Here is a 72089-nt window from a genome sequence, read left to right on the forward strand (position 1 = left end):
TATTGGACAAGGTATAATTTTGAATTGAGCTGCATGCAGGAAAATGTATTATTTCACTGTTTATCGGAAAATTTGTTGTAATGCCAGGGATTTATTCAATGACTTTTTACATTTAACTAACAACAATTACTTTTGAATATTTACCTGCAGCAAATAAAATTTATTATGCAGTAACAGGCAGTATAATTGCTTCAGCTTATACCACAGGTTTGCAGTGTTTAAGTTCTGGTTTAATTCTTAAATTAGAGATTTTTTCATCTTTCTTGTCTGACTTTTAGGATATATTCCTTTCTGGGTTGCAGTTAAACACCTTGTGGTGTCTATCAAATAATTTGTCTTTCCTGTTTGTTTTACAGCTTTCAAGCCATCTTTTTAATTAGCACTAGCATCTGTGAAATCATCTGTAGCAAGAGCTATATATTACCTTCAAGGTCTATCATTTGCTTGGATAAAGACTAGTAAATGGTATTTAGTATCAAGTTCTGATGGATGAGAGAACTAGACGTTTATTTTAAAATATGAATAAATTTACATAATGATATTTCAAGGTAACTTAGCTACGAGAATGTAACTAACCAGCGGCTGCCAGGCAGGATACGCCCACATTTTTGAGAGATGGATAGAGAACAAACTAAAAAGAAAGTGATTTTTCCTACAATCAAGGGCCATAATTCAGGAAATTACAATTCGATATGCGCAAATATGGAAAGGAACTGAGATCTTTGTGTTATAAACTTACATTTCAAGTTTCAACAAAATCGGATAAAAATTGTGACCTCTATAGGGTCCACAACCTTGATATACCATATTCTTACGCTATTTGGGAACGAACGGCGGCCATTTTGTCTGTCAATTTTGGGCCGATTTTCACGAAATTCGAACTCAGTCATCCTTAGGGTGTAACGGTGATATAATAGTACAGTTTTTTTAAATCGGATAAAAATTATGACCTTTATAGGGTCCACAAGATAAAAACGCGATTTTTCGTACAATCAGGGGCCATAATTCAGGAAGTTACGGTCCGATATGCGCGAATATCAAAAGGAAACGAGATCTTTGTGTTATAAACTTACATTTCAAGTTTCAACAAAATTGGATAAAAATTGTGACCTCTATAGGGTCCACAACCTTGATATACCATATTCTTACGCTATTTGGGAACGAACGGCGGCCATTTTGTCTGTCAATTTTGGGCCGATTTTCACGAAATTCAAACTCAGTCGTCCTTAGGGTGCAACGGTGATATAATAGTACAGTTTTTTAAATCGGATAAAAATTATGACCTTTATAGGGTCCACAAGCTAAAAACACGATTTTTCGTACAATCAGGGTCCATAATCTATGAAGTTATGGTCCGATACATGCTAATATCGAAAGGAACCGAGATCTTAGGGTGATAAACCTATATTTCAAGTTTCATTGAAATCGGATAATTGTGACCTGTAGAGTGTTCACATACAATTGTGGACGGACTGACAGGGGCGACGACAATATACGTCCACATGAAAATGTGGGTGTATAAAAATTAATAATCCTGTGGCGCCTTTATATACAATTTATTGAGGTATCTCAACCCAAAACGTTATATTATTAAAAAATCTTCACTTCTACCAAGCCTGTTGAGCGAGGATTCTTTAATTTATTGTATTTACACCTTCGCCCCACCGGTATCTCTTTCTTGATCCAGTATTCACGCAGATGTTATCAGCCTGTCCAGCTTTAGTCACCCTGCTCAGGGAGTGTTGCCGTCCCTCTTCTCGCATCCATGTAATATAACAAGTAGCAATAAATATACATGTGCCTTAAATATACATTAAAATATACAAAATAATATAGATTATATAACTAGTGAGTCAATTAAAGAGTTTCATACATATGTATGCACTTTTAATCCTCTCTTCAAAACCTGTATTAGTGCTATCATCCTATTGAAATAAAATTGAACCACGTGTTAGTCCCAAAATGACCTAGTTTGTGTCGAGTGGAGTTGACCCCCCACCTCTCTCTCTCTCATCCTAGGTTTAAAATGGCTAACCCCCTTGAATAGGCTAAAAAATAAACAGTGTTGATTTAATGTGTTGATCTTCTCTGTTTAGAGGATAAATATTAGCATTAATAATTTTAGGTCCACAGAAAATAGATTCAATGATGAGATACAAAACTAAGATTTGTAAACAAATTATGGACATTCATTCAGTATTTCCAATTTCAAAAACTTGATTATTTAGATTTTGTCTAATCACTAATGGGAAAAAAACAAATTTAAACATTTTATTTTGACCTCAGAAATCGGATTACTGATATCAGGTAGAATCTGGAATATCAACATGATACTACCCTTTAAACTTTAAAATATTCCAACCATAAATTAAGCACAATTTAAACAATCTGTTATTCCCATGTGCTTACAGTTAAACAAACAATAATGTAAAAGAACACTCTTTGAAGACATATTATTGCATAGCAATGGGCAACTTATGTACTGCGTCAAACAATAGGCCTGATATTGGTCAATAGATTCAACTTGTAAATAAAGATATGCATGGTGAAATGATAAAAACTACACATTAAGAATGCGTTTGCGAAAGAATCATGCAGAGACCGGCACATGGTGGGTGACCGATTTTCACCATTTTTTTTTTATGTATGATGAGTAGCCTAACCCCTTCAAACCCAATCTGATTAAAACCCAGATCCAATTTCGTTTCGTTTAAATAGTTCAAAATTTCGATTTTACTTGTCTTTACTACACTTGGATCTGGAAGCATTGTTATTTAACTCGTGTTCTGCTTGAAATGAGGGGTCAGTCAATCAAATGGTCTGTCGAATCGAGCGTTTGACCTTTTTTGCGCGGAACTGTGGGTAGACATTAGCGGCAATAGAAATCAAAACAAAGCAAAAGTAGATAAAAAATACATGACGGTCGCTAATTGGTTAATCGAATGACTGACGTAATCGGGTCAAATGTCGCTTGCTTGGTACCTGACGTCATAGAACGTAAACTCCCACTATATAACTTGTTAGATCTACATGTAGTGTAGGCCATCGAAAGTATAAAAAACGAAACAAAATATAGATCTATATTTTAATTAGATTGCACCAAACCCCACTGCCAAAATTTAAGATCAATCGACCCATTTTTAGAGTGTAGAAATTTTTTTTGTAATTTTAAGACCGAAAAAAGACAAAAAATCGTCATTTTCAGGCCATTTTTTCAATTATGGGGTACAACTAAACTACAGTGAGTAGATTAATTAAACTTTATAGGGTAGCAGATATGGTTAGTGAGTATATATACATTCTGAAAGTTTGATAGTTTCATCGAGAGCTTTTTGGAATAGGGACTTAGTGCTGCAAGGTACCAGAATAGCTCAATTTATAGGTATGTCATTTTATTCTATCTATCTATATCTCACCCACTGCGGGTATAAGAATTTTTTTGGAATGCTGACTGAAAAGGCAATGATCCATAGTATTAAGATCAAGAAAAAAATTGGGTGGCACTCGATCTGTTAAGTAGTAAATAATTTCCATTTTTGTCCAAAAATTGTCGGGCAGTTTTGGTCCGATTATCATGACATTCGAAATGAACCAACAATACGGTGTAACGGTATCATATTCGAACGTTTTTTTAAATTAGATAATAATTGTGACCTCTTGAGGGACTAAAAGCTAAAAATGCAATTTTTCGTACAATCGGGGGCCGTAATTCAGGAAGTTACGATCCGATATGCGCAAATATCGAAAGGAACCAAGATATTTGGGTTATAAACATGCATTTCAAGTTTCATCAAATTTATCGGGTGAAAATTGTGACCTCTAGAGAGTCCACAACCTTGATTTACCATATTTTTACACTATTAGTGTACGAGGGGCAGTTTTGGTTCGATTTTCACGAAATTCAAACTCAACCATCATTAGGGTATAACAGAGATATATTTAAACGTTTTTTTAAATTGGATAAAAATTGTTAACTCTAGAGGGACCACAATCTTAAAATACGATTCAGGAAGTTACGACCTGATATGCGCAAATATCGAAAAGAACCAAGATCTTTGGGTTATAAACTTACATTTCAAATTTCAACAAAATCAGATAAAGATAGGTTGCCAGGCAACAAAACATACGCCCACAGCAGCTAAATCGTCCGGGCAGTCAACAAGTGTTGTCGCATATTTTTTACTTTTTTTGGTAATGAAACATTTATAATACACTAAAATCTGATTAAGAGTAACAACTCATGAAGTAACTATCAATCTGAAGTCAATTGGATGATAACTTTAGCCTCTAGAGCGTCACAAGATTTTTCAGAGTGATCAAGGGCCATAACTTTGGCAGTAATTATCGGAAATCGTTGAAAATCAATAGGATTCTTTGTCAATCGGATATTAACTTTAGCCTCTAGAGCATCCACAAGATTTTTTGAAGTGATCGAGTGCAGTAATTATCAGAAATTGCTGAAAATCAATAGGCGTCTTTGTCTTATGACCTTAAACACTGTGTAAAAATTTAAAGTCAATCGGATATGGTGATCAAGGACCATAACTCTGGAAGTAATTATCGAAAATCGCTGAAAATGAATAGACTTCTTCGTCTCATGACCTTAAACACTGTGTATAAATTTAAAGTCAATCGGATATTAACTTTAGCCTACAAAATTTTTCAAAGTGATCAAGGGCCATAACTCTGGCAGTAATTATCGGAAATCGCTGAAAATCAATAGGCTTTTTCGTCTCATGACCTTACACACTGTGTATAAATTTAAAGTCAATCGGATATTAACTCTTAAATGACCAGAGGTTTGACGTCATAACGTCATAAAAACCCACGTCATAATCGTCAATAGTGTTAAAATATACATATAGAGCATACATTTTAAAGTCATAATATTATTAAAAAACAACTGTAGATAGACCCTACATGTAAATGGATGAAATAATCTAAATTTAATGTTATTTTCATAAATATAAATTTTATACCAAAAATTGAGACATTTCATGCAAAATTTATGTATATAATAGTTAGTTCTATTTTTTTTTGTTTTTTTTGTTCGGCTGTTGTAAACTAAAAATCATTCATCATAAATCTCTTTTAATGTAAGCTTATTTAAATAGTTCGTTGATTAAGCCTACTTGCTTCTATCATTTAGGCCTATCAGTAAGCCTACTAGCCTATCACGTTCTAACGCAAAACTATAAAATTCTACACCACCGATAAAATCTGAATCACTGTCATTCAAAATGGATGCTAATCTGACAATTCATAAAAAGAATTGACTGCCACTAGATAACAGAAAACGAAAGAAAAACAGAAAAAGTATGTGCATTACCATGTTTTAATAAGGTATAGAATGAATATAAACAAGGGAATGTACGGACTATTTCTATTTTTCTCGTGTTCTCTTATCTAACAAAATTCAATTACTTTATTGAATTGTCAGGTATCCTCTTACAGTCCCATATAACAACTTTTGGTCTTGGAAGGAATTATTAGTGAGCAGAAATTCGGCCGTGTATCTGTTATCACTCGTCACATCAGTCAGTTATAATAGAGGTATGACTCGTGTTTTCCTTTGGCGTTCGTCACTTCCGATTCAGGAAACCTGTATTACTCAGCTATCGTAGCAATGATCTCTGTGTTAAAATTATATTTGGAATGTGTTTAACCAGCTCTATCACATATGTGATAATGACTGGCACCAATATTGTCCTTTAATGATCTCTGTAAGATTGTTCCACAGTTTAGGCACATTCACTGAGAACGATCTGTATCCAGATGATTTTAATTTCCACCTTGAGCAACACAACTGATTAAGGTGTGTTCAGCCGGAGGTTACGCGAGGGAACTTGTATTTGCAAAAGGTTAGATAGGTATATTTGATTCTTTCATTTATTGGCAGCCAATAGAGTGATTTCAGAATAGGAATAATATGAAAGTATTTTGATGATCTGGTAACAATTCGAGCTGCGGTATTTTGTACAAGTTGATTTTTTTTAATATTGGCACTAGATGTTTCTACTAACAAGCTGTTACAGTAGTCAATCCTTGAGAATACCAAAGAACATACAAGTGTAGTAGCTAATTTGTGGCTAATCAAGTGTCTTATATGACTGATAACATTTTCGACAAATTTCACTAATGTGACTGTCCATGCTTAAATTGGACCCCAAGAGGACACCCAAGTTCTTCACAGTGTCTTATGGTACAAGTATTGCATCTCGTACAACCACATCATTTGAACTTGTATTTTTCAGATGTGTATTTGGACCAAATAAAATACATTCTGATTTACTTAATTCAATTACATTTAATTTCAACATAGTTATTGTCATCCTATCTTTAATGTCATGTGTACACAATAATTAGGGGATGGAACAGTTTTGGAAACAGAGTAATTTGCAATCAGCTGTGTATCATCTGCATAAGAATGCCGTCCTAGAAACCATGATTATCGATTAATTGTCCTAAATTCTTAGTATACATTACAGAAAGGACAGGTCCAAGGACTGATCCTTGTGGAATTCCTGAATCATCTGTACCGGCCTGACATGGGGTTGCTGGAAGGCGGTTGTATGGGTCATTATCAGGCCTAATAATCCAGGCATCGAATGATTTTATTGGAAAAATGATGTTAAAAATGAAGTCATTTTCTTCAAGTTTGACCATCAAATTTAATATTAGAATTGTTCTCAGCCCCGCAATGGGTGAGATATAGCATCATGGAATTTATATGTTTTAGCATATAGCAAAAACTAGGTCTCAAAATAAATTCCTCATAGCCTCAAATGGTTTCGGAAAAATTCAATAGTCATATATATTAAAAAAAATAAAAAATCAATAGGCAATTTATGGGAAATATTTAAATTTAGATAGTTTTTTTTTCAAAAAAATGTCGTCTGTTTTATTCTAAAATGGCCATAGCTGGTTCTCTGTAACTACAAGGTTGGTGAGTCTCATATTTCATGTGGGGTATACGGGGTACCCAATGACCCAATCTGCAAAGTTTGGTCAAAATCGCTAGACACCTCTTGTGCCCTTTTTATTAAATTTTGCATGGTTCTCTCGCGAACTCATTCTTAAATAGACAGGGGTTACCCACTTCCTTTACTCAAGTTTATTGAATATTTAACTTTACAATGAAATAAGATCCACTTTTTGATATCCCTTAAGAACTGTCAAAGGTAATATTATGTTGTAGTACTTGCCTATCATGAAATAGTCTATGAATATTAGTCTGGATGTGTTGTCAACATTTGAGAATAACATTGGCTAGATTATCCGGTCTTTTACATTATCATAAATGTCTACTAAGGGAGGTAAATTTTCTCTCTTCATGGGCCATATCTATGCTTTTTAAATTAATCCTAATTTGTCATCACGATTCATATTTGTTTATATTAATGCAAGAATTATGGGAAGGGGCACAACTCTTACTTGACTTGGCCAAAGATACTGGATAATCAACCACATTAAAACCAAACTCCCGGTTACGCATGGGCAATGGACTTTACGTCAAATATTGACAACGGTCCCAGACCCTCCGAATGTTGAAGACTAGGAGGTTCTGGGTGACCGAGACTAATCATGAAATAGGATCTGTGCATTTTAAAGCATAAAGATTGGTTGCCAGGCAACGAAACATACACCCACAGCAGCTAAATCAACCGAGTGGTGGACAAGGGTTGTTGTATATTTATTCTTTTGTAAGTAATTGGGGGCATTTACAATACAATTTCATATAGATCAGATTATAATTTTTGTCGTTTGTGGGTTCACAAGGTTCTACAAACTGAAACAAGGGCCTTAACTCTGGAAGTAATTTACAGAAAATTTTCAAATTTGATATAAATTTCATACAGATTGGATGATAACGTTTGTCATTTGAACGTTTACAAAGTAAAACAAGGGCCATAACTCTAGAAATAACTGACGGAAATTGCTGAAATTCAATAGACCACCGTTTCACAAATTTAATTGATGAATATAAATTTCATACATTTCTGATGATAACTTTCATCCATCGAGCATTAACAAGGTTAAACAAAGTGGAACAAGAGCCATAACTCGAGAAGTAATTATTTTAAATTGCTGAAATTCAATGGGCTTCGTGGTTTCACTAATCTAAATGATGCATATAAATTTCATACAGATCAGCTAATAACTTTTTGCCTTAGAGTGTTCAAAAGGTTCAACAAAGTGAAACAAGGGCCATAACTCTAGAGGTAATTAATGGAAATTGCCGAGATTCGATAGGCTTCTTTGTTTTACTAATTCAAGTAATGCATATAAATTTCACAAAGATCGGGTGATAACTTTTGGTGTTAGAGCGTTCACAAGGTTCAATAAAGTGAAACAAGGGCAATAACTCTAGACGTAATAAACGGAAATTGCTGAAATTCAATAGGTTTCTTTGTTTCATTAATTTAATTAATGCATATAAATTTAACAAAGATCGAATTAAAACAAATTGAAATAAGGGCCATAACTCTAGAAGTAATAAACAGAATTTTCTAAAATTCAATAGTCTTCTTCATTTCCCTAATTTAAATATTGCATATAAATTTCACAAAGATCGGATGTTAACTTTTGGCATTAGAGCATTCACAAGGTTCAACAAAGTGAAACAAGAGCCATAACTCTAGAAATTATTAAAATTAAATAGGTTTCTTCATCTCACTAATGTAAACAACATATATCAATTCTAAAACAATTGGATGACAACGGCAATGGGGGAAACGGCAATATACGTTCACACTTCCATGTGGGCGCATAAAAATGCACAGTTCCTAGTTAATCATAGGCAAGTGTAGAAAGCATGGGTTCCATGTCGGCGTATATGCTGGTCGGGACCGAGGTCTCTGGAAAATGGCCAAAACCGGATGAGACTCTAGTTCATTTTGCACGCCGGAAAAATAGCATATTTTGTGCTGAATCATAAAATCCCGGGATACGAAGAAACTCTGTTGTGCGTGTCGTGATGTAATAAAATTAACAGTGTTCAGTAGTCCACAAATGGAAACCACTGCCAGTTAATTAAATTATCTTTGTGTATATTGCTCTAATCACAATCTAATTTAATTAGTACTGTATGATCATTCTTAAAACCGAGTTGTTGTTACAACATATTTGTCGACTTTCATTGCTCGTGCAGCCATATTTACTATATCAACATCAAACAAATTAAAAACTTTAATTTGATATCTTCACTTGATAACTAGAGTTAATCATGCGAATGATATATTTCAGAAATGTTAGCATGTTTACCATCATTTCAAAATGTTGAAATTCCAAACCTCTCAGAATAACAAAGTCTATCTTAAAATCTTGTCACAAACATTCCCATGGTTATAATATGGTATTCCTACACAAAGATGTATTGTCGGGTGTGTTTTTAATCCTTCTGTTTTCTTTTATGTAACAACTGTTTGACGTTACTTTACTTGACACAATGAACTTTTACGCTCGCCACCATTTTGATACATGTGCAATTATCTTTACATGTTATCGAGTGAAAATACTAGAACGATATTGTTTGAGCTCCCCAAATATGAATACGAGTTAATATATTGATAAGTTTAAAAAGTATGTTAATTGTTGTACATTTTTATTATAACTTTGAATTATTTAAATGCATTAATCATTCTGAACTACTTTTCGCCGTGTATAGAGAAATAGTCAACAGTCTAACTTGTCACGTACGCAGTATGCACAGGTTAATTAAAAGATCGTTTTCAGAAACGCCAAGAATATTTTTGTGACTTCGGCTTCCCAGAATTTTACAAAGTCGGCTCTGGTATAGCACACTGACTCCAGTGTTATACCACAAGAGTTCCATTAGAGATACGATGAGTATATACGGTTGATGTTGTAAATAAAGTAAGAAAATACTGTACTTGCGGTGAATGAATGTTTCTTGTTGTTATATTTTATTTATGTATAAATAAATAAATGATAATTGATTACATGTGTTCCTTTATTGCGGGGGTGGGTGGGTATAAATGCTGACGTGAGATTAAATTTCTGTGTGACTGTCCTTGACCCAATTAAACCCGATCGGCATTTCCATATCATGTTGTTTTATGGCTTCTTATCATGTGCTAAAAATATCACCACTTTCTCCACGTAAAAATTGACCGGCTGGGAAAATTTTGAAGTGGAAGCCCTGGTAGAAAGTACTACAACATATATTACATGACTACTATGGACCTAGTTGTCTCAAAGCTAATAATCCCCTGCTTTATTTGAAAGGAGATGTACAATAACCACAAACAACCATCAATTATTGTTAGTAATATAGGCCCTTTCACTTAAAAAATTGACTGACCTGTAAAATTTTAATGTTTTAGTTTGATTGTCAAGACATATATTTCAAAGACTGACTATTTTCACATTATCTTAACTAATGATTCATTCTATATTATAAGTGATTTTACACTATAAAATTTAACTGGCTTTTTGTTCTGGTTTAAGATTAAATTTTACTTCTATGGCATGCAAATTGACCAACAGGTTGTAAAATATCTAATCTAGTCAGTCATGAAATGAAATGAGGTTTAACGACCTACTGTTATGCTCCGAATGGGCTAATCTAGCCAGTCAATATGACTGAAATGACAGTCCTTATGACTGGCTTCAGATTGTTTTAAGACAATCCTATCTATTGCAATCCAGAATTAAATTTATAAGGATTCCACCTTTTTCCTTTGGTTGTTTGAGGTGTCTGTGTATATTGTGTCCTGTCTTGTGTAATTGCTTATGTTTGGTGTGGTCCCCTACACTTTACTATTAATTAAGGTCAACCGAAGAACACAAACTGGGTTATATCTGAACTGGTCTTAACCATGGATGTTAAGTTTTTAATAAGGAAAACATACATTTGAGCCAAATTAAGGGAGGTTCAATTCACCTAATGTATACTGTCATTGTAGATGACTTTCACAGATTTCTGAGGATGATCAAGGTCATGTTCATTAATAGAACATTTACTTCTGCCTCTTATATATTTTATCCGCAAACGCCACAAAGATTTCCTTAGGTAAATTACCACTACATTTTTCTATGAGTGTTTTAAGTTCCTTATAACTACTTTCTTCATATTCTGTATAAACACATTTTAAATTTAAATCACGATACAATTCTTTTACTCTTTCTATCTTGGATTCATCATCTTGTCCATAATTATTCTGAAAAATATTAAAATAATTTTTTTAATTTCTGTGAAAGGTTTTATTTAACCAACTGTTAACCTCAAAGTTTCATTGATTTTAAGTCAATACAGGGCCATAACTCACTAAAATATAAATAAAATTTCATGAAACACAAATAACCTCAATGGCAGTTTCCATTAATGTCTAATATACATGTATACATCGGAATATGCATTGTCATACAAATAAATTGCCCAAAACTCAATTTAAAATTGGGGGTTTCTAATCTCTACCCATAGTTGAAATATGTCTTCAAGTACATGGAATAGAACTAACTTTTGCCTGGTTTAAACTCTTAATATTTACTTTAAAAACTGATCACTGGTACCTCTAATATTTGTCTTTGTTCCGGGGTAACTCGATTTAAAGCTTGTACAACCAGCCAGCCGCATTTGTTATCTTGTATATCTGTACCTATTTTACCAATAACTTCTGGTGATCCATAACAATCTAAATAATCATCCTAAACAAACATCAAGAATTTAATTAAAAGGAGTGCACTGTAGACTACATTGTTTATCATCTATGCAAAGTCTTGATTTGAATACAACATTTGCATGTGACACAAGGAGCCACAGGGGCAAAGTGAGTAAGATGTTGGAGGTCCCATGTTCGGACCCTGCATTGGCCGAGAAAGTTTGTTGGGACTTTCCGGCGTAGTTCCCCCTTGTCAGTGGTGCATGACAATGGGCCTGGCAAGGGAAAAATGGATAGTTGTTTGGATGGTACAAGAAAACTGAGGTCCCGTGTACACATAAAAGATCCCTTGGCAGTTGGAATTCGATATAAGAGTAGGCCGCAGCGCCACTGTCCGAGCAAAATTTCCCTCATGGCACACTGTATGGCATATGCCCGTCTTAAAAAGCCCAATCGGAGCACAACAGTAGGACATTAAACCCCATTTCATTTCTGGCATGTGACAAGGGGTAGGATAGTGATATGTATAGACAATAAGACATCTTGCAGCAATCTAACTGACTAAGATTTATAATATGTACAATGCAGTAAGGTACTGTGATTTAAAAGAATAAGGTACAATGTACACACCAAATTTAGGTTGAATATGCTGACACCTAACAGAAAATATGTCAGGAAAACACTTTTAAATTTCAATGACACTATTTCCTCTAAAAGTAGGTCAACTGTGATGAAAATTATTGTTTTGGCTCAATATCTTGTAGATTTACAGCAAAAAGCCAATAAAACTGCTTTAAGACAGATGATTGACAGGCTGATGGCATGGCAGCCTCTATGTCTCCTGTTTTATTGTTAAGGACTAAGTAAACAAGAAATAATATACCTGTACTTGGAAGAAATGGCCCATCTGTAGTAATATAGTTTTAGCATTGGCATGAGCTTCTGTATCTGATATACCTGCCTAGAAAAAAAACCAAACCCACTAACCTTCAAATTCATGCAGCACAAAGAATAATATGATCCTAGAGCTAATAAAATGTCAACCAGCGGCTGCCAGGCAGGATACACCCACATTTTGAAAGAGATGGATAGAGTACAAGCAAAACAAAGACAGGTTGCCAGGCAACAAAACCAGCAGCTAAACCATCAGAGCGGTCGACAAGGGTTGTCACATAATTATTCTTTTGTAGGTAATTAGGGGCATTTAATAGACAATTTCATACAGATGACATTATAACTTTCGTCGTTCGAGGGTTCACAAAGTTCTAAAAACCAAAATAAGGGTCATAACACTGGAAGTTATCTACAGAAATTGTTGAAATTCGACAGGCTTTTTTGTTTCACTAATTCAAATAATGCATATGAATTTCATACAGATTGGGTGATAACTTTTGTCGTTTGAACGTTCACAAGATTCAACAAAGTAAAACAAGGGCCATAACTCTAGAAGTAATTGACAGAAATTGCTTACATTCAATAGGCTTCTTCAATTCACTAATTTAAATGATGCATATGAATTTCATACAGACTGGGTGATAACTTTTGTCGTTCGAGCATTCACAAGGTGCAACAAAGTAAAACCAGGGCCATAACTCACGGTGTAATTAACGGAAATTTGCTGAAACTCAATAGGCTTGTTCGTTTTACTAATTTAAACCATACATATAAATTTTAAACAGATCGGATGATAACTGTAGAGCATTCACAAGGTACAACAAAGTGAAACAAGGGCCATAACTCACGGCATAATTATCGGAAATTGCTGAAATTCAATAGGATTCTTTGTTTTACTAATTTAAATGACGCATATAAATTTCATACAGATCGGTTGATAACTTTTGTTGTTATAGCGTTAATAAGGTGCAACAAAGTGAAACAAGGGCCATAACTCTAGATGTAATTAACGAAAATTGCTGAAATTCAATAGGATTCTTTGTTTTACTAATTTAAATGGTGCATATAAATTTCATACAGATCGGTTGATAACTTTTGTCGTTAGAGCGTTCACAAGGTGCAACAAAGTGACCAAGGGCCATAACTCCAGAAAAATGAACGGAAGTTATTGAAATTAAATAGGCTTCTTCATATCACTAATGCAAACAACATGTCAATTTCAAAACAACCAGATCATAAATGTAGTCTGTAGAGTTTTCACAAGAAATTGTGGACGATGGACGGACGGACCAACGGATGGACCGACAGAAGGACGGACGAACAGGGTGACGGCAATATGCGACCACATTTTCATGTGGGAGTATAAAAAGCGATTTTTTGTACAATCAAGGGCCATAATTCAGGAATCGACAGGAACCAAGATCTTTGGGTTATAAAGATATATTTCAAGTTTCATCAAAATTGGATCAAAATTGTCACTTCTAGAGGGTCCACAACCGTGATATACCATATATTTACACTATTCACGAAATTCAAACTCAGCCGTCATTAGTGTGTAATGGTGAAATAGTCAAATGTTTTTTTCAATCGAATAAAAATTGTGACCTCTAGGAGGGCGGCCTTTTTGTCCAGCAGTTTTGATCCGATTTTCACGAAACTCAAGCATCATTACAGTGTAACAGTGATTAGACCGGGAGTCCAGGGGGTCAACCTAGCTGAAAAGTGTACCAATTTTCTCCTATATGGTATCAATGTATGTATATCTGGTATCATCAGAATGCCGGGTTTCTGGTGGTGGGTGGGGTATTCCACGCCCTAAATGCCATGATCCCCAACTAGGCTAGATTAGCTCAAAAGTGTACCACACGAAAATCTTACTGCAGTGTACCGTACATCTTCAGGTATTACAAAAACACTCTGACAGACATTTCTAGTGGTGGGGTACCCCTGACAGAGCTATTTAATTGTCAGACATTTGTAGTGGTGGAGTATCCATGACAAGAGTTATCTAATATTTAGACCAAAGCTAGGCTAGATTAGCTGAAATCTGTACCACCTAAAACAGCTTTGGAGTTGTTCAGTACCACCACAGGAGTCATGAATGACTTACCCCTAACAGACACGCCCCAAAATGCCACGCCCCCAACTAGGCTAGCTTCGCAAGCACTGTTCCCGTGTTCTAAAAAATTAGATTTTTAGCCAGGATGCTTAGGATACTAATACCTAGCACGTATGGAAGAGGCGATAAACTGCGATTGCAAGAAATTGATTTTTGGGCAAAAAACATTTTATGGGGCTAAAAATGCGTTTTTCAAAAATAAAATTGTTCCTACAACCGCAGATTATCTCCTCTTCCATATGTGTTAGGTATTAGTATTCTACGCATCCTGGCACAATTTTTAATTTTTTGGACCACAGGAACAATACCGACTAATCTATCCTAGTTGGGGGTCGTGTTATTTTGGGCGTGTCTGTTAGGTGCAACCCACTGCACAAACTGTCTGGCAGTGGTCATTCAGGATTTCTGTGGTGGTACTGAACAACTCCAAAGCTGTTTTAGGTGGTACAGATTTGAGCTAATCTAGCCTAGCTTTGGTCTGGAAATTAGATAACTCTTGTCAGGGATACTCCATCACTACAAATGTCTGGCAATTACATAACTCTGTCAGGGATACCCCACCACTAGAAATGTCTGTCAGAGTGTTTTTGTAATACCTGAAGATGTACGGTACATTGCTGTGCGATTTTCATGTGGTACACTTTTGAGCTAATCTGGACTAGTTGGGGGGGCATGGCATTTTGGGCGTGGAATACCCCACCCACCACCAGAAACCCGGCAGACTTACATTCTGATGATACCAGATATACATACATTGATACCATATAGGAGAAAATTGGTACACTTTTCAGCTAGGTTAACCCCCTGGGCTCCTGCTCTAGATATATTCAAACAGTTTTTTAAATCGGATAATAATTGTGACCTCTAGAGGGACCACAAGCTAATGTCATATACTCCTTCACTAAACTAACTTATTCATATTATTAAGGAATAGTGGTCTGAAGCCTTCTTCAGTTTTTTGTGTTGAGTTACTTTCCTTGATTAATAAAAGGCTTTGATCCTAGATGGAATTCTGGGATAGAGTGAAATGTAAGATGGCAGTTTTTAATTAGCCCTTCTGATTGACAAAAACAATCTTGGCCATCTTGTGGCCTATATACCCCAATACCACACGATTTTTTGTACAATCAGGGGCCATAATTCAGGAAGTTACAATCCGATATGCACAAATATCGAAAGGAACCAAGACCCTTGGGTTATAAACATGCATTTCAAGTTTCATCAAAATCAGATGAAAATTGTGACCTCTAGAGTGTCCACAAGCTACAAACGTGATTTTTCGTACAATCAGGGGCCATAATCTAAGAAGTTATGGTCAGATATATGCCAATATCGAAAGGAACCGAGATCTTTGGGAAAGAGAACTATGTTTTAAGACCGATATTTTAAGTTTCATCAAAACTGAATAAAAATTATGACCTGTAGAGTGTCCACAAACAAATTGTGGACGGACGGACGGACGGACAGGGGTGACGACAATATATGGGTACGTCCACATGAAAATGTGGGCATATACACATGAAAACTTAAGAATGTTTTGATGTAGAACATCAGAATATAGATAAATGGTATGCTTTATTCCTTTGTGATAACAAGCAAAGGGTCAATTGGTGAAACTTACCATATACATTGCTATAGCAACAGGCAAATAAAATGAGTAAAAGGCTGTTTTCCACTTGACTATGGCACTATATCTATCTAAAGTAAAACTTGTGAAATCCACATTGCCTTGTGGTGGAGCCGTCGTTAAATCTAAACATTGACCTATCACAGTCTGCAATGTTGTCTAAAAAAACCAAAAAAAAACATATTCCTATATTTAAAGATAAGTTGCCAAACATAACACCCACATTAGCTAAGATGTCCAAGCAGTCCATAATGGTTGATGCATTGTGAATCTAAGTAAAAGCAAAATATTTATAATGTACACTATCAGTGTTGTGTTGATATGATATTATTGACGGAATGTAAGGTAGCATCCTTGGTATCCCCAGTGGTCTCATTCTGTTCTACTCCACTAACCCCAAAACGCAAAGGCTCACCTTCAAGAGACAAAGTTAGGAATTAGCCAGAAGGTAGCCTAAATGAGAGAAGTCCAAATTATCCTAAATGCCTATTTATTAACAACAAATTACAATTATTATATAATATATCAATTCAGACAAGACATATATATATATTTATCACCCCATAATACATTCTACAGTAGATATCGCCTATGTGATATATTTCAAAATCTACTGCGATTTCTCCTTTACATGAATTTGATTGGTCGGTTGAAAAGGAACTACTTTTTATTTTCAAATAATAGTTCATTTCTTATAAAAAGTAACTTTTTTTTTTAAAAAATGAACTATTGTTTGATTTATTACCGTAAAGAAGAAGAGGGTACCTCTTCGAAACGTTGGTCTAATTATATCTGACTATGAACTAACAGTGTTAGTGTCTCTTTTGTTTATCTACTTTAATATTTATCTAGTGAAGAACACTTCCGTATCGGATTCCTCAATCCATTGTTTTCATATTCCTGTTTGACGCAGATTCTACACAAGTTATGTAGAAGTAGTTAGAGGATTCCATTAGAAGTAGATAATATACGTAAAATAAAGTAAGTGCGTCCATTCTAGATGATTATTTTATTACTGACATACATATATTGGCAAAATGTTACTACATTATTTCAATATTTGTGCTAACGTTTTCACATTAATTATAAACACAACTATTATGACGTCATAACGTCATGGTTACATTAAGAATATTATTTAGTAGCTCATTGACTACAAACATTTAATACAACCATTTTATTTACATTAATTATTCCTTATGGGAATTAAGTTTTGGGTGGTATTTTTCAATAAAATAGCTTTCTTTGACCTCTACAAGGTCCTTTTTATTGTTATTAACTCTATACATAGGGAATACCCTAAATTACTTCCACCACATACTTCAAGATGCTCACTGAGTGGAATCATCCTGTATTTGGGTTGAAGTAAGTTTTGTCTGTGGAGATTATTCTTAACCTTAGCACCATTTGGGTTTTCCCTATATAAGTTCCCTCGCAGTCCGGACATATTATGAGATAGATCACGTAGTCTGAATGACAATTCATAGGTTGTTTAACATAAAATGTACAATTTGCATTTATCTTATTAATGGAAGATCCTTCAATGATGATTTCATATGTTTTGCATCTAGGGTCATTGCATTTCGTTACAGCTGGTACTGACTGACTAAATTATATTTCGAAGATGTTATTAACCTAGCTAAGTTGGAAGGTTGCTTTAGGCTATTGATGACATTTGTCTTTCTCAATATTTTTTCCATCTCAGGGCTATTTTTAAGGATATGGGTGTAATTGTCAATAATGGATTTCCCATTTTCCTGAGATGGATTAAAAGTAGTAACTATACTAAAGCAACATTCCTTTTATTTGAGATCATATGAACTTTAGGCTGTCTTAATACACTTTGATCCAGTGTTAATGCTACTTGGTTTACATTATCTATTAATTTATCTGGATATTTTTGTTTTAAGAGGAAACCTTTAAGTTCTTCAAGTCTCTGAATTTTGGTATCTTGATACAATTGTACAGATTCTTCTAGCTAAGTTATATGGAATATTACGTTTCGTATGAGATGGGTGACAAGAATTGAAATTTAGATATTGGTGTGTATCTGTTGGTTTTGTAATACAGATCAGTTTCAATAGTGCCATTCTGGTGGAGCTTTACAGTCACATCCAGAAAGTTTAATGTGGTTTGACTTTGCTCTATTGTAAACTGAATGTCTGCACGATCATCCAGCCAATATTCAACAGCCTTTAGTCCCAGATCTTTGCTTATATTATTGTATAAATTAACTACATCAAAACTAATAAGTGAACTACCAGCAGGTTCTACCAGTTTTGGTAGTTGATGTAGATAATCTACATGTATATATATACTCAAAGCCATTAACCAGCGGCTGCCAGGCAGTATACGCTCACATTTTAGAAGAGATGGATAGAGAACAAGCTACAAACAAAAACGATTTTTTGAACAATCAGGGACCATAATTCAAAAAGTTATGGTCTGAAATGCGCAAATAGCAAAAGGGACTCAGATTTTTGGAATATAAAGATATGTTTTAAGTTTTATCAAAATCGGATAAAAAATTTGTCGGTCAGTTGCATTTCGATTTTCCCTAAATTCCAATTCAACCTTCTTTATGGTGGAATGGTGATATATCTCAACGGTTTTTAAAATTGGGAAAAAAATTGTAACCTCTAGGGAATCCACAAGCTAAAAATGCGATTTTTCAACCAATCAGGGACCATAATCCAGGAAGTTACGCTCGGATATGTGTGATTATCAAAAGGAACCAAGATCTTTTTGATAAAACCATATATTTAAAGTTTCATCCAAATCAGATAAAAACTGTGGCCTCTAGAGGGCCCATAACCTTGACATACCATATTTTTTACACTATTTGCGTACAAAAGTCGGCCATTACGTCCATCAGTTTTTTTCTGATTTTCAAGAAATTCAAACTCGACCATCATTAGTGTATTCACACTTTTTTTTTTTTAAATCAGATAAAAATTGTGAACTCTATAGGGACCACAAGCTCAAAACGCGATTTTTCGTACAGTCAAGGGCCATAATTCAGGAAGTTACGATCTGATATGCGTTATATACATGCATTTCAAGTTTCATCAAAATCCGATCAAAATGGTGACCTCTAGAGTGTCCACAAACTAAAAATGTGATTTTTCGTACAATCAGGGGCCATAATCCATGAAGTTATGGTCCGATACCTGCCAATATCAAAAGGAACCAAGATCTTTGGGAGATAGACCTATATTTCAAGTTTAGTCAAAATCAGATAAATATTGTGGCCTGTAGACTGTCCACAAACAAATTGTGGACGGACGTACATGGGCGACAACAATATACGTCCACATGAAAATGTGGGCCTATAAAAACGCAATGCCTAATTTGTGGAATATTTCTGGTAAACGTTTTCTTGGGCTTTCCTATAGGTGAAACTTGTGATGGGTCTCTTTTTGTGGAGTTCTGTGTTTGAACCCAATATCACTTGTCTTTTTTCACGATTTTAAGCATTCCCTGCACTCTGGCTCTTTAAATACAGATCAAAATTTCAACATTCATCACTTCGGAAAAATACCACGCCTTACACAAGAAAACAGGAACAGAGCTATTGGCATGCTGGATCAGGGGGCTTCACAGGTAGCCGTCGCCAGACACTTTAATGTCCACCCATAGACCATTGCTCGCCTCAGACAACGCTTCCACGTCAATGGAAGAGTTGCCGATCGACCCCGACCTGGAGCGCCACCTGTAACAACCGCTGCTCAAGATCGCCAAATCTGACTACAGCATCTGCGCAACAGGTTCTAGTCAGCTACTGCTACTGCCAGGGGAACTGTTGGAACACGGCAACGTCAGATCAGCCCTCAAACAGTCCGAAGGCGTCTGGCTGCTATTGGGTTACGCTGCCGTCGACCTTACCACGGTCAAATCCTTTTGCATCGTCATAGAATTGCCAGACAGCAATGGGCCGCAAATCAGGGGTATCTGCACAACACACCATGGCGAAATGTTACCTTCTCGGATGAATCCCGATTCAACCTCAGTTTTCCTGATGGATGTCACCGTATCTACTGACGTCGACATATATTACCATATGATTCAAGTATAAATTATACTATTTTCATATAATTAATGAACTCACTTCATATCTAATGTCATGGAAAGAAGAGCACTCTTATCTATAAAAAAATATCTTCGTGCAGGCCTACACAATGGTTTAAAATTGCCAATTTCTTGGTATTAGAAGGCCCACAGGTCTATACTACTAGACATGCCACATGCAAAGTATTTACTCATATGGTTTTGGGGTTATGATGATTTGTAAAAAGATAAATCAATAATATGTGCAAGTCTGGAAATAAGGCAGCTGTCACAGACATTGTCAGGCACAGATTAAGGCTTTGACTGGCACAATCCCTTTGGTGCCTGTCATTTTGTCAAGCACAGACTGTCCAGAGATTTGTATTTTATTGTTGCTTTTAATGATATTTATAATACATGTCCGACTGTCAAGTTTAAAATGTCAGATAAATTAAAATTTATTTCCAGGCCTGTAAATGTGTTTATTGAAAAATGTTATAGGTCTATTTGAAATTAAAATTTTAATATCATGAATTTATTATTTTTTCTTAATGAAGGCTTTTGTTAATAACACAGCATAAATAGAGAAGTTTTGGGAGCCAAAGATATTTTATTTTGGGAAAAAATCATTTTACTTGAGTAAGATAGGTAAGCATTATCCAATAAGGAGTGTGGCACTTTGGTAATTTCAAAGTATTTTTAAAACAGTATAGGATGACATTTCAAATCTAGGCTATTTGGTGGATTAGTTTCAAAGATGTTAAATACTTTTAAAATTTGACAACAATTTACCGCTTAGATTAGTCGTTTGAGTCACAAATATCATATGTTTGTGACAATTCTCTATAGTTTCTGTTATCCAAAATATAGTTTATTGATACATATTATTTACAATTACAATGAAGCCTGCAAGTAAATCAAATGCCAAGGTCACAAATCAAATGCCAAGTTCAAGGCCAACCCACCGATACATTTCAAAACGAAAAATACGAAATAAACTCATTTATTTCATCTCTCTACGACTGTATGACCACGTGCAAACATTGCTACAACGTATGAAACCCTCCCTGTTGATATTGTACCCGTCAGTTCAACATGTCAACAGTTTTCAGTTTCGAAGCGTATTTGCTTACACCTTAAGTTCCTGCATCGGAAATGTGCACTGCGCGGACGCAAGCAATTTTAACTAAAATCTTTTAAAATTGCATTTTAAGTTACAATTTACAATCGATCTTCACGAAACGCACAAAATTTAAAATTTCATTTTGATTTTAGTTAAAATCTATTTTAATGATTTTACCTGTGAAACAGGGCCCTGGTTTGTAAACTGTTTCTTGATTGGTTCATAGATTTTAGCTACAATCAAGGCCAGGGCAGGTAATTTGTAATAGTGAAAACCCTATGGATTAACCCAGGGGTTAGTGGAGTAGAACGGAATGAGACCACTGGGGATACAGAGGCTGATAGGGTAGTGGCCTTCAATCAAGTAGACCACATATAAAAATAAAATTTATAATTGCTCAGCGATATATCGCGATACGTGATGCCAAAACAATATGATACGTATAGTACAGGTCAGTAACATTCATGGTATTGGCTATATAGTATATACCATAAGATTTGTTAAAAATTTACAGTTCTGACTTCCTGGCTATTAAAACATGTTACACTTAGCTTACCTCGTGAAACAATTCCATTAAATGAACATAATATGGTTGATCTCTACAATATTTCTTGATAAGAACAAAAATAGATGACTCTAAATAATAGGAGTCATTAATAGCTATGGTACCAACATTAGGCTGAAAAACAGAATTTAATAAATACAAATTACTAATTGTTGAAGGATTGGAGAAAGTAAACATGTTCCTGCACTTTCCATTCCCTTTTCCTTAAATTTGTTTCATATCTCATTTTTGACAACCATTATTTTCTAATGATTTGAAAGAACTTGGTTATTTACTTTCACAATTGTATGGTTTACAATTTTACAATTTTTGTTTTTATATAGGTAGTCTTCATAAGTCAACAAGCCTCTTTGGCACCATTCCAAATTTACTTATTACCCTCATCAGAGGATTGAATCTTACTTTCCAAGTAATGTAGGGTTTTACCCATCACTGGCCCACAATGTTTTGTTCCGATCTGGATCAATTGACCGAGCAATTATTGAAGGATATAAATTCCTGGTCATGAATTAAGATCAAGATAATCAAAAACATTCAAATTTTTAATCTGGAACCACATATAGCCTACTTCTTCTGTCTGTAAGATGGTAGTTATATTTTGTAAGTGAGTGTTAAGAAATTCTTAGCTGGTAAGGTTACTCAGCAAACAAAAATCAAACCCAGAGTCAAACTTTACCTACGGAGAAGTTGACCCCTTACAGAAACGACTCTGATCGATTTTACGCCCGGAACATTACCGGAGTATAATCTGCCAATCAGAAAGTGTTTGTTCTGCCATCAGCCATTACACCGGAGTACAAAATACTCCATAAATTGAACAACAAATTTATACCATTATCAGGAGTCAAAATTCTTCGGAATTTGAATAGCAAATTTAGACAATTTTGATTCAAAGTAGATCACTCTCATCGTTTAAGCCAAAAAACTATTCTGGTCCTTTTATACGCCTTATAAAAATATGTACGCTCAAATCCGAGTGAAAACTATTTTGAACTCACCAAAATGAAATTTGATTGTTTATATAACAGATTATGATCCCACTTGTTCAATTTAGCAAGCCCTCCCAAGGGAAATGGCATCTATTATCCTATTCGGAAATAGCCAATGCCGTACACTCTCCGAAAAAAAGCCAACCACATCATTTAAAAGGCTGATATGCGAGTAGAAATGTTACGATACAAACAATTGGGCCTTTCACGATTGATCCTGATTGAGACATAAATGATGTGTCACGTCGGATAATATTTGAACCATTTTAAATTGAAATGAATTCACACTTAGGAACTTTCGCAAAAAAATGGCCATACAGTTTCCAAAGGGTCCCCACATTCTGCATATTTATATATTTTGTAAGATCAAGTCATCATATACCATGTACGCCAGTTGCCTAGTTTGGAGGTATTTGAGACCTGCTCAGTAAAATTGTCATTGGAGTGGTTGTACACTAACACTGGACATTAATAACATTGTTATTATACCCACAGGTAAAATTGATAAAAATATAATAATAGACATTTACTTTTTTATACCAACATGGCTGCCCTCTTCTTGTTATGGAGGAATCCATTATGTCGTCTGCTATCAAGAAATATGCTTGTAACTGGAAATATATTGTTTATAATACTTTAAATCTTGGAAATATTGCAGTCACTAGAGATTAAACAAACCAACAGTGAGGCTGATGTCCCCAGCCAAAATCCCAAAATAAATAGATGACACATACTAATTAATCGCGCATTTTTTTTTTTTCAAAAGTATCGAGCAATCAAACTATACAATAAGTTTCATCACTCGCTATCAGATAGAATCTACATTATCTTGTCCCAAAGCATCGACTAATGAAACTGATTAGCTTCAGCTCAAAATGTTAATCATTGAACTCAGTCAAGAGATTCACTGAATCACCTAATGAACATCTACATCAATTTGAAAAATTCTGCCTCAATTAAAAGCAGAGGTGTTATGTTCCAAAGTCTTGACCAATCAAATTGCTTATCTCTCCTTAGCCTAAGCAGAAAATTCTCACCATTGAACTTAGTCAAGGTAATGATATAATGAATCTATATTCAGAGTTTCATCGCTCTCACTTCATTATAACCAAAGTTATCGTGCCCCAAGGCATCAACCAATCAAATTGCTTATCTCTGCTTACTCTAAGCAGAAAATTCTCATTTTCGACCTCCATCAAGGCATTCACCTAATAAACAACTACACCAAGTTTGAACATTCTAGCTAAATTAGAATGAAAGTTATCGTCTTAATGAATTAATGAGGTAAACAAATAATGCCAGAATAGATCCCAAGCAAAATCAGTGCAGTCGGTCGTATGATATGAGCAGTCGGTATCAAAATAAATGCTCACTGCACACGTCACTCTACTCACGCAAAACTTTAGTATAAAATAACCTTGTCGACTTATCATGTTTGAAAAAAATGTTTTTCACCAAATAGTCGGTTTCAAAAAAAAAGTGCTCACCGCAGTCGGTCTTAGACTAAATGAATTAATGGGATGTTTTCTGACCATCAGAATTCTGCAAATTCTCTCCCCAAAGTCTAGGGCATTTCAGAGACCAAGTAAGCGCCCCATTGAGGTAAAGTGCCCTCAGGCCCAGTCCTCAAAAATTAAAAGCTCAGTTACATGTTGGCGCTCAATTCCATTATGCCATCATTCTTCAACTCCTTCTCTGACTTTTATTATCTCATCACTATCATATTCACGGTTACAGTGAATCGCCCAGTTAGTAGTACCACTAGTGAGTGAGTCGTGGGTCAAAAGACTGTAGAATTGTTAGTTCTGTCCCATTTCTTATCCTCTCGTTAACAAGAATTTGGATCCATTTGCTATGACATTGACTAAAATCGTCAGGCCCAGTCCCAAAAATTAAAAGCTCGGTTACACATCTCAAATTTTTTCGCGCCTGCGGCGCTCGATTCAATTATAACATCATTCTTCCACTCCTCTATTGTCTTATACTGTCTCGGCACTATCATATTCACGGTTATACTGAACTGCCTAGTTATGTTAGTAGTGCCACTGGCACTGGTGTGTGGGTCACGTGGGGCGGCAGACTATACAAAAGTTCTGTCAACTCTTGCAAAACAGGCGGAATTGGCAGGGGCAGATCTCGAGATTTTGTCTAATTGACTCACATTTCTGGCCCCCTCGTCCACAAGAATTTCTCCCAGCAATGACCTCAAATGCCAAGATATTGACTCAATTTTTCAAAATTTTCTCAGGTTGCTCAGTGTTATAGGCACAACCCCTATCTAGATCCGCTACTTCACATGGCCCCTACAAAACTCGCACCTGTGGTGCTCGGTTCCTGATTGCGTCACTCGTACTAGGGGTATGGGCATCAGTCGGTCGCATTTTCGCTAAACACCCCCCCAAACAAAATCGTTATGTACGCCCCTGCCCAAAGCATCAACCAATCAAATTGCTTATCTCTGGTTACCCTAAGCAGAAAATGCTCATCTTTAAACTCCATCAAGGCATTGACCTAATACACACCTACACCAAGTTTGAACATTCTAGTTTAATTAGAACTCTAGTCTCGGCCAATCAATTTGTTAATCGCTCTGCTTACCCTGAGCAGAAAATACTTATTATCGAACTTAGTCAAGGTATTGATGTAATGAAACTATACACCAAGTTTCATCACTCTCACTTAATTAGAACTAAAGTTATCGTGTTCCAAAGCATCAACCAATCAAATGGCTTATCACTTATTACCCATAGCAGAAAATGCTCATCTTCGAACTTGATCAAGGCATTGACCTATTAAACACCTACAACAAGTTTGAACATTCTAGCTCAATTAGGAGAGTTATTGTGTTCTAGCTCAATTAGAAAGTGAGTTATTGTGTCCCAAAAAGTGTGACAGACAGACTGACGGAAGGACAAACCCATTTAAATAGTCCCCTGCTTTCCTCGAAAGGCGGGGGACAAAGAAAGTATTGGCCCTGGATCCAGAATGACAAACTAATCAAAAATATCAATACTCTTCTCACCAATTCAACACACCAGCCCAATACCCTTGCTCTTCTAATATTGTCTTCTGTAGGATTTGGAACAAGTTGACAATATGATGTAACAACAGCTATACCTCGATTCTTTTTACCAAAGGGTACATTATATTCTATAACCTAAAATAATTAATACCAGTACATTATTTATAATCATCATGATGCTGTAAGATACATTCATTTGAGAAGTGACACTACATATATCTACAGAAATACCATATTGTTACTTCATTTACCACACATCCCAGGTCTCCCTTTTTATTTATTTCCTTTAATTTGTAGTCATATTGGCAGATAAAAGCAATCTACTTAACCTCAAGGAAACATATTTTAAAGTTTGCAAACCCAAATAACTCAAATATTGGATGTTAAAGACCACGTAAGATCAAAAATCTAAATTTAATGTACGTATAGCCCATGGTTACTGTATCAACTTTACGGCAAGTTCACACCTATCTGTTTAAAATTAAGTCCGCTGTTAACGTTTTAGTATCCGACACGCCAAAACGCTTTACGATTTTTCAATTACGACCTTAATCCGGTTGATTGGCTGGTGACGTCACAGGCACTACACATAGGATATACATTATGTATACAATATCTCACTGTCTGTACAATATAGCACTATCAATACACACGGCAACTGGACAAGCATCTATTGACGGTCCAATTACCACGTGACTGGCCTAATCATAATCACCGAATTATCGTCTTTCATTGGTATAGATTAAACATTTGTGATTGGAATATTTTAGAGTGAATTTAAAATGCCGTAGATCAATTTAAGCTGCCTTTGTTTAAATAGGCCACGTGTCAAATGAAGATGACTCAAGCAATTAGCGCATTTACCGGTAATTTGGATAACCCCGTAATACTTGATATCCCAAACTTAAGTACAGAAATACAAATGATGCCAGTCAATTGTCGATATATTCATTATTAGCTATTCATAATAATAATAACCATTTCTATACACAAAGAACAACTTGTATCGTAACTCAATTTGAAATTCACAGCGAATATGGAATTTTCCGATGAGCATGCATAGATCGCCCTCATTTCTCAGCCAATCAACGTTGGGAATCTTATTGCCATGTACGGTTCAATGCACTACGGGCGTAGTTACTGAGGTTAAACTTTGGCGCGAAAATTCCATGGGATTCATGGACATGAATATCAAATACGCAGAGTTCCTGATGCCGTTTGGTGAGTGATTAAACTGTCAATGCAATTGTAAAATACTTTTATTATAAAGAATATTTCATATCAAGTCAATTAAATGTTGTTTAAAAGCCAGTCAACAAATAATGCGATGCTACTTGATTACAAAAACACAACAATTAAATAATAATTATAAACAACTGATGAGTAAAACAATAAATGTGTGTGTACGATTCTACCATTAGTTCATTTGAAGGTACGACACGTTGCACCTAGAGTGATGCCTTTGATCTGGCCGGCGTAAAAAAGATAATTACCTAATCAGCATTCTTAATCCCACTAACAATCACTACTAACACCGAGATGTAAATTAATTAATGACCCCCAAATCTGTATAAGTTTAGTCGGATTGATTAATTAATGACTGATGTTAACGACACGACTATTATTATCAATACACAAAGATAGTTAGATGACACTTCTCAATCTGTCTGTTATTCCATTTTGATGGTTACCAACAAAATTTATTTGTCCTGTATATTGAGATATTTTTTCGCATTTCATTTTTACGGTCTATTTCAGAGTAATAAAGTCAAATCCGCCGTACAACGATAAAGGATCGTCATTTACAAATCGCTTTTCATTCATGTTTGACTTTTATGATACAATTTGCGTGACCACATCTTTTTACCCCTTTACTTTTTTACTCGGGGAAATTAGAACCACAATACTCTTTTGACGAAAATGTATCTCTAATCAATTGGACTGCACACGATGTATTAAAAGGGTACTAAAATTGCTGTCATGAGAAACCAATTCTAAATTGAATCTTAAATTAAAATGAATTACAAAACAAATTATTCCGTAGTCAATTGTTTTATTTAATTAAGGAACTAAGGGGGATTAAGGAACCAGTCAGGCGTTAATGAGTACACACGCCGGCTGTATATACATGTAGGTAATTAAGGAATAAACATTCCGAATATGCATTCGGTCACTGTGACGTCACTGGCGTCTGAGGGGATTAAGAGTGTTTTCGATAAATGGCAAAGTCGTTTTTACGGGAGGTCCATTTTTACGACTTTGAGTGAAGATAACTGAATTAATTTCAATCAGATTGATGTGAACTTGCCGTAAAGTTGATATTGTAACCATTGGCTACACATATCCAAAAGTTTCCAAGCCCATCTTATGTGCACTTTAATGAAATATTTGAGAATATCATTAATAATACCGCCAGTACATGTCAAGGTTTAAACTAGAAATAGGGACATCATACAGTTTTCGATTCTGTTTGTTTATTCCATTGCATTTGGTTATATTCACACTAATTGTCTAGTAGGCTATTTAATAAATGAATAATTAAATCGTTCATTAAAAGTTAAAAAAACAAAAGCTCTTTTATTACATTTCTCAACCCTTGCTTCACTTTCCTCATTATCATTATTAAACACACAGTCATGCTTTATTTAGTAAGTTATACCGTACCTGCTTAATAAAAGTGGACTTTTACAAGAGAAAAAAAAAACAGCGGTTGCCAGGCAAGATACGCTCACATTTTGCAAGAGATGGATAGAGAACAAGATAAAAACAAAAGCGATTATTTGTACAATCAGGGGCCATAATCCAGAAATTTCTGGTCTGAAATGTGCAAATACATGTAGGGACTGAGATCTTTGGGATATAAAGATATATTTTAAGTTTCATCAAAACAACCCTCATATTACATACTTTTACACACTTTGCGTACAAAGAGCGGCCATTTTTCAGGCATTTTGTTTCAATTTTCCGTGATATATTTAAACGATTTTTAAAATTGGATAAAAAATTGTGACCTCTAGAGAATCCACAAACTAACCAGCAGCTGCCAGGCAGAAAACGCCCACATTTTGCAAGAGATGGATAGAGAAAAAGCTAAACACTAAGCGATTTTTTGTAACATCAAGGGCCGTATTTTGGGAAGGTACGATCAGATATGTGCGAATATCGACAGGAACCAAGATGTTTGGGTTATAAACATGCAATTCTAGTTTCATTAAAATTGGATCAAATGTCACACTATATCTTACAGATAACAGAAGATCAGCATAATTGATAAGACCTTTATTGAGAACATGAAATAGACATAAATCAGGAGGAGCTCTATTCCAAGCCCTGACTTGCTGTCAGTAAGTTTAACTCCTGCTTATATAGCGTCTAACAATCAGGGAAGATGGACAGGAGTGATAATCATATATGGTATTGTTTATTAGCAAATTATGGTGTCTGTATTTACTGCATATTTCTTTGGAAGTCATTGTCAGGTCAAGGTATGGGATGCACTGACCACTAATACATTCTCTTTGAAGTTCTGTCTAGTGTTATACACGGATCACGTGTAGCTTGTAAACAACATATTGAATAAATTAGATGTTTAATAAGATCGTGCCTTAACAGAAGTTTATAGAGAGTTTAAACGTCAACTTCAGGTATAGATCACTTTGTCACACAAAACTGTGACCTCTAGAGGGTCCACAACCTTGATATACCAGATGTTTACACATTTGCGTCGAGGGGCAGCCATTTGGTTTGGCAGATTTTGTCCGATTTTCACGAAATTTGAACTCAACCAACATCACGGTGTAACGGTGATATATTCGAACATTTTTGTAAATCAGATAATAATTGTGACCTCTAGAGGGACCACAAGCTAAAAAGATAGGTTGCCAGGCAACGAAACATATGCCCACAGCAGCTAAATGGTCCGGGCAGTCAACACGAATTGTCGCATATTTTTACTTTTTTCGGTAATAAAACATTTATAATACACTAAAATCTGATTAAGAGCAACAACACATGAAGTAATTATCAGAAAACCATTAGAATTTGTTTGGTTTTATAAAGTTCTGCCTAATGCTAACGTTTTGTATACAAAACTTTTAATATCATGGATTTAGCTGTTCAAGTCATATAAATTCATTGAAAATCAATATACTTGTTCGTCTCAAGATCTTGTATCAATCTGAAGTCAATCGGATGATAACTTTAGCCTTTAGAGCGTCACAAAGTGATCAAGGGCCATAACATTGGCAGTAATTATTGGGAATTGTTGAAAATCAATAGGATTCTTCGTCTCATGACCTTAAACACTGTGTATAAATTTAAGGTCAATCTGATATTAACTTTGGCCTCTAGAGTGCCTACAAGATTTCTTTTTTTTTTATAAGCAATATTTTATTCAGATTTGTCAGATATAAAATCATGTATTTACATTTTAGAAATAGATAATCAATGTACACACGCAAGCGTGATTATAGTGAAAATATATTTCTTGAAGTGATCAAGGGCCATAACTCTGGCAGTAATTATCGGAAATTGCTGAAAATCAATAGGCTTCTTCGTCTCATGACCTTAAACACTGTGTATATTAACTTTGGCCTCTAGAGCGTCCACAAGATTTTTCAAAGTGATCAAGGGCCATAACCCTAGCAGTAATTATCGGAAATCGCTGAAGTTCAATAGGCTTTTTCGTCTCATGACCTTAAACACTGTGTATAAATTTAAAGTCAATCGGATATTAACTTTGGCCTTTAGAGCATCCACAAGATTTTTTGAAGTGATCAAGGGCCATAACTCCGGCAGTAATTATTGGAAATCGCTGAAAATCAATAGGCTTCTTCGTCTCAAGACCTTTAACACTGTGTATAAATTTAAATTCAATCAGATATTTACTTTAGCCTCTAAAGCTTCCACAAGCAATTGTGGACACTGGACCGCCGGATTGACGGGGGTGAGCACAATATATGACCACATTTAAATGTGGGAGTATAAACAGGATTTTTCGTACAATCAGGGGCCATAATTCAGGAAGTTACGATCCTATATGCGCAAATATCGACAGCAACCAAAATTTTTGGGTTATAAACATTGTTTTCTAGTTTCATCAAAATCGGATCAAAATTGTGACCTCTAGAAGGCCCACAACCTTGGTATACCAGATGTTTACACTATTTGTATAGAGGGGCGGCCATTTTGTCTGGCAGTTGTCGTCTGATTTTCACAAAATTCGAACTCAACCAACATTGTGGTGTAACGGTGATATATTCGAACAGGTTTTTAAATCAGTTAATAATTGTGACCTCTATAGGGACTACAAGCATCATTTTGGTCCGATTTTCATGAAATTCGACCTCAACCAACAATATGGTGTAACGGTGACATATTCGAACGTTATTTTTTAAATTTAAATCAGATAATAATTGTGACCTCTTGAGGTACCACAAGGTAAAAACGCGATTTTTCGTACAATCAGGGGCCCCAATTCAGGAAGTTATGATCTGATATGCACAAATATCGAAAGGAACCAAGACCTTTGAGTTATAAACATTCCTTTCAAGTTTCATCAAAATCGGGTGAAAATTGTGACCTCTAGAGAGTCCACAACCTTGATATACCATATTTTTACACTATTAGCGTACGAGGGGCAGCCTTTTTATCCAGCAGTTTTGGTCCGATTTTCACGAAATTCATACTCAACTACCATTAGGGTGTAACAGCGATATAAACTTACATTTTTATTAAATCGAATAAAAATTGTGACGTCTAGAGGGGTCACAAGCTAAAAACGTGATTTTTTATACAATCAAGGGCCATAATTCAGAAGTTTTGATCCGATATGCGCGAATATCGAAAGAAACCAGGATCTTTAGATTACAAACATGTATTTCAAGTTTCATCAAAATCGGATCAAAATTTTGACCTCTAGAGGGTCCACAACCTTAATATATCAATGTTTACAGTTTACACTATTTGTTTACGAGGAGTGGCCATTTTGTCTGGCAGTTTTTGTCCAAATTGAAATGAAACGAAATGCAATGTGGTCTTATGGCACGTCAGCTCCAACCAGGCTATATTGCACCAAACATATGGTGAATAATTATATCACAGAAAAACAAGGGTTGTCGCATATTTATTCCTTTGTAGGTAATTGGGGGCCTTTACAAAACAGTTCCATACAGATCGGATTATAATTTTTGCCGTATGAGGGTTCACAAGGTTGAACAAAGTGAAACAAGGGCAATAACTCTAGAAGTAATAAACGGAAATTGCTAAAATTCATAAGGATTCTTATCTTTACTAATTTAAATTACGTATGTAAATTTCATACAGATCGGCAGATAACTTTTGATGTTAGAGCATTCACAAAGTTCAATACAGTGAAACAAGGGCCATAACTCTAGACGTAATAAACAGAAATTGCTGAAATTCAATAAGCTTCTTCGTTTCACTAATTTAAATAATGCATATAAATTTCAGAAAGATCGGATCATAACTTTTGGCATTAGAGTGTTCACAAGGTTCAATAAAGTGAAACAAAGGCCATAACTCTAGACGTAATACACAGAAATTGCTAAAATTAAATAGGATTCTTCGTTTTACTAACTTAAATAATGCATATAAATTTCAGAAAGATCGGATGATAAATTTTGGTGTTAGAGCGTTCACAAGGTTCAATAAAGTGAAACAAGGGCCATAACTAGTAATAAACAGAAATTGCTGAAATTCAATAGGCTTCTTTGTTTCCCTAATTTAAATATTGCATATAAATTTCACAAAGATCGGATGTTAACTTTCGACATTAGAGCGTTTACAAGGTTCAATAAAGTGAAACAAGGGCCATAACTCTAGACGTAATACACAGAAATTGCTGAAATTCAATAGGCTTCTTCGTTTCACTAATTTAGATAATGCATATAAATTCCAGAAGGATAGGATGGTAACTTTTGGGGTTAGAGCGTTAACAAGGTTAACCAAGTGAAACAAGGGACATAACTCTAGAAGTAATAGACGGAAATTGCTGAAATTCAATAGGCTTCTTCGTTTCCCTAATTTAAATATTAACCAAGTGAAACGAGGGACATAACTCTAGAAGTAATAAACGGAAATTGCTGAAATTTAATAGGCTTCTTCGTTTCCCTAATATAAATATTGCATATAAATTTCACAAAGATCGGATATTAACATTTGGCATTAGAGCGTTCACAAGGTTCAACAAAATGAAACAAGGGCCATAACTCTAGACGTTATAAACAGAAATTATTGAAATTAAATAGGCTTCTTCATCTCACTAATGCAAACAACATATATCAATATTAAAACAATTGGATGATAACCTTTGGCATTAGAGCGTTCACAAGAAATTGTGGACGATGGACGGACGGACAAACGGACGGACTGGGGCGACGGCAATATACGTCCACATTTCTATGTGGGCGTATAAAAATGAAATGAAATGATATATATATATATATATATATATATATATATACACAATTAAAATTGATGATAAAATCCTGTCTCTTTAAAAAGTCTAACACTTTACCATATAAACTCGGTTGGGCAAACATGTGATGTAATGACTGACAACGGTAAAATTTGATCTAATATTCTTGAAATGCTTGCACTCAATCAAAATGTGCTTAACTGTCAAAGGAACATGACAGTGCTCACATTCTGGTTGAGGTTCACGCTTAAAAATGAAATAATAGTTAAAAAAGTATGACCAATGCGAGAGCGACACAAAACAACTTCATCTCTCCTGTTAGTTCTACAGAAGTTGGGCCAGTCTCCTAAGAGAGGCTTAAAGGAGCTAAATCGCTAATATTTGGGACCTAGAAATTGACCTAAATGGGTCGCAACGCATATAATAATGTAATCTGATTGTATATAAACTGATTTACATTCAATTGTTTCCGTTTTGACTCTTAATTTCAAATCAGTTATGTCCAGCGAAATACGGCCTGTGTCTCAACACATATATAATGTGTTTTCAAGATAAAGAGGATTTAATGAACTTCAAAGCCTGAAAGATGGCCTGGAGTTCAGCAGTAAATATGGAAGTAGCAGGAGGAAGACAAACAGAAATGGTCTCAAATGGTGTGACAGTAGCCGAAGCTACCCGATCGCCTTCTTTGGAACCATCTTTCTTTTTGTTTTTTGTAAGATCGAGATCGATCTTGGGAGGAGATATAGACGGTGGTGGTGTCTCAAGAAAGGAGTATTCGCAATACTGTCTTGAATGATACCAGCCCGAGAGAAAAGGGGTTGAATGTGAATACCGAATGATGGAATAACATTAGTTTTCAGTAAATATAGATGTTCATGATAGGGTCTAAACATGGTGTTAAATGAAATATGATGAGGCAGAGATGCAATTTTTGTAGCATACTGCAGTGCAAGTTTATCACGTCTGTCGTGCAATGAGGGATCGTGCGCCTCGACATATAAACTCTGCAATGGAGATGTTCAGAATGCTCCTAAACTGATTCTAAGTCCTTGGTTGTGTATGGTGTCAAGCTCTTTGAGATAAGACTCGCGGGCTGACCCATACACAATACACCCATAATCTAGTTTAGATCTTATTAATGCTCGATATAATCTGAGCAGGACCTTACGGACTGCTCCCCAGTCAGTGTTTGATAAGACTCTCAATATGTTGAGGGCTTTCAGACATTTCTTCTAGAGGCTTTTAATATTGGGAATAAATATGGCGGGGTATCGGGTTCAAAATGCAATCTAGAGTAAAAGCAGAAAGTCAACAGCAATTTACAATAGATACTTCTAGAGTTATGACCCTTGTTTCACTTTGTTCAACCTTGTTAATGCTCGATTGATGAAAGTTATCAACCGATATGTATGAAATTTATAATATGCATCATTTAATTTGTGAAACGGAGGTCTATTGAATTTAGTGTTGAAACTACTATTCGGATATCCGTTAACAGATACAAAATAATTTTATGCACAGCTGGACACACTCTATCGTTGTAAAAAATAAAATCTCTGTCACCTCTCTTCAATCAATGCGAAATAATAAGTCAAAGTTGGTGAATTTTCCCAATTGTAATCTCTGATTCTCTATGAAATGGCCTACTACTTTCATTCAGGGTTAGCCAGCTTTCTCCGTTTCTTCACCAAATCATTTGCCAGCGCTCGCAGGTAGCAGCTTGAAACCCGCTCGAGCAAAACTAGTCTCTTTGATGATGAATGGTATCCAATCCATGATGGCCGCGCCTAAGACTGCAGAAAATATTGTTTTTTCTTCATTTTTGGCCATTGGATGATAACTTTTGGCGTTAGAGCGTTCACAATGTCCAACAAACTGATACAAGGGCCATAACTCTAGGCGTAATAAACGGAAATTATTGAAATTACATAGGATTCTTCATCTCACTAATGTGAACAACATATATATCAATTTTAAAACAATCGGATCATAACTTTTGGCGTTAGAGCGTTAACAAGAAATTGTGGACGACTGACAGACAGGGGTGACAGCAATATATGTCCACATTTCCATGTGGGCGTATAAAAATTTCAAGAATGAAAGAATCGACGAGGTGTTAAAAATGTGGGTAGACTAATCACCGGAATTCATTTACAATCCCCAGAATTCACTTTGAAGATATCAGAATTCACCGTAAAATCTTCCTATTTAATTAATTTTCCTTTAAAGGACAATATTGGTGTCAGTCATTATAAAATATGTGATAGAACTGGTTAAATACATCCCAAATATAACTTTAACACAGAGATCATTGCTACGGGAGATGTGTAACAAGCACGCGAAGAAACGGGAAGTGACGACAAACATGACAAACACGAGTTATCATACTATATAACTGATTGAAGCAACGAGCAATAACAGACATGCGATCGAATTTCATTTCACTGATAATTCAGTTGAAGATGAAAAGCTATTATATGAGACGGTGAGAGGATATCTGACAATTCAAAAAAAGAATTGGCTGTCATTAGATAAAAGATAATGAACAAATTAGAAAAAGTCTGTGCATTACCATGTTTTTATTGAGAACAGAATGAATAAAAACGGGTGAATGCACGGGATTTTTCTATTTTTCTCGTTTTCCCTTATCTAGTGACAGCCAATTCTATTTTAAGACCTTCGTATTTTCTAATATTTTACATAAATAATAAATTACTTTAAATCACCAGGATTCACTTTGAAAACATATAAACATCGGAATTCACTTTCAACATATCGGAATTCGCACTTAAGACCTTCGTATTTACTAATATTTTACATTAATAATAAATTACTTTAAAACACCGGAATTCACCTTGAGAAAATCGGACATTGAAAACATATTATAAACACCGGAATCAGTCATTGTTTTTTGAGGCGCGCGATCGCTCTCGAGCGCCTGTCGCGCACCCGAATGTCGACTGAGGGGAGGTTTTTCTCCCTCGCCTTAAAATTGAAAATCGCTCTCCATATTTGTAAATCATGGACATGTATATATTTGGTTCTTTTTTTTTCAAAAGAGTGTGAAAGACTCACATTCCGTGCGCCACCATGCTGTCATTGTGAACATTTATTTGGTGTATTCGATTAGTATAATGTGATCGCACAAGGTAATAAAATTCTGATGAATATGTTGCTAAAAATAGATGGTGACTGTGCACCATTGGTTAATTTAACTGAAATGAAAAGTAAAACTTTCGCGAGACGTGAGAAATTACGAGAGATGGCACGTGAAAATTTCCAATGAGAATAATTCCGGAAGAAATAGATTATATTTTAATGGAATTTTCAAGCGTTTATGATTATATTTTGAATAGGGGTTATGTTTTTAAACAAAATTTATACAAGCTATATATATTATTTAGAAATGTCGACAAGTATTTCTATTGGAATAATCCGTCAATTTGGGGCTGCTATCAAATCCAAACTTTAAATTATATACGATGAGCTTTTACACATTACTTCATTACTCGCAGCTTCGGTTAATCTAAATCAATCATCCATACAGCACGTACAGTAAATCACTCCCGCGGGTCGCTTAATGGTATGTTACGTGGTCAGAAAGGCGCCAAAAGATTGGGACTACTTGTATATTCTTACGCTGTTTTACTCGGCGAATAATATCCGCTGTGACAATATACATCTACTTTATGTCACCCAATTCATTTCGGTGGGAGCAGATATTGAATAAAGCCATTTCACACACACATACGAGTACATTACATGCGCCTCATATATTTATACAATATCCACGAGTGTGTTAATTCTCGTCTTCACCCCGTTATAATTTACTTATTTTGAGTACACTTTCTGAATGATTCCATTCTTTTGTACGTCCAACTTGTCGATTTCCTACTGCATATATAAGTACCCTGCAGTCCATGAGAAATGATATTTTTTTTACTGGACATTTGGGCAGGTATTATTCCAACTATTGCTGTACCGAATGAGATTTTACTGGTCCAAAAAAGTTCATACCAAAAATATGCATAAAATAAGTAATAATGGCCTAAAACTCGAAAAACAACAAACAGTATTTTCATTCTATTGTTACTTAATATTATCTATGATACACGTAAATCATTATTATTTTCTATCAACAATAGCTTGGACTTATAATTAAATTTTTATCGCGCCAATATTTACAATTGTTTTACTGTTCTATAAATAGACCGCGTAAAGAAAATATAATCCCTTAGATGACAATCGAGTCTACCAGAAGCCAATGTTATTAATACAATAAAAGGACTTTCGTTTTAGTCTGGATTAACCTAGCCTACTACTTACTAGACAAGCTCGATATACGGTACTACGTACTCGAGATAAGATTTTGTTTACATTTTAAACAATAGTGAAATTAACACAATAAATTAAACGAGAATTCAACAGTCCGTGCACAAAGTGCCGTCAGTCAGTGCCAATACGGCGATGATTTAATATTTGTAAGTTGAGTGTCCGTTAACCCGTCCACAAGCAAACCCGTCCACAGTTAAGGTAATACCGGTACTTGACTTGTATATTATTTAATTGATTAGAATAGATCACTTTTACTCATTGGTTGTTTATATTGTTTTATTTACCTAATAATCAACTAGCTTGGCTCGCCATCCCAACAGCGATTAGTTCGAGTTCAAATTCTTTATTCCTTTAAGCCAAAGACTCATCAGGTATAACATATAGTACAAACAAATAAATAAATACAATATGTACAAAAACAATATAGTTGACCGATGTTTTTGTAATAAAGAACAACAGTATTGTTTGTTGATTAGCGTTATGATTTTAGACAAAATGGTAAGTTCACCAATGTTTTTGTAATAAAGTAGACCCGTATTGTTTGTTAATTGACTTTATCCCATGATTTAAAAAATTGGCGATGGTTAATATTGGCTCAAAAATAATTCCTTAAATTGCGCCGGAGCCCCTTTTAGATTAATTGAATTCGCATAAAAACAACAAAGAGTGGCTACGTGCGATTTTATTCTTTGATCTTGATACATGGGACATTTCTGTTATTCAAACAAATCTGCACGAGAATGACAACATACAAGTTGACAGTTACCATTGGTTTGGGGTTCATGAAGAATAGGCTCTTCTATCGAGCCTACAGTTATTCTTTTCAAAAATAAAATGAGTGCCTTGGATTTTTGTGTGGATTTGATAGCGGTTATACTTTACTAATATTCTCTGACATCGGAGACTTGTGTCGCGTTCATTTCATTTTTGCGGTAAGTACGAGCTTCTTATGTCTGATTTGAAAGCACTTTCGACTCCAGTTGCAAGTTCTATTTGTCACTTTTGTGACTTTCGCAGTGTACCCCCTCCCACCCATATTATTTTAATACGTCATAATACATTATTATCATATACCGGTGACGGTCAAGATTTGCTCAATACTTTTCGCCAAGTAACACAGCGTAAGAATATATAGTCCCCGTGTCGAACCCAACATCTCATGTTTTCGCGCGTTTCTGACCACGTGACGTACGGTTAACCGCATTGCGAAGTGATTTACATGTATGGCACTGTGATTTATGAATGGTTGATTTAGATTAACTGAAGCTGCGAGTAATGAAGTTATGTGTAAAATCTCATCGAATATAATTTAAAGTTTGGATTTGATAGCAGCCAATAAGATGAAATGATACTTTTATAAAATTGTAAGTTATTCATTGTTTGCATACACGTACATTGTGGCACCACGTTATACATGTACAGTGTGTTAGAAATACGACCGTAGCTGCCTTGCCAACGGTTAACATATCTTGTATTCAACTTAAAAAAATTACATTTTTTGTCAAGATGCTTACATCGGGATGATATCGGCACTCAAGCGATTCACCGTGTTTCACCGCGAAACACCATAATTCACCGCGAAACACCCTATTTCGCGGTGATTTGGCTAGCTGCCGTTTCGCTAGCGATTCTCCAAGATTCCACCGTGAAATAGAGTGTTTTTCCGCGTTGTTCGGCGATTATAGTCCCAAACTCCAGCACTGTAGTGTATGTAACCAAGAATGACCCTTACACGCAGTTATTGATCTTCAGAACCATTTCCCATACAAACAACTAATCACTCTCCTTAATATCAGATCATTCTCCTTAATTTCTAAATCACTCTTCTTATCGAAACTGGGAGAGCTTTTTTAGGGGAGCGATTTTTTCAATTTGTTCATTAAGGGGAGCTTTTTTCGGCTCTCCTCTAAAATTCAAAAAACAACGACTGCGGAATTCACTTTCAAAATATCGGAATTCGCACTTAAGACCTTCGTATTTACTTATATTTTACATTAATAATAAATTACTTCAAAACACCGGAATTCACTTTGATAAAATCGGAATCTGCCCAAGACAATTGTATTTACTTATATTTTGCATTAATATTAATACTAGAATGTATCTACTGTAAAATGATATTTTGAGATGGTCAACTCAGGAAACACAATATGATTAGAACGCAGCAGCAGTAATCCATGTAAATTGTCAAACCGAACATTTCTCGAATGTGGAGCAAAATGTTCTCAGTGTAGATGAGCTAAGTTTATTCGAAAATTAACTTGGTAATAATAAGCCAATCAAATAAGTCTCATCAATAATGGTTTCAAGTAGTCCAGATTGTTAATTGTCTTGTATCACTAACGAGACGCAAAAACACAGGGGTCACAAAATTTCAGCTTAATCCTTGCTGATAACAATGATGTGTTCAGTAGTTATTCTAATAATTAATTTGCAGTGGATATGAAGTTCACATTTATGTTTAACCTGTAAACAACAACAATCTATGGTGGCTGACGCAATCACACGACACTGCTTGTCCTGTTATTTTGATGGAATATCAAGTGATGCATATTGTTATTCATCTGGTATAAAGAGATTGTCTAGGGTAAGTCATGTTACCAATGTTGTTGCTCTGAGTGTTTAATGTCCACTTCCACCCAAGGTGATATCAAAGACAAATATTCTTATTTTCATTTTTAATTATCTTAGTTAATCTATAACATGGTTTAATATATACTCTTCAAAAAAAGTTGGGGATATTGAAATGCAAATACCTATGCAGGTTGTGATATGATAAATAGTCATGGACACTTGACATGCTTTGAGAGCATGTTCACAGATGAAGAACTTATCGCCCAACAGAACCACTGAGCTGCACGCGTGACACACAACAGTGCCATAAACGTGGGAGGGGTTCATTGTCAAATTTGACACTACCAGGAAGGGTTGATGAAAACTGGCGTGTGCTGGTTTATCCTATCCATGTTTGCTTTCCTATTGGTTCTTGCATAAGATTTACTGTTTAGCATATCTTTGCTTTAGTGTGTTACGTTTAATTTGCAATGAGACGTCTTCAACATGATGAACGTCTACGTGCTATTGGCAAGCCATCGTGCTTAATGTGTCACAGTCTGTGATCAGCAGACTGTGGAAGCGGTACCAACAAACACACAATGTTGATGATAGACCTCGTTCAGGTCGTCCTAGAGCCACTACACAAGCTAAATCGTCCCAGCGGTCGCCAAGGGTTGTCGCATATTTATTCCTTTGTAGGTAATTGGGGGCCTTTACAAGACAGTTCCATACAGATCAGATTATAATTTTTGCCGTTTGAGGGTTCACAAGGTTCTACTAACTGAAACAAGGGTCTCAACTCTGGAAGTTGTTGAAATTTGACAGGCTTTTTCATTTTACTAATTTAAATAATGCATATGTCATACAGATTAAATGATCACTTTTGTCACAAGGTTCACAACCGCCATAACACTAGAAATTATTGACGGAAATTGCTAAAATTCAATAGACCTCTGTTTCACAAATTTAAATGATGCATATAAATTTCATACATATTGGATGATAACTTTCATCAATCGAGCATTAACAAGGTTCATACAGATCGGCAGATAACTTTTGATGTTAGAGCGTTCACAAGGTTCAATAAAGTGAAACAAGGGCCATAACTCTAGAAGTAATAAACGGAAATTCAATTCAATAGGATTCTTCTCTTTACTAATTTAAATGACGCATGCAAATTTCATACAGATCGGCAGATAACTTTTGATGTTAGAGCGTTCACAAGGTTCAATAAAGTGAAACAAGGGCCATAACTCTAGATGTACATGTAATAAACGGAAATTGCTGAAATTCAATAGGCTTCTTTGTTTCACTAATTTAAATAATGCATATAAATTTCAGAAAGATCGGATGATAACTTTTGGCGTTAAAGAGTTCACAATGTTCAATAAGTGAAACAAGGGCCATAACGCATGCAAATTTCATACAGATCGGCAGATAACTTTTGATGTTAGAGCGTTCAAAAGGTTCAATAAAGTGAAACAAGGGCCATAACTCTAGATGTACACGTAATAAACGGAAATTGCTGAAATTCAATAGACTTCTTCGTTTCACTAATTTAAATAATGCATATAAATTTCAGAAAGATAGGATGACATCTTTTGGCGTTAAAGAGTTCACAATGTTCAACAAAGTGAAACAAGGGCCATAACTCTAGAAGTAATAAACGGAAATGGCTGAAATTTAATAGGCTTCTTCGTTTCCCTAATTTAAATATTGCATAAAAATTTCACAAAGATCAGATGTTAACTTTTGGCATTAGAGCGTTCACAGGGTTCAACAAAGTGAAACAAGGGCCATAACTCTAGACGTAATAAACAGAAATTATTGAAATTAAATAGGCTTCTTCATCTCACTAATGCAAACAACATATATCAATTTTAAAACAACTGGATGATAACTTTTGGCGTTAGAGCGTTCACAAGAAATTGTGGACGATGGACGGACGGACGGACGGACGGACGGGGGCGACGGCAATATACGCCCACATTTCTATGTGGGCGTATAAAAACTTCAAATAAGCCGCCCACATGAACTGTTTATGTTCATGTGTAGGCAATTGGCCTGTTATTAACATACACTGGTTACCTCTAATAAAAACAGCAGTCAGCAGTGCATTTCCGCAGTTTTGTATTGTTTCTGAATATCCCCAACTTTTTTGGAAGACTGTATTTGAAATGAATTCCGGTAGTCTTTGAAATAAATACACCTACAGCGCCTTCATCAGGCTTGTGGAGGGATGAAAATAGTTATTTGTTATATTATAATGTATTGTACATTTAAAATAAATTAGTTTTATGGGAGGATTCGGGGGTTTTCGAAGTGAATTCTGGTGATTTTAAGTGAATTCAGGTGGTTAGTTGGGCCCTTAAAAATGTCCATACAGAATGTTTTATACAGAAAATCTATTGTTATGATTGAGTTTTCTGTGGAATTGGAGAAATAAATGTGGGATGTTTTACAGTTTATTTATCTATATCACTAGTTTAATTCACAAACCAGTAAAGGGCACTAGCCCAGGACTAGTACGGCTGAATAGATCACTAGCCCTGAAGTTATTTTTGGTAGCGTGGTGGATTTTTACAACCCTGGTCCACAAGCTAAAAACAGGATTTTTCGTACAATCAGGAGCTATAATCCATGAAGTTATGGTCCGATACATCCCAATATGGACAGGAACCGAGATCTTTGGGAGATTTACCTATATTTCAAGTTTCGTCAAAATCGGATAAAAATTGTGACCCGTAGAGTGTCCACAAACAAAGTGTTGACGGACAGAGGCAACGACAATATGCGTCCACATGAAAATGTGGGCGTGTACTAAAAAGAGTTGTTCGATTCTTTGACCTTTGTGAAAATTAGCAGTTTTGTCATTTTTGAAAATTATCTGCTTTATCAACCCTACATGATTGCATGACCATAAATCTATTGAGAATTACCTTCTTAAACCACTGGATAGCATCTGATATTTCATTGTCTTTAAGGCCAGTTTTAGTGAGATCATCAACAATAGCAGGAAATATGGCATCAAATTCTTCTAATTCTCTACATGCTTTATTTCCCTTATTGTTTGAGCAGCTATTTTGTCCAGCCATTTCTCAAGTCTTGATGGAAACTACGAAGAATAAAATATATAATTTGAAAGGTAGAAAAAATCGAAACTCATCCTTCAATTTCTAAGAAAAAGATCTGTTGTCTGTCTATAAAACATATGTCCACAGCCAACTGGAATTCTTTTTAAAGTTCCTATCATTATTTACTCACACCCACACAAAGCATGGAAATATACCCACATAACAGCCAGGTGAGCTAGGTCTAGAAAAAAAAGAAGATAGGGCCGGGTATGTTTAATTACCGGTAGTCCTAATATACAATTAACTTTTTTTCAATTTCTTATTGCCATTAGGGGTCGTCTGTCCAACCTCGTTGGTTTTCACCGGGTCCTCTCGTTTCCTCCCACTACTAAAGAGCCCTATGCACAATAGAATTATTGAAATAAAAATAAACCAAATGTTATAGTCCCGATATGAGCTATTGAATAAGACCTAACCCTAGCTCACTAGCCTAGAAGTCTAGGGTTTGCTCCCTGTGTTGGTTTCCCTTTGTCAGTGGTGCAGAATGGAGGAACTGACAAGAAAAGCTGTCTAGTTGTTTGCATGAGAAAACAGCCGAAACAAATAATGATGATGCCCGAATAATATCTTGTTTAGATTTCATGGAACCCGTGGTCTTCAAAGTTGGTCGCCAAAACATATAATGATGATTCCCGAAAAAATGTCTCTGTTTATTAAAACGATATTAAAGATACATTATGGGAGATTAGATAAAGAATTGGCAGTTCTCACTATAGTTAAAGATAGGTTGCCAGGCAACAAAACATACGCCCATAGCAGCTAAATCGTCCAGGCAGTCAACATGAGTCGTCGACTCGTCGCATATTTTTACTTTTGTTGGTAATGAAACATTTATAATACACTAAAATCTGATTAAAAGTAACAACTCATTCAGTAATTATCAGAAAATAATTAGAATTTGTTTGGCCCATGCTAACATTTAGTATACAAAACATTTAATACCATGGATTTAGATGTTCAAGTTACCAAAAATCATTGAAAATCAATATACTTGTTTGTCAAAGTGATCAAGGGCCATAACTCTGGCAGTAATTATCAGAAATCGCTGAAAATCAATAGGCTTCTTTGTCTCATGACCTTAAACAGTGTGTATAAATCTAAAGTCAATTGGATATTAACTTTGGCCTCTAGAGCGCCCACAAGATATTTTGAAGTGATCAAGGGCCATAACTCTGCAGTATTTATTGGAAATCCCTGAAAATCAATAGGCTTCTTCGTCTCATGACCTTAAACACTGTGTATAAATCTAAAGTCAATCGGATATTAACTTTGGCCCCTACCACAAGATTTTTCAAAGTGATCTGCTGAAAATCAATAGGATTCTTCGTCTTATGACTTTAAACACTGTGTATATATTTAATGTCAATCGGATATTAACTTTGGCCTCTAGAGCGTCCACAAGATTTTTCAAAGTGATCAAGGGCCATAACTCTGGCAGTAATTATCGGAAATCGCTGAAAATCAATAGGCTTCTTCATCTCATGAACTTAAAGACTGTGTATAAATTTAAAGTTAATCGGATATTTGACATTGGCCCTTAGAGCGTCCACAAGATTTTTTGAAGTGATCAAGGGACATAACTCTGCCTGTAATTATCGGAAATTGCTGAAAATCAATAGGCTTCTTCGTTTCATGGCCTTACACACTGTGTATAAATTTAAGGTCAATCAGATATTAACTTTGGCCTCTAGAGCGTCAACAAGATTTTACAAAGTGATCAAGGACCATAACTCTGGCAGTAATTATCAGAATGTGTATAAATTTAAAGTCAATCAGATATTAACTTTAGCCTCTAGAGTGTCCACAAGCAATTGTGGACGCCGGACCGACGGACAGGGGCGACGACAATATACGACCACATTTCAATGTGGGCGTATAAAAAGGCAGGAAAATATCGAAAAAATATATGAGATAACTTTGAACGGAACTAATATTTTTTGAATCAGATTGACCTCAGCCGTTCGAATATTTAGGTTAAATTTGTAAATTTTGAAAATTAAAGACATAAATTGTCCTGCAAACAACTTTGTCGGCACGTAAAAGGTCAAAGGCGAAATTTTCAAACACCAAATTTCGACCTTGATCCCGGGCTATCCTGAAATGTATTAATTTCAGAAATAAGAGACGTATTGAACATATTACGGCCTATTGTGTTTATTTTCACGTCCGTTCAAGTGGATTTGTCACTGTTCTTCATAGTCAATTCCCAATGGAGACCATCAGTTGACCGAAATCAAAATTCTGTTCTGAACGTTTTTTAGGCATTCCTTCAAGGATTCAGAAAATGTAACTCCCATGTCTGTAAGTATAATATCGCAAAAGCCTCAGGGATTTTTTACATTTCAAGATGGTGGCACTTCCGGTTCGATCGATAGGCTTCATATTTTGTGTAAGCATCATTAATTTCTTATCTAGTATAGAAAAAAATTTCCAGGGCAATCGCAACTATATTTTGTTGATTTCTTTTAAAAGTTTGATCCTTATTTTCTCAAAGGGGAGATAACTTAGAAAATTTCTAATGACTTCGTTGAAGTTGGATCAACCAGGTCTACTTACATTCTTAATTTATGAAACTCGTACTAAGTAATATTCAAGAAGTTATCATGTTGGTTTTACTTCCGGGATGAACTGTCAATGACGTAATATTTGAATTTCGAAAATAGAAAATAGCAGATTTAAAGTAAATGTTTTAAGGTACTCAAAGAAAAAAGAATTAGTAAAATAGATCACAAAATCTATGCTGATATCTAATGGTATCGTTGAAGTTGAGTCAATGAGATCTACATACATTCCAAATTTCTTGAAAATCGTACCAATATTAAAGAAGTTGTCAGTTTGGTTTTACTTCCGGAACGAAATGTCACTTTAATAAATGAATTGGCCAATAACTGACAGTTATAACGAGATATATTTCAACAATGCATCACTTCATGTCGAATGTTACTGATGTTGTCAAGAATGTTAAAAACAAAGAGGAATTATTAAAATCGTCCAAAAAGGCGCCGAGTTATAACGAGAAACATTTCAACCGCTTAACATTTTATATGTTGCAGAGAACGTTTCGTTACCAATCGATTTTAGTAAAACTTTCAAAATGAGAAACTATTGTCCAACTTAATCGTTCGCGATCAACATTTGACATGATTTCGAATGTCTGCAGTTTTTTTTAATAAATAAATTGAATAACGTGAATCTAACAAAAGCAAAATCAGTTAAAATCTGACCGGGTTAAAAAAGGAAATGTTTTAAACAGACATCACTTCACGTCAGGTGTAACTGCTTTTGTCAACCAGCAGCTGCCATGCAGGATACGCCAACATTTTCGAGAGATGGATAGAGAACAAGCTAACAAGAAAGTGATTTTTCCTACAATTTTGGGCCGATTTTCACGAAATTCAAACTCAGTCGTCCTTAGGGTGTAACAGTGATATAATAATACGTTTTTTTAAATTGGATAAAAATTATGACCTTTATAGGTTCCACAAGCTAAAAACGCGATTTTTCGTACAATCAGGGGCCATAATTCAGGAAGTTACGGTCCGATATGCGCGAATATCGAAAGGAACCGAGATCTTTCGGTTATAAACTTACATTTCAAGTTTCAACAAAATTGGATAAAAATTGTGACCTCTATAGGGTCCACAACCTTGATATACCATATTTTTACGCTATTTGAGAACGAACGGCAGCCATTTTGTCTGTCAATTTTGGGGTGATTTTCACAAAATTCGAACTCAGCTATCCTTAGGGTGTAAGAGTGATATAATAATAGGTTTTTTTAAATCAGATAAAAATTATGACCTCTATAGGGTCCACAAGCTAAAAACGTGATTTTTTGTACAATCAGGGGCCATAATTCAGTAAGTTACGGTCCGATATGCGCGAATATTGAAAGGAACCAAGATCTTTGTGTTATAAACTTACATTTCAAGTTTCAACAAAATCGGATAAAAATTGTGACCTCTATAGGGTCCACAACCTTGATATACCATATTTTTACGCTATTTAAGAACGAACGGCAGCCATTTTGTCTGTCAATATTGGGCCGATTTTCACGAAATTCGAACTCAGTCGTCCTTAGGGTGTAACGGTGATATAATTATATGTTTTTTTAAATCGGATAAAAATTATGACCTCTATAGGGTCCACAAGCTAAAAACGCGATTTTTTGTACAATCAGGGGCCATAATTCAGGAAGTTACGGTCCGATATGCGCGAATTATTGAAAGGAACCGAGATCTTTGGGTTATGAACTTACATTTCAAGTTTCAACAAAATCGGATAAAAATTGTGACCTCTATAGGGTCCACAACCTTGATATACCATATTTTTACGCAATTTGAGAACGAACGGCGGCCATTTTGTCTGTCAATTTTGGGCCGATTTCCACGAAATTCGAACTCAGTCGTCCTTAGGGTGTAACAGTGATATAATAAGTTTTTTTAAATCGGATAAAAATTATGACCTCTATAGGGTCCACAAGCTAAAAACGTGATTTTTTGTACAATCAGGGGCCATAATTCAGGAAGTTACGGTCAGATATGCGCGAATTATTGAAAGGAACCGAGATCTTTGGGTTATAAACTTACATTTCAAGTTTCAACAAAATCGGATAAAAATTGTGACCTCTATAGGGTCCACAACCTTGATATACCATATTTTTACGCTATTTGAGAACGAACGGCAGCCATTTTGTCTGTCAATTTTGGGGTGATTTTCACAAAATTCGATCTCAGCTATCCTTAGGGTGTAAGAGTGATATAATAATAGTTTTTTTTAAATAAGATAAAAATTATGACCTCTATAGGGTCCACAAGCTAAAAACGTGATTTTTTGTACAATCAGGGGCCATAATTCAGTAAGTTACGGTCCGATATGCGCGAATATTGAAAGGAACCGAGATCTTTGTGTTATAAACTTACATTTCAAGTTTCAACAAAATCGGATAAAAATTGTGACCTCTATAGGGTCCACAACCTTGATATACCATATTTTTACGCTATTTAAGAACGAACGGCAGCCATTTTGTCTGTCAATATTGGGCCGATTTTCACGAAATTGGAACTCAGTCGTCCTTAGGGTGTAACGGTGATATAATTATACGTTTTTTTAAATCGGATAAAAATTATGACCTCTATAGGGTCCACAAGCTAAAAACGCGATTTTTTGTACAATCAGGGGCCATAATTCAGGAAGTTACGGTCCGATATGCGCGAATTATTGAAAGGAACCGAGATCTTTGGGTTATAAACTTACATTTCAAGTTTCAACAAAATCGGATAAAAATTGTGACCTCTATAGGGTCCACAACCTTGATATACCATATTTTTACGCTATTTGAGAACGAACGGCGGCCATTTTGTCTGTCAATTTTGGGCCGATTTCCACGAAATTCGAACTCAGTCGTCCTTAGGGTGTAACAGTGATATAATAAGTTTTTTTTAAATCGGATAAAAATTATGACCTCTATAGGATCCACAAGCTAAAAACGTGATTTTTTGTACAATCAGGGGCCATAATTCAGGAAGTTACGGTCCGATATGCGCGAATTATTGAAAGGAACCGAGATCTTTGGGTTATAAACTTACATTTCAAGTTTCAACAAAATCGGATAAAAATTGTGACCTCTATAGGGTCCACAACCTTGATATACCATATTCTTATGCTATTTGAGAACGAACGGCGGCCATTTTGTCTGTCAATTTTGGGCCGATTTTCACGAAATTCGAACTCAGTCGTCCTTAGGGTGTAACGGTGATATATTAATACGTTTTTTTAAATCGGATAAAAATTATGACCTCTATAGGGTCCACAAGCCAAAAACGTGATTTTTCGTACAATCAGGGGCCATAATTCAGGAAGTTATGGTCCGATATGCACGAATATCGAAAGGAACCAAGATCTTTGGGTTATAAACTTACATTTCAAGTTTCAACAAAATCGGATAAAAATTGTGACCTCTATAACCTTGATATACCATATTTCTACGCTATTTGAGAATGAACGGTGACCATGTTGTCTGTCAATTTTGGACCGATTTTCACGAAATTTGAACTCAGCCGTCCTTAGGGTGTAACAGTGATATAATAATATGTTTTTTTAAATCGGATAAAAATTATGACCTCTATAGGGTCCACAAGTTGAAAAACGTGATTTTTCGTACAATCAGGGGCCATAGTTCAGGAAGTTATTGCTCGATATGCGAGAATATCGAAAGGAACCGAGATCTTTGGGTTATAAACTTACATTTCAAGTTTCAACAAAATCGGATAAAAATTGTGACCTCTATAGGGTCCACAACCTTGATATATACCATATTTTTACGCTATTTGAGAACTAAGGCGGCCATTTTGTCTGTCAGTTTTGGGCCGATTTTCACGAAATTCGAACTCAGCCATCCTTAGGGTGTAACTATGATATAATAATACAGTTTTTTTAATCGGATAAAAATTATGACCTCTATAGGGTCCACAAGCTAAAAACGCGATTTTTTGTACAATCCGGAGCCATAATTCAGGAAGTTTAGGTCTGATATGCACGAATATCGAAAGGAACCAAGATCTTTGGGTTATAAACTTATATTTCAAGTTTCAACAAAATCAGATAAAAATTGTGACCTCTATAGGGTCCACAACCTTGATATACCATATTTTTACGTTTGAGAACGAACGGCGGCCATTTTGTCTATCAATTTTGGGCCGATTTTCACGAAATTCGAACTCAGCTGTCCTTGGGGTGTAACGGTGATATAATAATACGGTTTTTTAAATCGGATAAAAATTATGACCTCTATTGGGTCCACAAGCTAAAACACGATTTTTCGTACAATCAGGGGCCATAATTCAGGAAGTTACGGTCCGATATGCGCGAATATACCATATATACCATATTTTTACGCTATTTGAGAACGAACGGCGGACATTTTGTCTGTCAATTTTGGGACGATTTTCACGAAATTCGAACTCAGTCGTCCTTAGGGTGTAACGGTGATATAATAATACGGTTTTTTAAATCAGATAAAAATTATGACCTCTATAGGGTCCACAAGCTAAAAACACGATTTTTCGTACAATCAGGGGCCATAATTCAGGAAGTTACAGTCCAATATGCGCGAATATCAAAAGGAACCGAGATCTTTGGGTTATAAACTTACATGTCAAGTTTAAACCAAATCGGATAAAAATTGTGACCTCTACAGTGTTCACAAGCTAAAAACGTGATTTTTCGTACAATCAGGGGCCATAATCCATGAAGTTACAGTCCGATACATGCCAATATCGAAAGGAACCGAGATCTTTGGGTGATAAACCTATATTTCAAGTTTTATTGAAATCGGATAAAAATTGTGACCTGTAGACTGTTCACAAACAATTGTGGACGGACAGACAGGGGCGACGACAATATACGTCCGCATGAAAATGTGGGCGTATAAAAATTGAATCAAGCCATTTATAAACGGAACGGATGAGAAAATAAAATGAAAATGGCAGGAAAGAACTAAAAAAAGGCAGGGAAATATCGAAAAATTAAATGAGATAACTTTGAACGGAATTAATATTTTTTGAATCAGCTGTTCGAATATTTAGGTTAAATTTGTAAATTTTGAAAATTAAAGACATAAAATGTCCTGTAAACAACTTTGTCGTCACGGCACGTAATTAATATTTTTTTAATCAGCTGTTCGAATATTTAGGTTAAATTTGTAAATTTTGAAAATTAAAGACATAAAATGTCCTGTAAACAACTTTGTCGGCACGGCACGTAAAATGTCAAAGGCGAAATTCGGAATTTTGAAATTTTGAAACACCAAAAATTCGACCTTGATCCCGAGCTATCCTGAAATGTATTAATTTCAGACATAAGGGACGCATTGAACATATTACGGCCAATTGTGTTTATTTTCACGTTGTTAAAGTGGATTTTTCACTGTTCTTCATAGTCAATTCCAAATGGAGACCATCAGTTGACCGAAATCAAAATTCTGTTCTGAACGTTTTTTAGGCATTCCTTCAAGGATTCAGAAAAAGTAACTCCCATGTCTGTAAGTATAGTATCGCAAAATCCTGAAGGATTTTTCACGTTTCAAGATGGTGGCACTTCCGGTTGCATCGATAGACTTCATATTTTGTGTACTCATCAGGAATTCTTCATCTAGTACAGAAAAAAAATTTCAAGGCAATCTGACCTATATTTAGTTGATTTTTTTTTAAACTTTGATCCTTAATTTCTCCAAGGGGAGATAAGTTAGGACATATCTAAAATGGTATTGTTGAAGTTGGGTCAATGCAAACTACATACATACCAAATTTCGTGAAAATCGTACCAATATTAAAGAACTGTTTTACTTCCTGGATGAAATGTCAGTGACGTAATTTTCGAAATTCAAAAATCAGAAATAGCAGATTTGAAGTAAATATTTCAAGGTACTCAAAGAAAAAAAATTAGTAACATCGGTCACAGGGTTATGGGTATGTAGGTCAATTTATTCGTTCGTAAAATTCGGTGATTTCGGATTCGTAAAACGTTTTGAAAATATATTTTCAAAATACGATAGGCCAAAATGCAACCTTGATCCAAGGCCAAAAATTGAAAATCCAAGGCCAAGTCATGAATTATGATAATATTATCAATCAGCTAAGTTTTTAATATGTACATGTAGGCCTAATGTATTATAAATCTGTTTATTGTAGATCTTTATTACTTTTACAAAAATAATGCATCCTTACAGTGGGGGGGGGGGGGATAAAATTCTTATCGTACCATGATTAGTATGGAAATCCCCCGAAACGTGACGTCAGAGCGGTATTTTCCCGCAAGTATCTCCCGTACATAAACGGTAATTGCGCTTATATTTGGATAACTTTTGAGTCAGATTATTTGCATATATTGAGGTCGATATCAAAGTATTATAATACAATCGCTATTAATATATTTAACTGAAAAAGTAATCCAAAATCACGGATTGCAAGTCGGCTAATTTTCAGTCAATGGCTTCCGATTTCACGCTAAAGTCACGTGGCATTAAATGTTTACTCTTCGCTGGAGAAATGTACTCAGATACCATTACAATATACTTTATTTAATCACAAACACACATATTAGTATTACCGTAATACAAGTTTCCGGTCAAATTCAGCCAATCATGAGATCGATTTATGAATCGGAAGTGAAGGGTTTACATCCCTTTGAAAGTGAAACTAGTATTTGGCATGTGGCCATTTTCCGTGAGAAATTTCCTCCCGTACGGTAGATCGGGAGAAAGGTCGTGAATCCGTGAGTCTCAGAAAAAACAGGCTAGTTGACACGTCTGATTTCAATGCCGATTATCGATAGTAAAAATAACTATCGATACCATGCTCTAATCGGCGACCATATATGGCCGTGGATATTTAAAAATCGGCCACGAATCTGCGGCCAAATTCTAAAATTCGGAGGCCATGGCCCCCGAAGCCAACGGCAGTGTCGAACCCTGCTTGAAATGTATTAATTTCAGAAATAGGAGACACATTGAACATACTAAGGCCTATTGTGTTTATTTACAAGCCCGTTAATGTAGATTTTTCACTATTTTTCATATTCACTTCAAAATAGTGACCATCAGTTGACCTAAATCAAATTTCTGCTCTGAACGTTTTTTAGGCATTCCTTCAAGGATTCAGAAAATGTAACTCCCATGTCTGTAAGTATAATATCGCAAAAGCCTTAGGGACTTTTCATGTTTCAAGATGGTGGCACTTCCGCTTGTATCGATAGACTTCATATTTTGTGTATGCATCAGGAATTCCTCAGCCAGTACAGAAAAAAAAATTCAAGACAATCTGCTCTATATTTAGTCTATTTTTTTTTTAAAACTTTGACCCTTAATTTCTCCAAGGGGAGATAATTTAGAAAATTTCTAATGACATATTTCAAGTCGCACTGGCCAGATCTACTTATATTCCAAATTCTATGAGAATTGAGCAACTATTAAAAAAGTTGTCAAATTAGTCTTAATTTCCGGAAAGAAATCACAGCGAAGAATTTTCGAAATTCGAAAATCTAAAATTGCTGGTGAAAATGCCTTATGTCTAGGTACTCAAATTAGTCTTAATTTCCGGAAAGAAATCACAGCGAAGAATTTTCGAAATTCGAAAATCTAAAATTGCGGGTGAAAATGCCTTATGTCTAGGTACTCAAAGAACCGATAAACAACAAAGTTACGACCATGCATTGTTAGTTTTTTCGTTTGTAAAATTTGGTATTTTCAAATTCTTAAAACGTTTTGAAAATATATTTCAACAATACTCACCACCCTTTTTTTTTTTTTGGGGGGGGGGGGGGTAGGTCAAAATTTCAGAAACATCCTATGGTTAGATTCTGAGAAAAATTGATTAGCAGAAAATACACACACACACAAAAAAAAATAATAATAATCTTGAAAGAAACAATAATCTTTCATATGAAATCTTAATAACAAAAATAATAATCTTAACAAAAACAATAGTGTTCACACAAGCTGTACAGTGTGAAATCTTAATAATAATCTTAACAAAAACAATCGTGTGAAACCCTAACTAGAACTGCGACGCAGTAATGATGGGTTTCACTGGTGCCACGTTACCCTTGAACTTTTGTCACTTCCGATACCAATGAAAACGTTCAACAGATTTCCACATACATGTAAGCATTGCACACGTGTTATAAAATAGTCACAGAATCAACCAAATCCAGCAATATTAATACCATTAATACATTTGTTACCAGGTGTTACATGTCAAAAAAATGATCCTGACAAAATTTGTTACTAACTTACAAGAAAGTTAGCTGATTTTCTAATGGGAAATTAAAATGCGCAAAAAATCGTTAAAAGTGAACCTGACAAAACTGGTTATTTGTCGACAAGGGAAGATGCTAGAAGCGATTTTTGGACAAGAATATGATCGTATTGATCCAATCTATACACCCATTGGAATCAAATATCATAATATTAATCGAATAATAAATATAACCCACTTCAAAAACATCTTTGTTTTGAAGGCTAAAAATACAGTTTTTGCCAAAATGACATTACTTCCGGTGATAATGAAAATGCTAAATTAGTTCTATGAAATCATAAATGGCATAAGGTTAAATAAGGATCACATGTGTGAACATTTTTATGAAAATCGGTAATAACTGACACTTTTATGGACCAAAAACCATGAAAAGTGACTTGTAGAAAATTGTCTACATGTATTTCTCTGCAACCATACAAGTTAGAAACCATTTTGTGGTACAATGTATCTGTATGATCGTATGGGTTTATTCTATTTGTTGATTTGAATCAAATATTATAATTTTAGAAACATTACAAATAAGAATCATTTGAATAAAATATCTGTTTTTAAGGCTAAAAATACAGTTTTTGCCCAAATGATATCATTTCCGGTGACCATAAAAATGTTAAATTGGTTTGACCTAGTCAAAATTGGCATAAGGCATCAAATGGTAAAAAAACAACTGAAAATCAAATAATAATTGACTCCTTTTACAGGCAAAATAATGTGAAAAGTGACGCATGCAAAATTGCCTATTTCTCGTCAACTGCACATTTTACAAACTAATTTTCACATACATTCTCTGCGTATGGATTATTGCTACTAGTTTATGAAAGTTACGAAGAAATATTTTAAAATATGAAGACGCTGAATGGTTTCAAAATAGCTTAATTTTACACTTTTTTTCACCTTTTAATTGAAATAGCCTGAAAACGAAATCGAAATTAAAAAACTAAGTCCGATGTTTTGTTCACCTTTGCATGGTGCATCCTTTTGGTAATATAATATTTGCTTTCAAAAAGTGGTCAAAATTATAGTTTTTGTTAATATTATGTCACTTTCGGTGCCGACAGATAACTCTATCGGTAACAAAAAAAATGACATTTTGGAAAAAGGAGCATCTGAACTTTGTTTTAAACAAATCGAACAATAAATAATCAATCTAGGAGTGAAAAACTGAATTAGCCAATGGCGGCCAAGCAAAATTATCTAATTCAGACGACCCTTTAATCCTTTCTAAAATACCATCAAAAAATATAAATAAAAAAGTTTTCTGTATACATTTAAATTTTCAAAATTTGGCACTTAATATTTTCAAAGATTCGTTGAAAATCAACCAGCGGCTGCCAGGCAAGATACGCCCACATTTTGTAAGAGATGGATAGAGAACAAGCTAAAAACAAACGCGATTTTTTGTATAATCAGGGGCAATAATCCAGAAAGTTATGGCCTGAAATGTGCAAATATCAAAAGGGACAGAGATCTTGGGATATAAAGATATGTTTTAAGTTTCATCAAAATCGGATAAAAATTGTGACCTCTAGAGGGTCCACGAGTCCACAACCTTTGTATTACACACTTCTACACAATTTGCGTACAAAGAGCGGCCATGTTGTCGGGAAGTTTCATTTTGATTTTCCCGAAATTCAAATCCAACCTTCATTATGGTGGAATGGTGATGCATTTAAACGGTTTTTAAAATCGGAAAAAAATTGTGACCTCTAGAGAATCCGTTAGCTAAAAATGTGATTTTTCGAACAATCTGGGGCCATAATCCAGAAAGTTAAGTTTGGGTATCCTTGATTATCAAAAGGAACCAAGATCTTAGTGTGTAATGGTGATATATTCACACGTTTTTTTTAAATCAGATAATAGTTGTGACCTCTTCAGGAACCACAAGCTAAAAACAGGATTTTTTGTTCAATCAAGGGCCATAATTCAGGAAGTTACAATCCGATATACGCGAATATAAAAAGGAACCGAGATCTTAGGGTGATAAACCTATATTTCAAGTTTCATTGAAATCGGATAAAAATTGTGACCTGTAGAGTGTTCAAACAATTGTGGACAGACAGGGGCGGCAACAATATACGTCCACTTCTCGATTAGATAACTTTAATTCACTTTTAGTTGGTTTACCTTTTAAGCTGATAGATAAATTACAAAAAGTACAGAATACTGCAGCTAGACTTGTTACTTTAACTAAGAAATGTGACCACATAACTCCTGTTTTATATTTATATTTACACTGGTTACCTGTTAAATATCAAATTGATTTTAAGATTTTATTACTTACTTTTAAATGTTTAAATAATTTAGCTCCTGTTTACCTCTTGGATCTTTTAGAACTTTATACACCTGGCCGAACATTACGTTCGTCAGATAAATTACTTTTAAAGCCCAAAACTGTTCAATTAGTCTTTCATGGTCAGCGCTCTTTTAGTTATCAAGCGCCTGTTTTATGGAATAATCTACCATTTAGTTTAAGATGTTGTACATCTCTATATTCTTTTAAAAAACAACTTAAAACACATTTATTAAATCAGGCTTTTAACTGACTCTGTATACAATTGTTAACATGTCCATAATCTTGTTGTTTATTTATGATTACATTGTCACTTTGTAAAGTGCCCCTGAACATGTTATATGAAAGGGCGCACTATAAATATGCTGTAATAATAATAATAAAAATCAAAAGTAGCATAGCTATGTCCCCTGTCTACGGCTATGTAAAAATGCATCATATATTAAAATCCGATGATTATTGTTAATAATACGGCAATATTTAAAAAAAACAACAACTTTGGTGATTTCAGACATTTCGAATTGTCGCAGAACTTTAGAAATAGCTTTAAAATTTAAGTCAAACCCAATTTCCCAGTGAATCCGAAGACATCGAATTGATCCGACAAGTAGTTTCTGAGATATGCTCAAATGGAAAAATAATAAGAAGAACTAGAACTGCGATGCAGTAATGACGGGTTTCACCGGTGCCCCGTTACCCTTGAACATATGTCACTTCCGGTACCGACGAAACCATTAAACAGGTTTCCATTTAAGCATTGCACACATCACATAAAATGTACGCAGAATCAACCAAATCCGGCAATATCAATTCATTGTATACATTCATTACATGTAAGTGATCCTGACAACATTACATTACTTCCAGTGATAATGAAAATGTTAAATTAGTTTCATGAAATCAGAAATAGCATAAGGCATCACATGGTGAAAATTTTATGTAAATCGAATATTTGCCACTTTTATAGACCAAAATCCTTGAAAAGTGACTTGTAGAAACTCGTCTATTTCTCTGCAACCGTACAAGTTAGAAACCATTTTTTGGTATTTGTATGATCGTGTGGGTTCAATCTATTTGTTGATTGGCATCAAATATCATAATTTTAAAAACAATACAAATCAGACTCATTTGAATAAAATATCTGTTTTGAAGGCTAAAAATACAGTTTTTGCCACAGTAAAAGTGTTAAATTACTTGTATGAAATCGTAAATGACCTTAGGTATCACACAAGGGAAATTTTATGAAAATCGAATAATAATTGACACTTTTATGGACCAAAAACCTTGAAAAGTTACCTGTTGAAAATCGTCTATTTCTCCGCAACTGAACAAGTTAGAAACCATTTTGTGATATCTATATGATCGTTTGGGTTCATTCTATTAGTTGATTGGAATCAAATATCAAAATTTTAAGCAAATAACAAATAAGACTCATTTGAATAAATTACTGGTTTTGAAGGTTATAAATACAATTTTTGCCCAAATTACGTCATTTCCGGTGACATTGAAAATGTTAAATTGGTTTGACCTTGTTAAAATTGACATTACGCATCAAATGATGTCACTTTTATGAAAATCGAATAATAATTGACTCTTATACAGGCAAACTAGCGTAAAAAGTGACTCATACAAAATTTACCATTTCTCGGCAACTGTTCATATTACAAATTAATTTTCACATACATTCTCTTCGTATGGATTATTGCTACTAGTTTATGAAAGTTGCGAAGAAATATTTTAAAATATGAAAAGCCTGAATGGGTTGTGAATAGCTCATTTTTTCACCTTTTTTCACCTTTAAATCGAAATGATCCGAAAACGAAATAAAAATTAAAAAAACTGAGCGCGATGATTTCTGCGCATTAACAGGGTAAACCCTTTCAGTCATACCAGATTTGAATTATAATCTGCAAGTTTCATTGAAATCGGTTGATAATTGTGTTCTGTAGCCGTGCCACATGAAATGTGTGATAACCTGATATCTCAGAAACCGCTAACCGGAAGTGGCCGAAATTTTGGCTACTCTGAGATATTATTAATATTATTATAATCTGCAAGTTTCATTGAAATCGGTTGATAATTGTGGTCTGTAGACGTGCCACATGAAATGTGTGGTAACCTGATATCTCGGAAACCGCTAACCGGAAGTGGCCGAAATTTCGGCTACTCTGAGATATTATTAAAATAATCATAATCTGCAAGTTTCATTGAAATAGTTTGATAATTGTGGTCTGTAGCCGTGCCACATGAAATGTGTGGTAACCTGATATCTCGGAAACCGCTAACCGGAAGAGGTCGAAATTTTGCCTACTCTGAGATATTATTAATTTTATCATATTCTGTAAGTGTCATGAAAATCGGTTTATAATTGTGGTCTGTAGCCGTGCCACATGAAATGTGTGGTAACCTGATATCTCGGAAACCGCTAACCGGAAGTGGCCGAAATTTTGGCTACTCTGAGATATTATTAAAATAATTATAATCTGCAAGTTTCATTGAAATCGGTTGATAACTGTGGTCTGTAGCCGTGCCACATGAAATGTGTGATAACCTGATATCTCGGAAACTGCTAACCGGAAGTGGTCGAAATTTTGCCTACTCTGAGATATTATTAATGTTATCGTTATCTGTAAGTTTCATTGAAATCGGTTGATAATTGCGTTACGGAGACTTGCCACATGTGGCAAATAGTCTCCGGATTGTCTTACCACATGTGGCAAATAGCCCCAGCCTATTTTAAATACTCGCGTCATTTAAGTAATATATTGGTCCGATGGAGCCTTGTCGTGGTCCCAATCAGCCATAAATCTGGTCCCAGTCAGCCAAGAATCTGGTCCCAATCAGCCACAAATCTGCTCCCAGTCAGCCAGGTCCCAATCAGCCATGGTCCCAATCAGCCAATAACCGAGTTAGAGACTTAGCTACTTTAAAGGCTCAATACCACTCTTGTTGTAACTGAATAATATCTCCCAATCTTTATTCTGGTCAACAAATTGTACTATTTTAGAATATTTCAATTAATTGATGATACAAATTTCATCTTAACACACCTTATTTAAAAATTTTGAAAAATTCAACATAATGGTTTGAAACGTCTAACGTAAACCTTTTCAAATGAAACTTTGATTTAAAAATATTTTCGAACCCTCTGGACAAGTAAAATAGGATGTAATGGATAATTTACACAACAGGTAGGACACTTAAACATCTAGTACTTAGATAGAGATATTATGTATTTTCTGGAGCTTTCAAGCCAGCAAGAGTGTTATTGTCCCTTTAATATCAGGATAATAAATTCAAAATTATTTGAAATGCATTAGCATTAGCATTTTAAAGTGAAAAGTTTGGGTTAGCAAGTCACCGCTAGTATCTAAATCGTAATATATACGTACACAACACATGTATTTATGTATACTTACACTGTATCGAAGTCTCCAGTAACTAAAATCAACATGTGAAGTCAAAATAAACTTGAAATGATCGAACAAGGAAAAACACACCACTTTCCCTTCGCCTTAATGGGGTGAACAATTTTAGCGATGTTTCATTGGATGACGAACTCGGGCGACGTTACTAAAATTAGAAACCAGCTATGCACCACGGCACTCTCGACCACTCGCTATCCCGCAATCGACTCTGCCCACGGCTCACGCACTAAACTGGTTGACCTAGAGGTCATTGATCACGTGATTAACTACATAATAATAATAATAATAATAATATCTTTATTTTCAAAGGTGAAAAATTAGGCTTAAAGCCTGTTTACAATTTTGCCCTTTATAACAAAGAAATGAAAAAGACAGTAACAGAACAAGACACTTAACAAATACTCACACACAAAACATTCAAATATATACTGATAAACTAAAAGAAAAGTAATGACTATTGTCATTGACTAATAATATTATTGATACTGATAGATATAATGTAGTAAGTAATAGTAAAATGACATCTGTCAGAAAAGTTTCTGGCGTTATAATTAACACTTGATGAGTTTTATTCAATTTTAGTCATCAGTTATTACTCCTCCGAAAGAAAACAGTCTAATTTTGCATGTTTCGTGTGTGTATTAGGCCTTACGATCTCATTATAAAGGTAAACAGATCCACGTGGGTTTGGATTGTTCGTAATTTTAATTCTAAAATTAGCACGGCGACATACGGAGTTCGTATTTCCGACCATTTAACCCTGTAATCTTACGCGAAAGAGCTCCCTGTAATATTTGTAAATACATTGTTACTTTGCAATTGTGACCCCATTTCTACTTAAATATGGTAATAGTATTAAATATATTATCATTTATTTGTTTTAAATCACATTGTTTATCATTGTCCATCAACACCAAAAATCTAGGTGGCGTAGTCAAATGAGCCGTTAGCAGAGATTGTTTGGACACAGCTCACCAAATAATTCTAAGGCGAAAGTTATTTTTAGTCTTTCTCTCCCTTTTCCTTTTCCCCCTTTTGCATGGCGATTTTTGTTAACTTTTTGGTGTAAAATCGAAGAAAAGGGTTTGAAAATATATTTTCTGCCAGGTTTTGGTGAATATTCATGATTTTGAGGCGGAAGGATACAAGAGTTGAGAGGTTGGTTACGTTGAAATGTAGGGTCAAAAATTGCATGTTTTTTTGTCTCTACTTCCAGCTTGTGTATTTCAAGTTTTCCGTGGTGAACCTCATACGTGCTTTTGGGCAAGAGGTTGCCACATGTTGCTTCATCTGTGGTAGAAAGCGTTCTAACCAACGAAAATTTGGGGAAAAGTCAGAGCCGGTCTAAGAGACGAGAATTAACATTATTTAAAGTCAATGGGGAAATCATTAGTGATCTGTGGCCTGTCTATGTGTGACAGGCTGAGACTGACATGCCTTAGTCTGAAAATATGAAGATTAAACTATCATGAAAATATGAATAAAACAGTAAGAAAAATATTTTAATGCCCAATTTTGGCTTATTCAGCCTCAGAAAGCACAGACTGAGACACAGTGAACAGTATTGTAATTTCACCAAATTTTGTCTAAAAATCAGGAATATTCACAGAAAATCTTTAGATTCCCCCCATTTCGATGTAGAAATTAATACCTTTTAAAATAAAGCCTTAAAATAGATGGTATCCATAACCCGTCCTACCTTGTTAAAGAATAATCCTATTAATCCTATAAGTCACTATTGCCAGCTGAGAAATTGGCAAAAATATCATTTTCAACTTCAAATTCCAACGTTTGAAGGTAGCTAGCCTAATGCACAGAGGCAATATGAAAACAAGGGAGGTAATTGTGTTATTTCTTGTGTCAATGATTTTTAAGGGTGGGAAATAATGCCCATGGTCGTATAATAGTGAGTTGATAACCTATTGAGGACATAGAAATAATAATATGTTTTGACTTTCTTAGAAAATATAAAATTATCGCTTTAAGCTTGTATAATGTTGACCACCTTTATTAATTCTAGCATTGATAGGTTTGCGCATGTTTGAGCTAGATCTGGTTTTAAATAAAAAAAATTCTCAAATGTTTGGTCTAAATAATATCAAGAGTTAAAGCAACTTGGGTTGAACTTTGTTTTGTCATTTTTCCCAAATTGATTCAGGTCAAATTGATAGTCAAAATGTCGAAAAAATGTCCTTATTTTCATTGCTAATATAACTTAGATGGGATCTACAAGTTTGTCAGGTTTAGAAATAGCCCATGCTTTCCTACAGAAAATTGAAAATTGGTAACACTGAGTTAATAATGTACAGCAGATGGGTTTGTACAAAACAGATGTTGGCTTAATTTTGCTTCTGTTTTACCCAGAACAGGCATTTTTTTCTTCTTTGAAACATTAAATTCTTGCATTTCCTTCAAGTAGAAAGCAGTATTCCAGTCTTTCTAGCCATTTTTAACTCTGCCATTCGGTTAAGAGAAGCTATAAATGCCCCACCCCACCCTTTTTTATTAATGTGTTTTGAGAGATTTAATTGCATCTGTGTTGACAATTAAATGATAGTAATTGGAATTTGTGGTTGAACTAGGAATGTTATTTTACACCAATAAATAGTTATTTTGTACATTTCAAAGATTTCTAGCCCTTTTTGTTTAAAGTCAAACTTAAAACCCTGAGACATGTCAGGCCAATGCGACCACACCCTGATATAACAATGGTGTAGATGTGTAAATGTCAGCTTAATGTTCAATATTTTCTGATCAAAATCTAGGATTTGTGGTGTTTGTTGCATTTAAGTTACTTATAGAACAGTCAAATGTTAATTTTGCTCCTTTTCAGGCCTCCTTCATGTTGTCAACTCTGTCATAACTACTTTTTTGACTTCATTTTTTCAGGCAATTGAGTTAAAGGTCCAGACATCTTGCTTCAGCACAAGAATTGCAATAAAGATTTGTATGGTGCCTCTGAGCCTTGAGATGTTGAAAACATTGAAATATTCCCAAATTTGTGAAAATTGTGTATTATGTGACCCTTTTGTTAGAGAGGGGTGGTCATAGACCAAATATGGCATTTTTTTCTTTCATCAAGGCCTATTTTTAACCATAATTCATATTTATTGCACATATTTTAGTTTATATGTACATATGTTAGCCAGGGTTGGTAAAACATAGTTATTAGACAGATTCCTTTGGTGATGTTACTTCTGCAACTGCAACCAAAGATTAGATTGATTCTGTCAGTGACATGATTAGGGGTTGGGAATACATGTTTCAGTTTAGATCTCTAATATTACCATCAATGCAGCTGATTTGTGATTTTTCTGTTTGCATATTGTCCAGGGTTTCTAAAAATATATTCCTTGCCCGTCTGGCTATCTAAAAAGTGGAAAATTATTGTTTTTTTGAAAGATGCTACATGTAAATTTTGTACATTTTTCATGACATGGCAGTAAAAAATTATATTTTTAAAAAAGAATCCAGCTTATGAGTGTTTTCTGTGTAATTTGTTTGTAACTTGTCTAATTTTTAAACAGAACTCAAATACTGCCTTTAATAAGAAAGATTTTTAAATTTTAGCACAAAAGGCTCATGGACCTGAGATGCACCGCTGTACATAAAGCATCATGTATACTTAAAGAGCCATCATTTTTGCAGTTTTTCTTTGATTTTGATTTCCTTTCACCAGTATGTTGCCAGAACATATGGGAAGCATATAAAAAAGGCTTTTTGGTAATACCTGAAGTTTCACCCCTATATAGGACACAGCTCACCAAATATTTCTATGCCCTCACCCACGAATGTAGGGCGAAAGTTATTTTTAGTCTTTCTCTCCCTTTTCCCTTTTCCCCCTTTTGCATGGCGATTTTTGTTGACTTTTTGGTGTAGAACGAAGAAAAGGGTTTGAAAATATATTTTCTGCCAGGTTTTGGTGAATATTCATGATTTTGAGGCGGAAGGATACAAGAGTTGAGAGGTTGGTTAGGTTGAAATGTAGGGTCAAAAATTGCATGTTATCTTGTCTCTACTTCCAGCTTGTGTATCTCAAGTTTTCCATGGTGAACCTCATACGTACTTTTGGGCAAGAGGTTGCCACATGTTGCTCCATCTGTGGTAGAAAGCGTTCTACCCAACGAAAATTTGGGAAAAAGTTAGAGCCGGTCTAAGAGACGAGAATTAACATTATTTAAAGTCAATGGGGAAATCATTAGTGATCTGTGACCGTTTGGACTGCAAGGGAAGACAACTCTGTTTGGGAGATGGAGGCAGACCACCATTACATTTGTAGTTCGTCTATTTATAGCAATTCTCTCTGTCTCCTTTCTCCCCTTTTGCGTGCCCATTTTTGTTGATTTTTGGGTCTAGAATGGACGAAGAGGGTTTGAATTAACATTTTCTGCCAGGTTTTGGTAAATATTCATGAGTTATCAGGTTGGCTACGGTGATATGTACGGCAACTAGTTACATGTTTTTAGTATGTTTCTTCAAGTTTGTGTATCTCCAAATTTTGGTGGTCAACCTCATACAAATTTTAGTGCAAAGACATGACCATTTGTTCCTCTGTAGTGAAAAGCATTCAGCCCAACGAAAATTTGGGGAAAAGTTGAAGGTGGGCAAAGAGGCCAGAATTAACACTGAAGTCAATGGGTAAACTAATGGTGGTCTGCCTCCTGTATGGAAACAACCTGACTGGTGGATGAAAGGCCTTAATTTGATGATATGATCTCCAAATTGTAAGAAAATGTGATATATGACATTTTGATAGTAAAAAAAGTGAAATGGTAAAATTTCAAAAATATTTGACAAATTTGTGAGGGGAAATTTTGATTTTAGTCAAAATTTTGTGATTTTCAGTGTTTATTTACTTTTCAAAATTTGTGGAAAATATTTTAATGTATGATTTTTACTTTTTCTGCATCATAAAGGCTAGATGGGAAGAAAGTATCATAATTTCACTCAATTTTGCCTAAAAAATCATGATAAGTTGTTTGAAATTCTTCAAATTACCCCCCTTATTGCTGTCAAAATTTTAATTATTCATCTGTTGTAAAATGAACCAAAATGTCTTGCATGTCTTTATTTTCATTGTTAAATAACTTGGAAAGGATCCTTGTGTTTGTCAGATATTGAAAAAGTATTCATGTGTTTGTCAAAAATTAAAAAATTAAGAAATTTAGTCTAATTATGTACTGTTGAGGTATGTTAGAATTTTCAAAACAAGAGTTAACTTAAAAACGGGGTATTGTACAAAAGTACCATGGGTTGATATGTAAGAAAATGGGGTATAATAGAATCCGAGGTTGAGATAACCGTACCTCGCCCGCCTTACTGCTTGTATACAACGGAAACGTACTGGTACGCGGCTTTGGTACCACAGTAGCCTACAATTTGTCAATTTGTGACCTGTAAAACCATTTGATCCTATTATGGCCATGTTGTCCGTGCCATTATTTCAAAAGATAGGTTGCCAGGCAACAAAACATACGCCCACAGCAGCTAAATCGTCCGGCGGTCGACGTAAGGGATGTCCCATATTTATTCTTTTGTAAGTAATTAGGCGCATTTAATAGACAATTTGATACAGATAACATTATAATCTTCGTCGTTTGAGGGTTCACAAGGTTCTAAAAACTAAAACAAGAGCCATAACTCTGGAAGTAATCTACAGAAATTGTTGAAATTCAACAGGCTTTTTTTTTTTACTAATTCAAATAACGCATATAAATTCCATACAGATCGGATGATAACTTTTATCGTTCGTACGTTTAAAATTTTTAACAAAGTAAAACAAGGGCCATAACTCTAGAAGTAATTGACGGAAATTGCTGACATTCAATAGGATTCTTCATTTCACTAATTTAATTGATGCATATGAATTTCATACAGATGGTTTGATAACTTTTGTCGTTCAAGCGTTCACAAGATTATGGCCATGTTGTCCGTGCCATTATTTCAAAAGATAGGTTGCCAGGCAACAAAACATACGCCCACAGCAGCTAAATCGTCCGGCGGTCGACGTAAGGGATGTCCCATATTTATTCTTTTGTAAGTAATTAGGCGCATTTAATAGACAATTTGATACAGATAACATTATAATCTTCGTCGTTTGAGGGTTCACAAGGTTCTAAAAACTAAAACAAGAGCCATAACTCTGGAAGTAATCTACAGAAATTGTTGAAATTCAACAGGCTTTTTTTTTTACTAATTCAAATAACGCATATAAATTCCATACAGATCGGATGATAACTTTTATCGTTCGTACGTTTAAAATTTTTAACAAAGTAAAACAAGGGCCATAACTCTAGAAGTAATTGACGGAAATTGCTGACATTCAATAGGATTCTTCATTTCACTAATTTAATTGATGCATATGAATTTCATACAGATGGTTTGATAACTTTTGTCGTTCAAGCGTTCACAAGATTCAACAAAGTGAAACAAGGGCCATAACTCTAAATGTAATTAACGGAAATTTGCTGTACCTACCACGTTTTGTTTCATATCTACCCAATATTCCAATATACCATAATATATGATTTTTTATAGGGTTCCTTTCGATATTCGTGCATATTGGGCCGTAACTTCCTGAATTATGGCCCCTGATTGTACGAAAAATCGCGTTTTCAGCTTGTGGACCCTATAGAGGTCTTAATTTTTATCCGATTTAAAAAAACGTATTATTATATCACCGTTACACCCTAAGGATGACTGAGTTCGAATTTCGTGAAAATCGGCCCAAAACTGACAGACAAAATGGCCGCCCTTCGTTCTCAAATAGCGTAAAAATATGGTATATCAAGGTTGTGGACCCTATAGAGGTCACAATTTTTATCCGATTTTGTTGAAACTTGAAATGTAAGTTTATAACCCAAAGGTCTCGGTTCCTTTCGATATTCGCGCATATTGAGCCGTAACTTCCTGATTTATGGCACCTGATTATACGAAAAATCACCTTCCTTGTGGGCCCTATAGAGGTCATAATTTGTATCCGATTTAAAAAAATCGTGTTGATACATCACCGTTACACTCTAAGGAAGGTGAGTTCGAATTACGTGAAAATCGGTTTGAATGATGTCCCTGACTTGGTGGATTATGATTTGCCTGTTTTTTTTAGGAGTTTGATCCTATAGTTTTAATGCTGGCCATCAGTTCCGCGGTGTATACAGAACAGTGTTCTGGTAGCCTTTTCCTGATGTTCAGCTTTACTTTGGGTATGTATATGCTGTATCCAGTTGCTCCCTTTTGTAGAGTCTTTTGATCCATCTGTGAAAATCTTGAGATGGTTACTCCATTTTGAGTCTAGTAGTTTCATTGCTAGTGTTCTAGCCTCTATTGGGTTAACGTGTTTGTTTGTGACTTTACTTAAGTAAGTGTTGGTGGTTAGATTACTTAATTGCCAAGGTGGGGTGTCGGGGAAGGTTTGAGACTCGATAATTGTGCCTTTCAAGTTGTGTTTAGTTAGAATATCATTTGACATGTGTCCAAATGTCACAGATTTGTGACATTTTGTTGTTGTTAGTTGGTTGTATTTTACGTCCGCTTCCACCGAGGTGATATCGCAGACAAGGTTTGTGACATGATGATGATGGGTTAGTTGTATTTTACGTCCGCTTCCACCGAGGTGATATCGCAGACAAGTTTGTGACATCTCAGTCACTCCTATTTATGGCTCGTGACAGGGCTAGTCTAATGTGTTGGGACGATACCATTTTCCACCAATCAGAATAGCATGACGTCACAAAAAAAACATGACGTCACAAAAAACCATGGCGTCACAAAAACAGACACGTGATATTTTGGTGACAAAGTCATTTTATTGAACTAGTACATTACAAATCTTTAAAGAATTGAACACAAAATAAATAATGTTTAAATTTGAACATATTTACAAAGCAAAAAAGCATCAACATCGTTATCCCTTCTTCAGTTCCTCTTGCAAGTTGGGAAAATGATCCCTAGCCCATTGTTCGACGAGTATATCGTTTACACGATACACGCGACCGAAAACGTAAAGGGGATATGGGGAAGGAACGTGAAATCTATGACACAGAAAATACAAGCAATAATGTCCGCACACGACACTGTCGAGTCCTTGAATCCATCTCGGTTGGTAGTCAAGTTGTCGATCCTGGACGAAACGTCGAAAGGCTTTAAAGCTCGTGTCAGTTGTCGGTTGGAGAAAGCCTCACCGTGTTGCGCACCATCCCCACGATCAGTCTCTTCGGCAGGCTTTCCTTGTCGAACAGATTGTCTAGGATGTGACTGGTGCGGTTGTCGGGAATGACCATGTCTCGGACCACCACGCGTTTCAGAGGATACTTGACGTTGGCCGATTGAAGTTGCTGTTCAATGCGTGTCCGGGTACTGGGAGTCAGTGTGACGAACGGGATATCCAGGTAGGCTTTCGTGAACTCGACTTTGTAGTCTTCTGCATCGTTTCCTTCGCCATACATCAGAAAAAAATTCGGGGAGTGTTTTTCCAATTTCAACCGCATGTCCACCCCCGCTAAGCAGATACCGATCTTGTAGACACATGTCGGTTGTACGTGACAAGGAGTAGGGTCGTCTGTCTAACCTTGTGGGTTCTCTCCGGGTCCTCCAGTTTCCTCCCACTGCTAAAGACCCCTACGTGCAAGCGAATTATTGAAATAAAATTGAACCATGTGTTAGTCCCGAAATGACCTAGTTTGTGTCGAGTGGACGTTAAACCCCATTTCTCTCTCTCTCTCTCTCTCTCTGTAGACACATGTCATGTCCAAGTGTAGACGTGACTGCAGTACAAAGGTGCGACTGGTAGCGACGGTTTTCTGGCGTTGCTCCAATCCTTTGTTATTCGGCGCCTGTCGTACACCATCCACCATGGTGGCCTTGGATCTCGTGGAATCGAACTGACTGGCGGTATCTTTTTCCCACAGGACTTGTTTCGACAGGTGATCGTTCTTGGCTACCTTACCGAAACTCAACAAATTCTCCAAGTAAGCCCGGTAGGGATAGTTCGGCAGAGAGGTGGTGACCAAGTTGTCGGCATTTTTTCCCAGGCGTAATTTGACGTCTTTGAACAACGAATGAAACAGGTTGTTCATGGGTGCGACTTGACTGTCGGCATCCAGGTCACCTTTTTGGTCACCTTCAGGGCCAAGTGCAGCGTCATGTTGGCCAAATCGATGTAATCGTCGGTGGTATTGGAAATATGAAATTCGATGGGTCCGCTGTGGTTCAAGTCGGGTGTCCACAGATACTTTCTGATATTGGTCACTTTGTGTATGGCCGTCTGCGTGTCGGGTACACTGAACAAATTCTGCAATTCGTCTCGCGTGCAGGGACAGGAATCATTGCGCATTACCTGCGTAGCCATGATCGAAGATATCTCGTTTGCGTCGTTTGTGAGAGGTGACCCGTGTCTTCTTCTTCCTCTTCGGACGATGTGAAGTGGACGGGGATCGTGGGGGGTCTTTTATAGGTTCCAGGTGGGCGACTGCATGTTCTTAAGTGTGTTGGACACTGCGAGCCAAAGCGTGTCCCGAGCGACTTTCTTCCAGTCCCATTTTTCCTGATCGCTGTCGGCGTCGAGCACGCTCTGCGGCGCGTCGAATTACCCAATAACACTCAATGACACCCAATAACTGCCAATTACACCCAATAATTACACAATAACTCCAAAATAACACCCAATAACTCCAAAATGTTGACTTTGGAAACACAAAATAACAATTTAGTTCAATTTAAGAAGCCTCTCTGCTTTGTGCCCAAATCGGAGTTAAGTCAACTGGCGTGGTATCGAATCCCTGGTTGTACGTGAATCAAGTGGTGTGGTTTCGATTCCCCACATGTACGTGACAATTAGTAGGGTCGCCTGTCCAATCACGTGGGTTTTCTCTGGGTTCGGGTCCTCCGGTTTCGTCCCTCTGCTAAAGACCCTTACGCGCAAGCGAATTATTGAAATAAAATTAAACCATGTTAGTCCCGAAATGACCTAGTTTGTGTCAAGTGGACGTTAATCCCCATTTCTCTCTCTCTCCCTCTCTTCATTCTCTCCCAAATCGGAGTTTCACGCTCACTCGCCTGAAGGGAGATAACTCGTGTATGTGGTTTTTGTTGACACTAATGTTTGCTTTCGTTGCAATTCGTTGTAATGTATTGTAATTAGTGATTCATTAATAGTTTATTAAAACAGTAATTATATGCATGAAACAATATTATGGTATATACAGTGCAATAAACAAATTAATATTAATTCTAGCTATATTTATTTATATTTTGAAAATGTGTCGATTGTCATTTTCGGCCATCGACATCGTATAACTTATTTTGAAATAAATAAATGAAACGAATTTAGTTAGTACCGCCTACAATTAATTGTAGGCGGTTCGTCCGTCAGTCTGTCTGTCCGTCCGTCTGTCTGTCCGTCACACTTTTTGGGACACAATAACTCTCCTTCTAATTGACCTAGAATGTTCAAACTTGGTGTAGGTGTTTATGGGGTCAATGCCTTGATGGAGTTCGAATATGAGCATTTTCTACTTAGGGTAAGCAGAGATAAGCAATTTGATTGGTTGATGCTTTGGGACACCATAACTTTAGTTCTAATTAAGTGAGAGTGATGAAACTTGGTGTATAGTTTCATTACATCAATACCTTGACTAAGTTCGATAATGAGCATTTTCTGCTCAGGGTAAGCAGAGCGATAAGCAATTTGATTGGCCGAGAGTTTGGAACACAATAACTCTCCATCTCCTTCTAATTGAGCTAGAATGTTCAAACTTGGTGTAGGTGTTTATTAGGTCAATGCCTTGATGGAGTGTGAAGATGACCATTTTCTGCTTAGGGTAAGTAGAGATAAGCAATTTGATTGGTTGATGCTTTGGACACGATAACTTTAGTTCAAATTAAGTGAGGGTGATGAAACTTGGTGTATAGTTTCATTACATCAATACCTTGACCAAGTTCGATATTGAGCATGTTCTGCTCAGGGTAAGCAGAGCGATAAGCAATTTGATTGGGCGAGACTTTGGAACACAATAACTCTCCTTCTAATTGAGTTAGAATGTTCAAACTTGGTGTAGGTGTTTATGAGGTCAATGCCTTGATAGAGTGCGAAGATGAGCATTTTCTGCTGATGGTAAGTAGAGATAAGCAATTTGATTGGTTGATCCTTTGGGACACGATAACTTTAGTTCTAATTAAGTGAGAGTGATGAAACTTGGTGTATAGTTTCATTACGTCAATACCTTGACTAAGTTCGATGATGAGAATTGTCTGCTTAGGCTAAGGAGCAATAAGCATTTTGATTGGTCAAGACTTTGGAACATAACAACTCTGCTTCTAATCGAGGTAGAATGTTTAAACTTGATGTAGATGTTCGTCTTGACTGAGTTCAATGATTAACATATCAAGCTAGAGATAAGCAAGATAACTTTGATTCTGTCTGATAGAGAGTGATGAAACTTAGTGTATAGTTGATAATCAGTTTGATTGCTCGATACTTTTGAAAAAAATAGATGTGCGATTAATTAATATGTGTCATCTATTTATTTGGGGATTTCGGCGGGGGACATCAGCCTCACTGTTGGCTTGTTTTTTTATCAAATTTGGTCAACGTCAAAGCTGTTCTTTCTGATAGATGCTGACTGTGTGGGCGTATTACCACATTTTCGAAGTGCTAATGTAGACCTCTGATATGCTGCTGACTGTGTGGGCGTATTTCCACATTTTCAAAGTGCTAATGTAGACCTTTTTCTTGAAGAGCTTCTTTTCCTATATTGCCACCAACTTATGCTGTTACAATTTAAATGTCTGCTTTGTATTTTATTACATTATATATTTATCTTTTAAATAAAGTATACGTCGTAGTTACTTGTAGTATATTTTATTATATAATTATACTCTTCAAAAAAAGTATTGAAATGCAAATACCTATGCAGGTTGTGATATGATAAATAGTCATGGACACTTGACATGCTTTGAGAGTATGTTCACAGATGAAGAACTTATCGCCCCAACAGAACCACTGACCAGCACGTGCGACACGCAATAGCGCCACGTGGGAGGGGTTCATTGTCAAATTTGACACTACAAGGAAGGGTTGATGAAAAC

At 35.4% G+C, this 72089-nt stretch overlaps 1 protein-coding gene across 1 annotated transcript; it reads right to left on the reverse strand.

Annotated features, from left to right (window-relative positions):
• Positions 1-488: 488 nt before the first annotated feature.
• On the reverse strand, positions 489-60200 carry LOC126825413 (farnesyl pyrophosphate synthase). The gene is made up of 9 exons (XM_050555099.2): positions 59997-60200; positions 43282-43457; positions 26011-26145; positions 23519-23599; positions 21991-22113; positions 16259-16423; positions 12508-12585; positions 11536-11670; positions 489-11183 (listed from the first exon to the last, which is right to left on the reverse strand). The coding sequence occupies exons 2-9, from the start codon at positions 43435-43437 to the stop codon at positions 10983-10985; spliced, it is 1074 nt and encodes a 357-aa protein (XP_050411056.1). The 5' UTR covers positions 43438-43457; positions 59997-60200; the 3' UTR covers positions 489-10982.
• Positions 60201-72089: the final 11889 nt, after the last annotated feature.

This window comes from Patella vulgata, chromosome 6 (genome assembly GCF_932274485.2).
Source record: "Patella vulgata chromosome 6, xgPatVulg1.2, whole genome shotgun sequence".
NCBI classification, from domain to species: domain Eukaryota; kingdom Metazoa; phylum Mollusca; class Gastropoda; family Patellidae; genus Patella; species Patella vulgata.

Coding starts and splice junctions, on each gene's coding strand:
- LOC126825413 (XM_050555099.2), bottom strand. CDS start 43,437: ATGGCTGGACAAAATAGCTGCTCAAACAATAAGGGAAATAAAGCATGT. Junction 11,671..12,507: donor GCCATTTCTTCCAAGTACAG/GTATATTATTTC, acceptor ATGTTTGTTTAG/GATGATTATTTAGATTGTTA. Junction 11,184..11,535: donor AACAAAGACAAATATTAGAG/GTACCAGTGATC, acceptor AATATTTTTCAG/AATAATTATGGACAAGATGA.